This window comes from Crinia signifera, chromosome 19 (genome assembly GCF_055691185.1).
Source record: "Crinia signifera chromosome 19, ASM5569118v1, whole genome shotgun sequence".
Classification (NCBI taxonomy): Eukaryota; Metazoa; Chordata; class Amphibia; order Anura; family Myobatrachidae; genus Crinia; species Crinia signifera.
In genome coordinates, this window is record NC_139226.1 from 49620795 (window position 1) to 49692883 (window position 72089).

The 72089-nt window shown below is 44.2% G+C and overlaps 1 protein-coding gene across 1 annotated transcript; it reads left to right on the forward strand.

Moving 5' to 3' along the window:
- Window positions 1–38424: 38424 nt before the first annotated feature.
- Window positions 38425–54593, forward strand: LOC146041836 (potassium-transporting ATPase alpha chain 2-like). Its single transcript, XM_083161720.1, has 22 exons — window positions 38425–39240; window positions 40135–40194; window positions 41663–41866; window positions 41980–42093; window positions 42193–42327; window positions 42407–42524; window positions 42669–42937; window positions 43048–43246; window positions 44117–44226; window positions 44353–44487; window positions 44829–45021; window positions 45193–45368; window positions 45519–45655; window positions 45750–45900; window positions 46097–46265; window positions 46564–46718; window positions 47808–47931; window positions 49286–49431; window positions 50149–50282; window positions 51035–51136; window positions 51542–51633; window positions 54014–54593. Exons 1-22 carry the CDS (start codon window positions 39013–39015, stop codon window positions 54040–54042), a joined length of 3180 nt encoding a protein of 1059 aa, XP_083017846.1. The 5' UTR covers window positions 38425–39012; the 3' UTR covers window positions 54043–54593.
- The last annotated feature ends 17496 nt before the right edge of the window (window positions 54594–72089 follow it).

Here is a 72089-nt window from a genome sequence, read left to right on the forward strand (position 1 = left end):
TTCAACAGGTTAATAATGGATAAGAAAGGTGTTCCACAACAGATGATGGCAATCATTAATCAAGAGGAAAGTCCACGAATAGAGCATTCTGTTTCTCCTGGAGAGGGGCATGTTGGGAGGTATGCTTTATCCCCTTCTCCAGACTTAATACATCTGCCCCATACACTGTTTATACTGCTGTGTTATGATTGTGGACTTTAGACTCTGAGGGTAACGTTTCTCTAAAAAGCTAGCAAATAGCTTTGGTTTTATATTTAAAATTTACCATTTATTTTACATTAATGCTAAAGAAATATAACATGCTAATGTGGATGTTAAAGCATACCTACCAACATGACCCTTTCCTCTAGGGGCAGAATGCTCTATTCCTGGCAGTGGCGTAACTAGAAACTTTGCTCCCCCCTGCCCAAAAAAACTGGCGCCCCCCCCCCCCCCCCACACACACACATTTTTGTTAAAACAACACACAGGTACCTGTGCTGCTGGGAGGGTGGGGAGGGTAATGCATGTTGGTCAGGCTGTGGGCTGGGGAGGTTTAGGGTTAGGCTGCTAGAAGTGAGGGTAAGTTAACTTACAGAGCCCCTGTCAGGAAAAGGTTACGGTCCCATGCTGTACATGCAGGCACCCTTGATTCACGTGGCAATTCATTCTTGACCGGGCGCTGCAAGAGGGTAGGCGGGTAAGCTCTGTCCCCTTATGCGACACACACACCACACTTCCACTTAATCACTTCTGTGGCGCAGGGGAGATGACTTCCGTGTGCGTGCACTGCGCTGGATGCCGGCAGCTGGGGGAGGCATAGTGACAGTACATCTATGCGGCGCCGGGATGAATGGGTTTCTGCAGCCGCGGTGCTGTGTGTGTATGTGTCCATGGCTTGGGAGGAAAACGTTCGCTGAGAGGGGACCCGGCGTCCCAATCAGCTCCTGCGCGCCGCTCTCTTTACAGCACGCACAGTAGGAGAAGCTGCGGCCATGGTGACGGGGCGGCTTGTTTAGGTCACACAAGGATGCTTTAGCTCACTCCAGCTCCGTGACCCTGCGCCCCAGAAGCACCAGCTCCCCCCCGCCATCGCTTGGGCTGCGGAGCCCAAGTTACGCCACTGATTCCTGGGCTTTCCTCTTAATTTATGATTATTATCATCTGTGGTGAAGCACCTGTCTTAGGGCCTTATTCTAGTTCACTCTTTCTGACAAATTCCTTCTTAGATGGACAAAACCATGTGCACTGCACATTTTACATCTGCCCCCCTGCAGTGCACATGGTATTGTCCATCTAAGAAGGATTTTGTCAGAGAGAGTGAACTAGTTCTAACCTGTTCAAAACAGGTAATGGCAATCATAAATTAAGAGGAAAGTCCAGGAGTAGAGTAGTTTGTCCCTCCAGGCATGGGTCATGTTGGGAGGAAATATTAGAATTATTTTAATTTATTTTATTCATTTCTTTTAAATGCTACAGTATGAGTAAATACTGCTGTGAAAAAGCACATTTTACTAAGTGTTTGCAAGCCAAATGTTATTGCACTGTTGTTCCTATAGCAGTTCTTAATAAAAGTGCGCAATACACTACTTTTTGAATACGTTCTTGAATTTTTGCATATAAATGCGATTAATCGCAATTAATCGCAAAAATGTACTGAGATTAATCGCGATTAAAAATTTTAATCGTTGCCCACCACTAATATATAAATATATATATATATATATATATATATATATATGGAAATTTACTGAGGTGGAAGTTCTATTGCAGATGGGATGTTGCTATGGACAACCAATCAGATACTATCTATTATCTTCTAGAAGTTGCTAAAGAAATAAGAATTAGATTCTGATTGGTTGCCCACAGCAACATCCCATATGAAATAGCACTCCCGTCTTAGTACATTTCCCCCGTGGAATGAACCAGCGATGTTTGGAATAATATTTTTTACTGTTTATTTAAAATTCACCAAGCAAACACAATATTGGCCAATATTAATTAAGAAACATGCATTACATTAAAACATCCCATTGTAATACATCCTATTCAGTGTAAATAGGCTTGTCCATGTAAATACATATTCATTTTATTGTTGTCCTCCATTTAATTGCATAAAGTATCCCTTTAGGTTAAATGCCAGTTGTTAGTATCTCTATTCATGCAATTGGTAATTTGTTTGTTTTTAGACGACTGCAACTTTGTTAATCAGTAGAAATAGTTGTTAGTATACATGTCCATGCCAAGATAAAAGTCTATGCATGTATCACATCAGTATAGTACCAAGGAATAACTTAGTTGTTCTTTGCAATTAGATTGGTTCTCCATTGAGCAGAGAGCCCCAAGGCTTCCTTGAGTGTTCCCGGCTACTGGTGCACTCCGATATCGCAACCTTATCAAAGATCCCCTCGGGGTCCTGTGCATCAGCGTGACCAATATAGTTTGCTCTCTGTCTCCTCAATGCGTTTCCCCGACTGTGGAACTAAAAATACAGATCATGCCCCTGATTCATAATATAAATATGATTGTGCCATTGTATGGCAGAATATGAATTGGATGTACTATTACATCCCTTCCTTGTGAGACCACTGTCTGTTTATATAATACTGGGGGGGGGGTACGACACAGATTTAGTTTACAGGGGGTGCCGAAAAGCCTGGTACTGTCAAGGCCTCCAACTAATGGGGGTGGGGGGCAGCATCAGGGCAATTTAATCCCACCACCTCTCTTTAAGCTGTTAATGCCCCTTACACATTATGCAATTCATCACATTATGCCACACACTGTAATGCCCATTGAACTTTATGCCGTACTAACTGTAATGCAAGGGATTTCATTGCAAGAGATGCAGCTTTCTGCATCTTTTCTTGGTGGCACGGCATCCCGGCACTTCTAGGTAATGCTATATACGCAGTGGTGTAATTATAAAATTTGCCCCAACAAGGCATTTTAGTGGCACTTACACATAATGCCACACATAGTGCTGCTTACACAGAATGCCCCCTACTAGAGCCACGTACACACATGATGCCTCCACTAGTTTTGGTTACACATTTAATGCCCGCTATATTGCCGCTTACACACATAATGCTCCTCTGGGTGTCTGGGGATCCCAACAGACGAGGGATCAACAGATGAATCTTATCCCTACCCCTAACCTATCCCTGTTGCAGCCTAATCTTAACCTGCCCCTCCCGCAACCAAACCCTAACTGACACCCCCCCCCCCCACACACACACACACACACAGCCTAACCCAGAGCTGGATTAAAGTTTTAGTTTGTTTTGTTTTTTTTATGAGGGGTAGTTAAGGTCTAAAGCTATTTTTCATCAAAATATTTGCTTAGAGTGGAATCTGAATAAAATATATATATATATATATATATATATATATATATATATATATATATATATATATATATATATATATATATATATATATAATCCCAGCAGGTGGCACTCGGTTTCCCCAAAAAACAGACTCAGAGGCGTGGGTCACATCAACGTTTCCTTTCTATCAAGAAATTTTGTCTGGAATTTGTGACGAAATTTCGTGACAACATTTCTTGATAGAAATGAAACGTTGATGTGACCCACGCCTCTGAGTCTGTTTTTTGGGGGAACCGAGTGCCACCTGCTGGGATTATATTTTGCCATCACTGCCAGTGCTGGCTGGAAGGACACCGGTGCCAAGGTCATATTATTAGAAGAGCGCCGACTCCCTCGTTGTATGCTTATATATATATATATATTCTAGAGAGATAAACAAGAGCGCAGTATTAAAAATATTTATTTAAAAAAAACTTTTCCAGGTAAAAACAGGTATATAGTAACGTACCACAGTGGGCGGTTCAACAACCACAGGACAACAGCGTGAACAATGGTGTCTCGCAGGGCCGGCGCTACCCACTCAGCAGCTCCTGCAAAGCAGGGAGGCGCCATGCTGAAAAGGCGCTGTCTCCCTCCCTGCTCTGCTAAAGCTGCCTCAGCCCTCACTGTCACTGCCTCCTGCACGCCGTCCGCAGCACCTGTCTGACAGTGGGCGGCAGTATAGAGAGGCTGAGCAGCTCCCTGCACCGCGCACAGACTGTCCTCCTCCTGCGACCTGCCCCCTCTTTCTCATGGACACTTGCGCTGAGGCATGTAGCGCTGTCTGTGAATGCCTGGATGATATGCCATGTCCCGATCCGCCCCCTACCCATTGCTCCCTGCGCCTGTCAGCTATCAATCAAATGGCAAACAGGCAGCAGCGCCGGCTTCCCTTCCTTCCCTCTTCTCAGTGTGCTGTGCCAGTGCCGCTGCCAGTGATCAACACTCCGCCCCCTCTATCTCCTCCCCTCTTCTTCCACCTCCTCCTTCTCTCCCCTCCTTTCCTCCTCAGTCACGAGTGCTGCACATACATTTGTACTGCTTTCGGATCGCACACACATTGCATGCATGCCGTGCGATGTGATCTAGCCCATAACGTATGCGATTCTCACAGCGTGTATGGGCACCTTTAGTGCCTGCAACATTTTGCGGACACAGCACTGAGATGGTGTATGCATACATGTACATGCACCCGAGATCCTCCATAGGATCGCATGTTGCATACACTCCCACAATCGGGCTGCAGCTTGTTGCAATGGCAATGTGCAAGGGCGCAAAATGTATGGTTTGCAGGAGGGCGCCGGACACCCTAGCACCGGCCCTGGTGTTTTGGAGATACTTTAGGTTGGAGTGGTTACACTCGTGGGTGCTGGTGCTTCAGACGCATCAGATGGACAGACTTCAATGCCAGGCCCCGCCCCAATGTGTTTCGTAGTCATGTACTTCGCACAGTATATATGCAATTCAATTTTTTTATTTATTTTGTAAAAAGTATTAGAAAAAATAAAATCTAATCTCACAAATAATAAAATACAAAAAAAAAATCTTTATGCCAGTTATAATAAATGTCCTCTCTAGAATGTATCCAATGTGATAGACCCATACACACACACACACACACAAACATACACACACACGCACAATATACAGTATTGTTCTTGGAAGGACTACAATTTTTTTGTACAAATGTGAGCAGGTGAAAAAGTTGATTAAGGAGAAACATTTATTTACAAACCTGATTCTATTCACTCCAGTTGTCACCTTAAATGTTACGTTTGCCCTAAAGCAGTTAGATTCTTTACACCACAAATTGTATTTCTGCAAAACACCGGTTTATTCCACCACTTGTAAGTTTTACACTTTCTTTGACTTCAGTAAACAATCATACATACTGACAACTACTACTGTATAGCATAGTCCAATTTGAAGATTGAATACAGCACTATTATACCCCTTTTACACCAAAAACCCTGGTCCGACCCTGGTCTTTGAACGCTGGAGTTTCCAGGGTCTGACCCTGCTTTATACTGCATTTACACAGCACTTCGACCTGGGTCGGACCTGGGTCTGCACCATTTACACTGAACCTGGGTCAGCCCTGCCTTTCCTTGTTGATATATATATATATATATATATATATATATATATATATCTAGATATATATCTAGATATATATATATATATATATATATATATATATATATATAGATATATATATATATATATCTATATAGATATATAGATATATCTATATATATCTATATATATAGATCTATATATCTATATATATAGATCTATATAGATCTATATAGATCTATCTATATAGCTTGGAGGGGGTAGAGGGGGGAAGCTGTCCCCGGGTGCTGTGAGGGTAGAGGGGGGAAGCTGTCCCCGGGTGCTGTGGGGGTAGAGGGGGGAAGCTGTCCCCGGGTGCTGTGAGGGTAGAGGGGGGAAGCTGTCCCCGGGTGCTGTGGGGGTAGAGGGGGGAAGCTGTCCCCGGGTGCTGTGAGGGTAGAGGGGGGAAGCTGTCCCCGGGTGCTGTGGGGGTAGAGGGGGGAAGCTGTCCCCGGGTGCTGTGAGGAGGAGGGGGGTCCCTGCGGCTGCTGAGGGGAGAGGGGGTACCTGTCAGCCTGACACTATGATTGCCGGCGCTGCCGCTGCTGTATCTCCCCTCGCCGGCCGGTCCTTGCGGCGGATGGACAGTCAGTGTCGGCGGTCCCTCTGGCGCAGGGGAAATAGTACTATTTCCCCTGCGCCAGAGGGACCGCCGACACTGACTGTCCATCCGCCGCAAGGACCGGCCGCCGGGGGGAGATACAGCAGTGGCAGCGCCGTGTCAGGCTGGCCGCTGACAGGTACCCCATCTCGCCTCAGTAGCCGCAGGGACCCCCCTCCTCCCACAGCACCTGGGGACAGCTTCCCCAGCGCTGCACGCTGTGGACCCGCTGCGGGTGCCTGGACCCGCAGCGGGACCATTTACACCGCCATTTACACGGGTCCCATCCGGGTTCTACCCAGGTCAGGACCTGGGTAGAGGACCCGTGTAAATGGACACGGATACCCCCCATTTACACCGCCGAGGATCAGGGTCTGACCCGCCGCTGACCCGGATTTTTCGGCGGTGTAAAAGGGGTATAACTTGCAATGGGGCAGATTTATTAAGCTTGGAAAAGAGATAAACTGGAGATAAAGCGGAGAAAAGGTAAAAGGAGATAAAGCACCAGCCAATTAACTCCCAACTGTCTTTTTCAAACACAGCTGATTGGCTGGTGCTTTATCTCCTTTTACCTTTTCTCCGCTTTATCTCCAGTTTATCTCTTCTCCAAGCTTAATAAATCTGCCCCAATATTACTAAATTGGCAAAAATACAGTATATATTTACAATATGAATATCATTTATGTAACAAATAAAGCATAATTATTAACAACTATAATTCTGGGTCATAATTACAGATACCTACAGCGATCTGTAGTCCTGTATGACTAGTCCCCAATATTCTGCCCTCTGGGCATGGGAGCAGATATCATCACTAGTAATGGGACTAACAGCTACCCTATAATTGTGCAAAAGATACATGTGAAAATGGCGGTACACTACATACACAAAAGTCAGAAGAGGTCAAAACTCTTACTACACATCAATGGCATACTTACGTATTCTCCTGGAAGTTGAGGGAGACTCCTCTAGAAGAATGGGTTGATCCAGGTCCGTTTTAACAGCAATGAATGCCCTCTGCAAATCAATGCACTGCATTTCATAGGAACCAATTAAAAAATCATTATAACCTACTCCTCCTGTGGTCCTGTGCCATTTCTCCACATGCTTCCATAATTGTAATGGCTGTCACAGCTTATGATTTGTGGATAGCTGCAGCCATCAACCAATCAGCATGCTGGCAGTCATTAACGGTCTGGCTGCAGGCAGGGAAAAAGGTGGAGAATCCATTCTGGCTGTTATGATAGTGTGACCCCCACTCACCCCTACTCAAATGCCCCAAGAATTCTGGGGCCCTGGACAGCTGCCTAGTGTGTCTATATGTTAAGATGGCCCTGAGTGGATCTACTGCATCTTGCCCACTTCCTAGTAAAGTGGGCAGAATGGTGAGAAAGTATTGTGACTCGTGGGTCTGTATGGTGGATGGGGCTACATGATGCAAAATGCCTAATGCCGACGGACACCTAAAGTCGGACTCTTCTCTTAAGGGCCATATGTCCCAGTAGTTCCCATTCAGCCATCAGTGAGAAGACACTGACATGAATACTGCCCAAAATTGTTTGTAGCTACTATGGGGTCTTTTCAAATACAGTTGGAAACTGGTGTTTTTTAGTCGAATCCATGATTCAACCTATTCAACTTTTTTTATTTTGTTTCCAACAGGTACAGGTATCTGCATGCTTTTGTCAGAAATGGGACGAAATTTGAGGTTTTGGCCTGTTTCTGACAATCTCAATCTTTTATATGGGGAGGGCGACTTGTTTTTGGCGAGGATCCCCGAAAACAAGCCATCTTTGTCATCAAACCCCCTCGCCAGCCAATCACCCTATTCTATGTTCCGGGGAAATTCCTCCGGACTGCGAGGCTTGCCGCTAATGCAACGAGCCCGCTGCATACAGCTGCGAGCCTCGCCGTTTTGATTGCCGCACTTGCCGTTTCCACCTCGCTTTTTAGAAACAGTAAAGTGGAAACGACGAGTGCAGGGGGGTGGGTTGAATACTGAGGGTGGGCTAAGACGGCAAGCAATAGGCACTGCTCACCATCATAGCTCACCAAAACGGCATTAAATATACCCCTATATATGAACATTTTACAATTTCTCGTTTTACAATCTCTCTTTTAATGACAATGAGTGAGATGTGCTACATGTGAAAATGCAGACAAAACTCAGAAAATTCCCATATGTATCCTGCACAGAATGTTGGAGAATATGGGGTTCTCTTTGCATTTTTCCCTGACAGAGGTCCATTTGGTTCCTTTAAAGCACACTTAGCGCTGCCCGCATTATTTTGCACATGTGCAGAAGGACTCCTGGGCCCTAAACTCCAGTGATCGCAAAAGACATATTGGTGTTTTTAACACCAGTATGTACATGGTCACGTAAAAGCATTGGGTACTTATGTAATATCTGGGCTCCCGTTTTTCTTATGAGACCGCGTCCCCTCGCGGGGCTCGCTGCGCTCGCCACGCTTCGGGCACAGTGGCTCGCTGCGCTCGCCACACTAAATAAAATCAACTCCATGCGTAGTTGGATAGTAGGGGTATGAAAAAATAAGGTGCATTTAACATGGGAGCCCAGATAATACATAAGTACCAAGCATTGTGAACAAAGACAACATGGACACCGGCAAAGTGTACCATGTTCCCTCGCATGGCTTGTCGCGCTCACCATGCTTCAGGCACGGTACCTCCCTGCGCTTGGCACACTATTTTACTCTCCCACCATGCAGTAGGGCATGAAATAATTCCTGTCGGCACATGTGGGCTCAAAAAAAACCAACAACGTGAAAAACTCATGTCGACCATGTGTAAATATCATTTACACAACATGTTATTCTGTTGTTCCATAAATCCTTTTAAATTAAAACAAAAAAATATTATAAACATTGATGCATTGAAGGAAATAGTCCAAAATAATAGCCATCATTTGTAAAGGCAGAACTCACTGAGTATCTATTATACAAGCCAGTAGAGGAACTGTTGCCTGCCTCTGTAATAATTAATACAATGACAATGCAAGTTGTCCTACAAAAGGATCACATGCTAGCTTTACCTGTGCATTGCTAAATTGTGCAGTTGTGAATAGACGGACATGCAGATGAAAAAGATGCTTAAGGTTGACTAGAACACATAATCTCAGATACCTGTAAAGAAATTCTTAGCATATCTGCATGCTCATGCACACACATACCTACAGAAGGCTATTGGATGTTCACTAACTCACAAGCCAGACCAGAGATCACAGAAATCTGAAGGAGTATAGTGGCAATCTTATCTCAGGGAGATGTTTTACCAAGTGTGGACGTTTTACAGATGACTGATGGTATGATTTTGGCTACTAAAGTTCTGTAATATCTCCTTTTATAGTAAGTAAGTAGAACAGCCTTGAGGTTTAAGAGGAGAGACATTTCTAAAAAAGACCAGTTCTTTCTGCTACAAGCTGCCTTTTACCCAAATGATTTTTAAAAGTTCAACAACTTATAAAAAATATATATATAATAAATTACATATTAGCACAAATAGCCTGTTTAATATTTTGCTGTACCACACAAAAAGTCCCTTAAAACAAAAAAACTTATTAGATAGGTAGATAGATAGATAGATAGATAGATAGATAGATAGATAGATAGATAGATAGATAGATAGATAGATAAACATCAAATCCAAGGAAACAATTTCCAATGTAATAAGAGAAAATATTCGGAAATAGCAGTTAGTTACAATAAAAGATTGTTTAATACAATCCAACAAATTAAATCAACTGCAAAAGACTATTAGAAACTGTGCTCATAAAAAAAGACCACATTAATTGGTATGGCAAATATATAATGTCAAGACATGCTTGTTATACGTTAAACAATTTAAATAGTGTATATCATACATGCAATAGTTATAGATGTCCGTTGACCTGTGTTTTGATCTTGGCTCTACAGTAGATAAATTATGGTGTTTTGGGTTGCAGGATGGATTCTCCTTGGTCCCTACACCTTTTTGTTGTTTATTTGAAAAATGCACAGTTTAACAAACCAGGCACTTCAGCTACAGGGACTGCCACTTTTATTGCTGAAGTTTTGGTTTGTTTGGGCCCACATACACCAATTGTCTGACTGATCATTAATGAAGAAGACAATGATTAGGGTGTTTACAGTGGAGATTGAATGGTCTGATCCAAACTGCTGGTTGTTGATTCTGGACTTTGTTATTATTATTATTTTGATATTTTTGTACAAATTACCATACAGTATTTTTGTAAAATACATTTTATGAACTCGCTGCAAATGGTAACACATCGGAGGTGCCTATATGGTTAAAGTCCCTATCGCTACTAACTTTGATCTCACAAATGGAACAGATGCCCTACAAACATTGATAAGATTTGAAAAAAATAATCCCACATCCAATAGTGTGCTTTTATTGTTTTATGCCCAGACATCAAAATGGCTTTCTTTTTATCACAGACCAGAACTTTTTGGTTTTATGAAAAGACTTCACAATTATTATTTTTTATCACAGACCAGGATGTCTGACTTATAAAACAACATTATCAACATCCTCATCATGAATATCCTTAAAAGGTTAGACAGTACTGAAATATCCACTTCATCCTTTTGCACTTCCACACTAGCGTCCTTTATTTTCATTATTTCATCATTATCATATTTACTTGTACTGCTCATCCGCACATTTGAAGAGGGTATAGAAATGGTGGAAGGAGGCTTCTCTATGAGTGCAGTGTGAGAAATGTCAGGTTCACACATAGCTAATGTGGACAACCCTAGACTCTCCTAAGGGATTTATGAAAACACAGTTTGTTCTTCAGACATAGTGTTCTTTTATTTGGACACTAATTTGTCAGCTTCACAGATGAAGCTACCTCTTTTTCAACGTTATGAAATATTTCAATTTCATCTGCCCCGGTACCACTTTTAGTAGATGTTGTAGTATTATCGTGACTTTTTGTAGCCACAACACTAGTACTTGGTTACTGCTCCTGCTCTTCCACAAACTGATGGTGATTCATATTGACACAGTTGGCAAAAAACAACACACTGCGACTCACAATGCTCTTATATTATTAACATGGTTGCATGGAACCTACTGAGAATTATTGTAACACGGTGCCACTGCCTGGCCTGAACACATGTAATATTTTGAAAAATAAATTTACTAAATGACAACAACTTCACACTGTAACCTACACAGCGCTTATATTATTAGTGCAGTGGCACTGCCCCTACTGAGAATTATTGTAACAGAGTGCCACTGCCTGTCCGTAAAAAACACACAATATTATTTACTGTTATTTTTTTACACACTGTGATTGCTGTGGCACAATGTCACCTAACTTTCCTGCCCCCCAGTGGGTTGGCACGGCCTTGGTCCCCCATTTTTTGTAATTTTAAAGCATTCCCAGCACTCCCTGAGCAGCTTGTCAGTCCTCGGTTATACTACTTGTACTGTTAGATGCACTGCGCATGTACATGACATCTATTCAGTGTTCACCACCTGCTTTGCAGAGCAAAGTGGTGGGGATTGCAGGCTCCCCAATCTACCATGCGTGGGACACTGCGGCCCACAGGCAGGGCCGAAAAGAGAAATCCTGGGCCCCGGTACAACAACTTCCTGGGGCCCCCACGGACGGAGATCCCCACACACTCTGTGGACCCGGTGTTACGCCATTGCTTCCAAGGTGGATACACGTACAAAAATTTACACTGTATTGTCTATTACACATGTCACACACCCATTACATATTATACCACATGCCATAATGCTCATTACACGTTATGCCACACACCGTAATGCTTATTGCATATTAAGAAGTTAACATGCTCTACCAGGGGTTAACATGCTCTGCCAGGGGTTAACATTCTGTGCCAGGGATTAACCTGTCTGCCCTGATTTACATGCTCTGCCAGGGGTTATATGTTCTTTGCAAAGGATTTACACATACCCTCCAACATGGCCAATTTCATTAGGTACAAAATGCTCTGTTCCTGGACTTCCCTGCCAGTGGCAAATACAGATGTGAGCCTGCAGCCCAGTCCAAAATTCAAAAGGGGGGGTCACATATACTGCCACCCCAAGCATCACTGTCCTGGACTCACTGGCAGTTGATGTGACTGCCCCTCTTTGAATTTTGGACTGTGCCAGAGTCCAACCTCTGTAATTATCACTGGCAGGGAAGTCCAGGAACAGAGCATTTTGTACCTAATGGAATGGGTCATGTTGGGGGTACTTGCCACCAAATAAAAAAAAATCTGTGTGTCCAGACCAGGGCCCCCCTGACAGGCCCGGGCCTGGGTAAATTGTACCTGCTCCCCCCCTCTCTCGGCACCCCTGCCCACAGGTAAGACAGTGTCCAACTGGCGTGACTGTCCCGCTGGACAGTTGGGAGTATATAAAAGTTTAGCATGCTGCAATGTAGCAGCCGATACATTGCACAGTAGAGTGCATGGTAGTGGTTCTGGTTGATAGATCTGCAATATCTAGATAGACAGTCAATTGGTCTACACAAAAAGGTTGACATGCAACAGATCGATGAGGTGAAATAGTTGACAGTCTCAAAAGGTCGACATGAAAAGGTTGATATGCAATAGGTCAATAGGGTCAAAAGGTCAGCATGAAAAAAGTGTTATGACATGGCAAGGTTGACCTATTGATTGTCTATCTAGACATTGTCTATCCATAATCCACACCCACAAAGGAGAAAACATATTTGCTTACCTACTGCACACTATTTAAGGACTGGGGATACATATGATAGATACATAGATACATATGATATCCCAGTGGTCAGGATGCCAGCTATGAAAAACTGACAACGGCATCCCAGGGAGGAGAATACCCTAACCCTCTCCCCCTACCCCCCTAACCTTAACCTTCCCCTGTAGAAGTCAAACCCTACCCCCTCCCCCCACTGCAGCCTGACCCTTCACATCACTGACTAACCTTAACCCCTGAACCCTGCCACCTAAACCTAACCCCCTTCCTGCGCTGCCCCCCCCCCCCCCCCCCCCTGTAGGTGCCTAAACCTAACGCCCTGCCCCTGCAGCTTAACCATAACCATAGGCAAACACAGGGGAGGTTTCTGGTTGCCCATCCTCTTTACAAGTTCCTTAAATTAGGAAACAATGGCACTGGTATATAGTATTCATTTATTATGATATATTTAAACATTTCCTGATCACTTCAATTGTTTGAAACAGCCTATACTATAGACCAGTGGTAGCCAACTCCAGTCCTCGAGAGCTACCAACAGGTCACATTTTCCAGACAACCTAGCTGCTGCACAGGTGCACTCATTAATCACTGACACATTTTAAAAGATCCACAGGTGGAGCTAATTACTTCCCTTGTGTACTCACCGATCGGGATGTCAGCTAGTTCAGATCCTGATCCTGTTTGAGTTTCCGGTGCTGGACTTCTGACGGCAGTTGGGATGCTGGTGTCTGTATTTTGAATGCCGGCATCTTGACTGCCGGTATGCTGACTGCATCCTAAGTTATGTGATATTACACCTGATTTATGCCTGTTCGCAGACTAACAATCAGGTAGATGCCGTCTGGTGCCCGACCGAATGCCCGCCCCCGAATCCCCAAATTTGCATGTGAAGGGATGTGGTACGCTTACACATCCCGTCGCATACCTCCGCACGGACAAAAAATCATTTGATTGAATTAATATAGTTTAGAAATAGAGGTTGGATCACTAAGTACTTTTACTTTTTGCTACATTAAACAGGGTACTGCTTATGTATGGTGGGTCTTGTGGCTGCAGGTGGTTGGATCTCCAATTTGCTTCAGAGAAATGGTTTACTGTACGTGGAGCCTTGACGCATGACTGGCAGTATACTCATACACAACAGGATAAGCCTCGAGACTGATAAAATTCCATAACAGTGATATTTCCGAATAAAAAAAATACATAGTTGTGAAATTAACTGGTACCTAAGGCAACAGTCAATTCACAGTACCTGGCGCTCTTAATAGTCAATTTCAAAATTATTAAACAATTGGATCATCCAAATTCAACAGCTGCTGCACATGTTAAGTAAGCTAGCCTTCGCTCAGATGGAGTAGAAAGGGAAACACAGACCGGATTTTCTAACACTAAGCGCTGCTAGATATTTCTGAAAAATACCGGTTCAATCTGCTGCAAATATGTTTTGTAGCCACCCAAATTTCTCTTTGTGTGTTAAGTTTGATTGTGTAAGAGTCACTCCCACATCTATAATGGGTGTTAGGTCCTTGGGTCCAGGGGGGCACATATACCACACATCATGTACCCATATAATTATACTTGACCCTCTGTATGCCCAGTGGCAGTGCTGGCTGCAGAGCTGCAGAAATAAGTGTGAAACTGGTTGCAGCAGCCATTTTCCAAGTGATTTGCCAAGCGCAGTAGAGAAGTTCTCGGGAACAAGGCACAGACACCATGTTCCCAGAGACCTGCGTATGCCTAGTAGCTGGTTCAATACAATAATGTGCAGCACTGCTGGAGCCCAATCAGAGCCTGTGCACAGGCCTCCTCCTTTCTTAAACCGCCTCTGGTAAGAGTCTTCAAAAAAATGATAACCTTCAGTGAGTTTAGAGTCAAATGAACTTTATTTTCCTGAAATCCTGCTTGATGTATCCTCTTTGGCTCACTGAAGTTTCCTGTCTAGAGATGTCTTAAAGTTTAAAGTCTAATCTAGAGAGTAGCAGCACTCCCAGCCAATCACGTGATGGACAGTCAATACCAGGCGAGGTATTTTCTGCCTTGAGACTGCCAGTCTGGACTATTAGGGCAGAGAGTGTTTCCCATGGCTATCCACTCCCTGCTATCACGCCATCCCTTTCCGGCTCTTAGGGGCTGTATCCACTGTGATACCTAGAGCAGGGGTTCTCAAACTCAGTCCCCAGGACCCAGGGCAGTTCACATTTTCCAGGTCATCTGGCAGGTGCACAGGTGCACTCATTACTGACTGACACATTTTAAAAGATCCACAGATGGAGCTAATTATTTCACTTGATTCTGTGAGCAGACCTGCAAAACAGTGGCGTAACTACTGTAAGGCAGCACCAGCAGCCGCTTGGGGGAGCAAGCCACAGTGGGGTCTGTGTAGGCGCCAGCACCTGCTCGACGCACTGACATGCTGCTGCCTGCCGCTGCCCACTGACTGAGCACTGGAGCCGAGTCAGCCGCAGCGCAGGTGGGTCCATGGCAGAGATGACAAATTCCCCCACTGATTCAATTGACTGTATACAGAGCCGGCTAATGGCTACTGTGTACAGGAAGGGTGGGCGGATGGGCGAGCTAGAGCAGCCTGGGATGCGTCGGAGCCAAGGGAAGCAGCAGTGTCTGCTGGTCTCTCTTCCTCTCTCCTGCTTCAGCTTCTCCGTTATGCGTGTGATGTCATCACGTCACACGCTGGGGAAACATGCTGGAGAGGAGCCTGGGGGGGGGGAAGGGTCGCAACAAACTTTTTGGCAGGGGTGAGCAAAATTTATAGTTACGCCACTGCTGCAAAACATGCACTGTGTGGGGTCCTGTGGAACGACTTTGAGAACCTGTGACCTAGAGGACGCCAAGCTTGTTAATGAGTGTGCAAGCACAGGACCACGATCACGTACATGCGCACAGTTACAGCCCACCAGCCGACTCCACACAGTGGCTTCATTACAAACTTATCTTAGGGAGATGTTTTATCATGGTTTACAGGTGACTGAGTATAAACTTTAGAATCTCTTCATACCAATAATTAGGTCACCTTAGAGACTCTTAGAAAGACTGGTTCATTCCGCTTTCACATTCACCCAAATGTTCTTGCAAAGTTCAACTACTCTGAATTTTTATTTATAACCCCAAGCAGATTGTGTAATAGTCAACTGTGTAAAATGGACTCTCATTGTATTGTTTTATGCTATCCACATGCAGAAAGTAATGGTTCCTGCTGAAGTGAAGATTTCCGTGAATGAGTCTTCCATGACTAAACTAGTTCTACCTTTGGGCAAAGAGAATTGTGATCACCTGCTTGATGTTGAGGGGAGGTTCACTGTAAGGGGTTCCAATGTTTTTGATGTACATTCCCAGCCAGGAACACACTCAGTATACTGTATATGCCAGGTCTGTACCTAAAGTAAAGTGGTCACAATCAGGGCCATCTCTTCCATAAGGCTTAATGTACACTTGCCCAGGGGCTCCAAAATTGTAAGGGTCCATGGTCAACAACCCTTTTCTTTGTTTTAGAGCAACGCTCATAATATCACTCCCTGGGTTAAGTAACTATGCTGATAGCAAGGAGCACTACTGCCGCATGAGTTTGCAGCCACAGTATAACCCCACACATACAGGGCAGTCTCTAATTCCACTGCTCCATAAATCTCCAACCTTATCTCCATTCATACTCCCTCCCGACCTCTTCGGTTGACCGGCGATTGTTGCCTTTGCGCCACCATGATCACTGCTTCCCACGCTAAAGTTCAGGACTTTGCCCGAGCTGCACCCCTTCAGTGGAATGCACTCCCTCGTTCCATTATACTCTCCCCAACTTTGCAAGGCTTCAAACGGGCACTGAAAACTCACCTATTCATCAAAGCGTACCCTTCCGATGCATAAATTAGTCCTGAGGATTGTCCTCCAACCCCCACCACATGCCTTGACCATCTCTGCCTGCTTACATCCTGCCATTAAGCCACCTCACTTGCACCTCATGTCATCTGTCGGTTGCCCCTTCCCACTAGATTGTAAGAGCAGGGCCCTCTTCCCTCCTGTCATCTAAGCCATCTTCTCTTCACATTTCACTCACAGCTCTCCCATACTTAAACAATCAGTGTCATCTTTGACCATCAGCCCCTAGTAGTCAGAGGCGTAGCGAGGGCGGTGCCGGTGGAGCACCAGCTCCGGACGCAGGAAGGTATCATGGCACCAGAGCTGCTCTGGCACCGTCAACTCGCCCGTTCCCCTGCGCTCTCTCTGCCGCGCTGCCGCCATCTCCCTCGCTGGCTCCCGACCGTGACCGTGACGCGGTGCTATTTAAAATTCACCTCTCCCGCTGGACCTCTAGCCAATAGGCGCTTGCGGTCCAGCAGCCAATCAACTGGTGGCTGCTGGACCGCGAGCGCCTATTGGCTAGCGCGGTCCAGCGGGAGATGTGAATTTTAAATAGCAGTGCACGTCTCCCAGCCAGGCATCCCAGGCATAGGCGTGCGCACAGGGGGGGGACTAGCCGCAGCCCGGAGCCGCGCGGTGTCATCGAGCCCGGAGCCGCGCGGTGTGTGGGGTGGGGACTAGCCGCAGCCCGGAGCCACATCATGAGGACACTTCTGCCCATAGCCTCACCATGAAGGGGGGAGAAGACCCACTGCTGATGCCTTTGCTTTGCACAGGGAGGAGGAGCCGCTGCCATTGTCTTATGAAGGAGAGAAAGTAATGGTGAGCATCCCAGCATCTGTTTGTCTTTGCCCCCCCAACTCTTCCCTCTGTCTATGCTGCCCCTCCATCCATCTGTCAGTCTGTCCCCCAACATGGTACTTTGTCCCCATCTGTCTATGCTCCCCTTGATCCATCCATCTGTGCTCCCCCTCCCCTCGTCCATCTTTCTATCTATGTTGTTCTATCTGTCCATCTCCCCCCCCCCCCCTGTCTGTCCTGTGCCGTATAATATATAATGGGCATTACAGTGTGTCAAATAATGTGTAATAGGAATCATGTGTGTCAAATAATGTGTAATGGGCATCACGGTGTGAGGCGCAACATCTAATGGGCATCACGGTGTGAGGCATAATGTGTGATGGGCATCATGGTGTAAGGCGCAATGTGTAATTGGCATCACAGTGTGGGGCGCAGCGTGTAATAGGCATTATGGTGTGTGGCATAATGTATAATGGGCATTATACTATGTAATGTTTGTGTGACGTTTAATAGGCATTACGGTTTGTTATATAGTATGTAATGGGCATCATGTGTAATTGGCATCACAGCATGTGGCTTTATGTGCAATGGGCATTACGGTGTGTGGTATAATGTTAGGCCGCGTCCCCTTTTTGCCACGCAAGAGCCCTGCCTACTACAAATCGGGACGGGGGGGGGGGTGCGAAACATGCGCTTGCTCCAGGCACCGTGGCACCTAGCTACACCGCTGCTAGTGGTACGTTGATCAAGTCCTCACTACTTACATTTAAGCTGTAATGTGTATTGAACTGTGGCATAAAATGTGACATTTTACCTGTAATCAATTTCTATTTATTGACTGTAATGTTAAGTTTTGGCTTCCTGTATTGTTCCTTTGTACGGCGCTGTGAAACACTAGTGGTGCCTTATAAATATAATAATAATAATAACATAAATATAAAAGTAACCAGCCACCGATAGCACCTTCACCACCACCACTGGAGGATGGGTAGGGGCCCAAATGCATTGCTTTTCCCAGGGGCCCACACTGCCTTTAAGACAGCCTTGGTCACAAAAATTTCACATATAACTGGTCTCCTGGAATGAGGCTAAAAAAGCAGTGAGCATGCTGGTGGGGGGGGGGGGGTCTGATAGAGGCTAGAAAAGCAATATTTCTTGATTTCTTCAGCCACAAAACAGGAGAAAAGATTTACATGGGCTCAGTCATCCAGACATCGATACCCAAAGCACTGAAAAGCCCTCAAAAGCTACAAAAAGGGGCTTTGTGGGAAGTTGGTGTGGCCTTGCGGCCAAACCCTGTTTTTAGCTCTCTGGGGAAATTCCCAGTATTTTCCAAGATCCTGGGCTGCTCCTGAGATTCATCTAGCAGCACTGACGGGTCCTACACTGTGACAGGAGCCTACATATAATTTGGTGGTATCCCTTGGACGGTCACACTGGTGTGTCGTCTGCAACCCCTGCTTCTCCCTAGTGATGCTACTACATAACACAGACCCCAAAAGATTAAAATTGTTGTCCAAAATATGTATATAAGAAGATGTTCCTCAGAGATGTAGATGTTAAGCATCAAACCTAATAGCCGGAGTTGATAATTTCTTGTGAACTTTGCACAGGAGCAGTGACAGGAATGGTGTGATGCAATTCTGTAGAAGCAGATATAGCCGGTGTACCCTAGACTCAGATACAGAGAGTACTTTACCATTAATGTTCGCTTCTAAGTAGCCACCCATCGTACATAGTATACTTAGAATAGCCCAGCAGGGAGTGACAAGCCAGAAATTCCAGCTCTTCACTATACAATTACTACTGTAATTCTTTCTGAGATCTCTATAATGTTTCATACTTGTGTAGAAACAGGAGATTGCACCTAGTTGGCGTACTTGAATATGAGAAAGGGGCAAACTGTGTTATTTATAATTATTATAATTACATACATTTATCATTAGATCAAAAGGAGCAACATAATGATTTATTATGGTAACTGTCTGAACCTATCGACCTTAACGGTCATATTTAGGAATGAACACTTGCAGAATATCCCCTGAAAAGGCAAGTGTTTTGGGGGAATCAGAGAGGGAAGGGGGGGGGGGGGTTGCCAGCAAATATTGAGTACAGCTGATATTTTAAGATCGCAAAAGCAAGTCTCATAAGTATTTATAGGGGTTGCTACATACCTCTCAACATTGAGCCTGTGGGAGGAGGGACGCTTCGGGATCGTGACCTCATGATAATGGGGTGTGGCCTATTGCCACGAGGCCACACCCTGTTTCCGCTGCTGAAGGGGCATGGCTAGCGCTCTCGGAGCTGCTGGCTATGACCCCAGCCCATCAGGCTGCAATAATAGAGCGTCTATTCACAGGGGACAGGGAGGACTCCCAACTGCCTTCCTCACCGTGGGACACTGCCGGCCCTGGGAGGGATGTGGGAACGTCCCAAAAAAAACGGGACGGTCCTGCAAAAAACGGGACAGTTGGGAGGTATGCTGCTCATTGCAGAATTAGCAAAGCATTCTGTATTCTGGAGCTTGGACCTGGTAGCTCACACCATCTATTGTGGCTTATAGGCTACAGTCTGCAAAACTTACCATGAGAGCGATCTATAGAATCCCACTCTGCAGGGGTTAAAGTGAGGGGGAACGAGGTGGAACTGAGTTCCACCACCTCTAATGGTAGGGGAACTGAGTTTCACCTCTACCATAGCCCTGAACAGTAATTCCAACAGAAATGCCTGTCCTAGCGGCTTCTTCTTCTGGCACGGTGTATGTGATGTCATACCATCTCCGCCGCTGAAGTAAAGAAGAGCCACTATGAGGAGCAAGCTCTATGCTTGCTGAAGACAGGGTGAGAGGCCATAATGTTGGGTGAGTGTCCTACCCATGAGCAGAAGTGTCCCACAGCAGGCGGTGCAGTTGGGAGACCTCTCGTCACTAGCTGCACAGCTTCTATTGACAGAGACAGAGGGGCCCGGGCCATGGCTAGAAGCTCACAACCCCCTTTACAGAGGTCACGTTCATTTTTGGTTGTGCGCACAGGAGTCCTGATCCTGGACTTTTAAATGGTGGAGGAACCCAGAAGCTCAGGTGAAAGTGTGTAGGTGATGCCCTTGCATTAAGTTTTGCAACGATGCCTCTTTCAGAGTCACCAGGGTGACCCCAGGTTCTGCTTAAAGCTCCCTAATAGTAGAGCTGGCACATCTTGCAGGGTAGAAGGAGGCAGATGAGTCAAAGTCCAAGCCAATGATAAGCTGAAACAGTTAGTATGAAAAGGGGACAAGTTTCAGTTATGTAAGTGAAAGAAGAAAACAAAAGGAAAAAAAGTAAGGGCCAGATGTATCAAGCTTCAAAAAGAGGTCAAATGGTGAGAGATAAACAACCAGCCAATCAGCTCCTGCCTGCCTTGTTACAGGCTGGGTTTGAAAAATGACAGGTAGGAGCTGATTGGCTGGTTGTTTATTGCTCTCCATTTTATCACTTATGAAGCTTGATACATCTGTAAGTCTCAGGCCCCCAGGCAACCCTGATCTTGGCTACATTGTACCTGTAAATAGAGCGGCATCCCTTTACTGTAATTGGAGCAAGTGTTGGCTGAATAGACAGCAGGATGTTGTAGTATCTGGAGGGCATCCATTAGAGAGATAGGTTACCCCAAGGATATGTCTTTGGAGCAGTGTTTGTCAATGTCTCTATTGGTGATGTTACTAATGGCATTGAGAGGAAAGTTTCTGCACAACACACAGATATGTGGCAGGGCAGATGCGCTGCTGGGATGGGAGTACACAGGTGACTGATGGTGTAGGCAAACTAGGGGGAAAGTCAAGAGTCTGAAAATTAACGTTTAGTTGGAAATATACAGTCATGCAAAGATACCCAAAATCTGAATAAAGTAGCCAACCAAGATAACAAAGCAGACACTGTGATTATAATATGCACATCTTTACTGAGACCCCAGGTAAAGGTCTCAGTGTAAAATATAGTGATTATGGGGGGTAATTTAGATATAATCACACAACTGCTAATTTGCAGATCCCTGCAATCAGGTGATCACTGCCCAGCCAGAGAGAAATCCCACCCCGTGCAAGCCTGCGAATTTATGTGCACGGCTTGCGAAAAGCTTGCAAAAATATTGCAGGCCTACATTTAGCAGCAAATCCATTCGCAACTCACTCACCGTCAATTGATTTTTCCAGTGTGCGCAGTCTGTGCGTAGCCAGGGACTTACCCGGCCACAGGTTATTGCCAGGTCGACCCGGGTCGGGGTGCAGTGTGAAAGGGCCATGCAGGGCTGTCTTTTCATATGGGCTTATTGGGCACTTGCCCAGGGGCCCCAGGTATATATCCTGATAGCTAAGGATCCCATTTTTCCAGGGATACCAGAATTTTGAAAATCGGCCCTGTGGAACTGAAGATATCCAACTTCAAAGCAGCAGTCCACATCCGACCTGTTAATTGCACTTCCCAGTCATAGTTCTCAGGTTCTCTCTGACGTAGAAACAAGCTGCAGTCAAACATGCTGCCCTTCCACCGGAAAATGACGAATATTAAGCTTACTCCATTATCCAACCCTCCCCTGCGTATAAAACACCCCCTACCTCTCTGGAAGTCATTTACAAGGGACCCTTCCTTCAGCTCAGTGCCCCCTTCCACACGTTAGTGTTCTCCTTCCCACCACCTGTGCAGTAAAGGAGTAATTAGCAGAAGTTACTGCTCCAGGTCCTACATGTTGAATGGAAGATAGAGCACCCCCTGCCACACATGGGACATCAAAGCTGCTGCTGATAGCACCCCCCACCCCTAGGAGGTGAGAATGGGTAAGGGCCCCAGTGCATTGCTTTGCCCAGGGGCCCACACTGCTGTTAAGACGGCCCTGGGGCCATGTCGAATACAAATCCGACCCAGGATAAAAACAGTGTTATTCCTGGGTTGGTCCTGGGTTGCTGGGCAGTGGGAATGGGTAACCCGGGTCAAGCGACCAGGGTCCCATTCACTTCTATGGAGGAGGCAGCAGTTTCACTTCAGTGCTGCCTCCTCTACCGCACCCGCCTGAAGACTCCACTGCTCTGCCCCACGCCCAGATGGCATTAGCGCACTAGCAATAAGCAGGGTCGATGTGAGCACCAAAAAGCGCAAATGCCATGTCACTCCTGAGACGGACCCTTGTCCAAAGGGTGAAAGGGGTATAAGTAAAGCTGTATTCTTCACACCTCTTTATTGGGTAAAAGTACTTTGATCTGTAGAGTGATTTTGCTGTGTGTGAGAGGACAGGGCAGAAGATAGAAAGATAAACAGCACAGCCCCCCTCCATACATATGGTGAGATTTACTAAGCCTTGAAAAGTGATAACGTATAGAGTGATAAACCAACAACCAATCAGCTCGTACCTGTCATTTTTCAAACACAGCCTTTGACATGGCAGGTAGGAGCTGATTGGCTGGCTGTTTATCACTCTCCATTGTATCACTTTTCAAGCTTAGTACTGTACATCTGGCCATTAGACATAACAGCCCCCACCCAATACATAGAAGCAGAGCCTCCCTCCATAGAAAGACAGCCCATCCCCCCTCCATAGATAAACAGCACAGCCCCCTACATAGATAGACAGCACAGCTTCCCTACATAGAATGACAGCACATCCCTCTCCATAAATAAACAGCACAGCCCCCCTGCATAGATAGGCAGCACAGCTTCCCTACATAGAATGACATCACATCCCCCCTCCATAGATAAACAGCACAGCCCCCCTACATAGATAGACATAACAGCGCCCACCCAATAGATAGACAGCAGAGCCTCTCTCCATAGAAACACAGCACATAGATAAACCGCACAGTCCCGTCCATAGATAAACAGCACAGCCCCCCTACATAGATAGACAGCACAGCCCTCCTACATAAATAGACAGCACAGCCCCCCCTACATAGAACGACAGCACAGCCCCCCTACATAGAATGACATCACATCCCCCCTCCATAGATAAACAGCACAGCCCCCCTACATAGATAGACAGCACAGCTTCCCTGCATAGAATGACATCACATCCCCCTCCATAGATAAACAGCACAGCCCCCCTACATAGATAGACATAACAGCGTCCACCCAATAGATAGACAGCAGAGCCTCTCTCCATAGAAACTCAGCACATAGATAAACAGCACAGTCCCGTCCATAGATAAACAGCACAGCCCCCCTACATAGATAGACAGCACAGCCCTCCTACATAGATAAACAGCACAGCCCCCCCCCCCCCCCCCATAGATGGACAGCACAGCCCTTCCTTCAAAGATAGACAGCAAAGCCACCATGGCCATCCACACCCCAGCACACTCTTCTATAGATAAACAGCACAGCCCCCCTCCACACATAAACAGTGCAGTACCCCTCCATAGATAGCAATCACAGTCCCTCTCCATAGAAAGAAAGCACAGCCACCCCTTCATAGTTAGACAGCACAGCCCCTCTACATAGAAAGACAGCACATCCACCATGATCATTCATACCCCAGCACACACATAGCACATGCATCATCATATTATGCCCCACAGTTATGCCCCTGATGCCATATTATGCCCCACAGTTATGCCCCTGATGCCATATTATGTCCCACAAATTGTGCCACTCTACAGGGTAAATTCACTAAGATGGGAATTCTATTGAAGATGGAATGTTGCTATGGACAACTAATTAGATTATTTATATTTTGTTCTACTAGGTGCTAAATAAATAAGATATAGAATCTGATTGGTTGCTATAGGTAACATCCCATCTTCAATAGAACTCCCATCTTAGTAAATGTATCCCTACATGTGCGTTATTAGTAGGTGCACCAAAAACGTTTGGGTTTCTGTGTTTTGGATATGGATCTCCCTTAATGTTTTGGATCTGGATTGGTTTTGCCAAAACCACCCATTTTGGTTTTGGATCTGGTTTATTGGGGGGGGGGGGGGGGGGGGGGGGATCATAAATACAGTTAAAATCTAGAATTTGCATTTTTTCCCCCCACTCATTTAGCCTATTCTAATCACCTCACAATATAGTTTTTAGGCCAAAAGGTTGCATCACGCTAGCTGGATGACTAAGCTAGGAGACACAGGAGGGCGGCACAAATGCGTGGCACATCTAGGAGTGGCACTGCAGTGGCATACAGGATGGCAGTTTTAAAAACTGGGCCCTAAAAAGCACAAAATGCAAAGAAAAGAGATGGAACTGTCCTTGGGTCCTCCCACCCACCCTTATGTTGTATTAAAAGGACATGCACAATTTAACAAACCATTCCAGCAACAGGGTCTGCCACAACTGAGGCTGAAATAGTTGGATTGTTTGGGCCCACAAAAAAAGAGGTGCTCTGTCTGCTGTATAAGACCAGGGGTGCAGCCAGCTAAGTGTGACGTATAAGTCTATGGGTGCACTGTTTGCTGTATAAGTGCAAAGGTGCTGTTAAGGGATTGCTACTAAATCCTGGCGGTCAGAATCCCAACGCCGGAATCCCAAATGCCGAAATCCCAAATGCCGAAATCCGACAAGGGAAGGACGTGGATCGCCCCCCCCCCCACACACTTGCGGGCTCGCAGTAATTTATTCTCCCTCTATGGGTGTTGTGGACACCCATAGAGGGAGAAAGTGTCGGGATTTCGGCGGTCGGGATTCCAGCGTTGGGATTTTGACCGCCGGGATTGTAACTGCATCCCACTGTTAAGTATAATGTATAAATCCAGGGGTGCTGCTAAGTCTGGTGTATAAGGGGGAGATTCTCTATACTAGAAATGCGGTAAAAACCCCGTTATCGGGGTTTTTACCGCATTTTGGGATGCACTAAGCATCCCCCGCCGGGTTACCGCGGCGGGGGGCATCGCCAGAAAAATCTGGCGATGCCCCATAGAAGCCTATGGGCTTCTACCGCATCCCACCACTGCCCTGCAACGACCCGCCGCCGCCCTGCACGGACCCCCGCCGCCCCGCATCGCCCCCTCCCCCCTCACCTGTGTTCGGGCAGCACTGCGCTGTGCTGCCCGGACCTGTGACCTCCTCCCTGCACTGATCCTCTTCCGGGTGCAGGGAGGAGGAGAGCCCGGCGCAGCAGCAGCAGCGCCGGGTGTGTAAGGGAGGGGGAGCCGCCGGGACCTGCTGGGACCCGGCGACTCTCACCACAAAGGACAGCTCTTAACGCAAGAGCTGTCCTTTGCCTTAATTATCGCATATGTTACTGCATATGCGATAATTAAATATGCGATGGGCGGCGAAGGGGGGCGGAGATTCTTAGAGAATCTCCCCCTTCGTCTGGGGGAGCTTTGTATTGATAGAAATGCAGGACAAACAATAAAAGATCAAGAACCACTTCCTACTACTAGTGCTGAAGCTGCTGTCTCCGGTCATGACATTGACGATGCAGGTCGACCAACGTCGTCTGCTCAGGCCAATGCCCAATGTCATAGAAAGCATGTAAAATACAAGAAGCTAAAATAAATAATAAGCCCCAAAAAATTACAACTATCTGATGAGCAACGTAAAGCTGGCAGTATGCATTGCGAACACAGCAAGCGATGCGAGGGGCTGCCGTACACTTAGACAGTGTCGACATTCTGCATTGTCGACCTTCCACCGGTCAACCTAAGGACCCTGTCGACCTTCAGTCCCTGTCAACCTTCTTCAGTCCGGTGTCGACCTAAGGAGTGTCAACCTTTCTGTGGGGATCCATACCCATTGTCAAATTCAGAAACTTTGGCTTAAAGCATAATCAGTCCAGCGATACCTAGCTCCCTTTTCTCTGTTGTATTCAAGTGCCTGCAATCCACACCACCAACACCCTCATCATCAATTGCTTCCTCAATCAGTATTGGAAGTAGTCCTGTAGGCAATGTCATAGGCATGACTGACTCATAAGGCCTTATTCTGGTTCACTCCTTCTGGCAAATTCCTTCTTATATGGACAAAACCATGTGCACTGCAGGTGGGGTAGATGTTACTTGTGCAGAGAGAGTTCGATTTGGGTGGGGTTTTACTTCAAAGTGAGATCTATATTGCGGTGTAAAAATAAAGCAGTCAGTATTTTCCCTGCACAGAAATAAAATAACTCACCCAAATCCAATTCTCAATGCACATGTTACATCTGCCCCCCTGCAGTGCACACGGGCCCTTATTCTAGTTGATTCGGATGGATGCATATTTTCGGACGGTCACCGAGTGTTCTTAGCCCCGCTTACCGTATGGATTGCTCACACCGTCTGAATGCTTTAAAACGCAGAGCGAACAGACCGCGAGCCTATCCTCCCCATCTGTGGAAACCTCCCCCATCCTCCGATGGTCGCCGACCATCGAATGATGGACCGAGTGGTCAGGCAGCACCGAGTGCTCCAGACCACATAGACATTTTTCCGAATGAAAGCAGGGATATGGGTGGACAGCTGACACGTGCGTCACGTCTGCATTACCATACGTACGCCTAGCGTTGTCATGGGAACGCCCATGAAACGCTGGGCATACGCATATGATAATGAGCCTAAACAGCCCTTCACGCCCCTCTCCACCCCCTGATCGGATGGTTCCGTATGATCATTTTCTATACGGAACTCACACCGTGTTCGTACGTGTGAGGCGTTCACACATGCGCAGATACGCCTCCGCACATGCACAAACACCAACCATCGGCCATCCGTCCGCATTCGGAGCCATTCGACTCAACCAGAATAAGGCCCATGGTGTTGTCCATCTAAGAAGGTATTTGCCAAAAGGAGTGAACCAGAATAAGGCCCATTGGGTGACATTCTATGGATTGAGATAGTGTGACTTTGGCGATTTTTTTCGCAAAAACGGCCGAAATCGCATTTTTTTCCATTTTCGCATATTTAATGAGCTGCGAAAATGTGAAAAAAGTGCGATTTTGGCCAACAAGTTGGACACACTGGAAATGCGATGGCTGCTTTTCGCAGCACATCGCATCCAGAAGTTTTCACATGAAAAAGTATACAAATCGCATATTTAATGGTATGCGATTTGTATAAACTGTGTCTATAATTCGCCCAAAAAGCAGACCAGGTTCTGATGGGCGAATTAGCCAGAACCCAGCACAGATCGCAATGATCTGTGCAGGGTTCTGGTGTAAAAAAATTTTTAACAGTTAAAATAAAAAAAAAAACAGCGCGGGGTCCCCCGCCAGAGCATAACCAGCCCCGGGCTCATTGAGCCAGTGCTGGTGACATAAAATCAGGGTCCCCGACAAATAGGGGTCCCCTTGATTTAATGAAACCAGCACCAGGCTCAAGGTCCGGTGCTGGTTCCCAAAATACGGGGGACAAAATGACTAGGGGTCCCCCGTATTTTAAGAACCAGCACCAGACCCAACCAGCCAGCAGGGTAATGCCACAGCCGGGGGACACTTCTTATATAAGGTCCCGAGGCCAAAGCATTATCCCCCTGGCTGGTCAGCATGGGCAGGGGTCCTGGGGAAGTGGGGACCCCCCCAATGAAGGGGTCCCCCCCCTCCAGGACTTACCAGCCCATGCTGAAAGTCCGGGGCTGTCCCCGATGCCCCTGGGCGGTGGGCATCGGGCTGATGCAAAGTGTAAAAAATAGAATAAAAACTATTGTTTTCTACTGTAGAACTATGAGTCCCAGCAAGCCTACCCCGCATGCTGGGACTTGGAGAACCACAAGTCCCAGCATGCGGGGCATTAAAGGGCCCGCTGGCACTTGTAGTTCTACAGTACAAAAAATAGTAAAATAAAACACACTGACACCCTGAAAAAAAAAGTTTAATACACACATAACACACACACTGATACTTACCTACCTTGAGCCCGTAGGTCGGTCCCTGGATCCTGGGTCCGGGGTCCGGGGCTCCTGGACAGAAGAGTCCGGTTCCGGGGCCTAGCGGCTCCTGATTGGCCGCTAGGCGGCCAATAGAATCATTCGGAGGAAAGGCGCGGAAGATGAACATCTCTGCGCCTCTCCAGTCCGTGAGCGGGTACCAGCCGGGAGCAGCGCGTCTGCCGGAGAGGATGCCGAGGTCGTCGCCAGGGACCAGGTGAGTAGGATTTCCTTCCTTAGGAACCCCTTTTAGACTACTTCGGATCCTGGACCCCGGAGACATCAGCCCTGGAGCCCAGGACCCCGGACCAGCCCCGGAACCAGGACCAAGGCCCCGGAACCGGACTCTTCTGTCCAGGAGCCCCGGACCCCGGACCCAGGATCCAGGGACCGACCTACGGGCTCAAGGTAGGTAAGTATCAGTGTGTGTGTTATGTGTGTATTAAACTTTTATTTTTCAGGGTGTCAGTGTGTTTTATTTTACTATTTATTGTACTGTAGAACTACAAGTGTCAGCGGGCCCTTTAATGCCCTGCATGCTGGGACTTGTGGTTCTCCAAGTCCCAGCATGCGGGGTAGGCTTGCTGGGACTCATAGTTCTACAGTAGAAAACAATAGTTTTTATTCTATTTTTTACACTTTGCATCAGCCCGATGCCCACCGCCCAGGGGCATCGGGGACAGCCCCGGACTTTCAGCATGGGCTGGTAAGTCCTAGAGGGGGGGGGACCCCTTCATTGGGGGGGTCCCCACTTCCCCAGGACCCCTACCCATGCTGACCAGCCAGGGGGTTAATGCTTTGGCCGCGGGACCTTATATAATAAGTGTCCACCGGCTGTGGCATTACCCTGCTGGCTGGTTGGGTCTGGTGCTGGTTCTTAAAATACGGGGGACCCCTAGTCATTTTGTCCCCCGTATTTCGGGAACCAGCGCCGGACCTTGAGCCTGGTGCTGGTTTCATTAAATCAAGGGGACCCCTATTTGTCGGGGACCCTGATTTTATGTCACCAGCACCGGCTCAATGAGCCCGGGGCTGGTTATGCTCTGGCGGGGGACCCCGCGCTGGTTTTTTTTTATTTTAAAATGCGATTTCCTGCAAACGTGCGATTTTCAGACATGAAAATCGCACATTTTCAGGACTAAAGAAATCGCACCAACTCGCACCTATTCGCACTATTTGGCCCGTTTTTCGCATTTCATTAAATATGCGAAAAACGGGCCAATCTTGCGATTTTCAAAAGTGCGATGTGGTGCGATATAAAAACATGCGCATTTATCTCAATCCATAGAATGTCACCCATAGTGACATAGTTTGTCAGATTGAAAAAGACGTCAGTCCATCGAGTTCAACCTATCTTTAAAATTATATTATTAGCAAGGAACAAGGAACAAGGAAGAGGAAGTATGACAACAGTCACCCACTTGCAAAGTAGATGACTGAGGCCATAGCAACTACTGTATGCTGGTGTTGGACGTGCATTCAATATCTGCTATTGATGCAATGGGATTTACACATCAGTCACTGCCCCAGTGGAGCTTATTGCATATTCCCTTACCACATGTATTGCATGGATACACATGCATGTAGGGATAATTTATGTTGGGAGCCAAGCAACTGCCCAGTATATTTTTGAATATACAAACTCCACACAGTTAGAGCCATGATCAGTCATTTCCACTAATTACCCCTTTACTGCACAAAAGGTGGGAGATGAGGTGGGAGAAGGGGGCATTGGGCTGAATGAAAGGGCCCTGATACATAACTTCCAGGGTGGTAGAGGATGTTTAATACGCAGAGGAAGGGTGTATAGTGGAGTGGGCTTATTATTCATAATTTTCTGGTGGGAGGACAGCTTGCTTGACTGCAGATATCTCCAGTTCCTGGAAATAGATTTCTTAGATTTTAATGGAATTAAAAACTAGAGAATCCCACCTACCAAATGTTATTGGGGACTAGGGATCAGAGTTCAGGAGGCAGAGCAATCTGCCAACGAGTATATAAAATGACATACCAGGTGTGTGGAGCTGGAGCAGTAACCAGCTGCTGGAAGGCTGATATCTCTGGTTCTGGGCACAATAGAGACAAGCTACTAGTGTCCACCAAAGGGGGAGAGTCCCAGCTTTTGCAATATATCCTCAGAAAAACTTTAAGTTAGACAGAACCTGAAATATCTGACAGGGAAGAGCAATTAACAGGCTTGGATGGGGACCACTGCTTTGAAGCCAGATATCTCCGGTTCCCAGGGGCTGATTTTTTAAAATTCTTGTACCCATGGAAATAGACTCCTGGTGGGGTTTCTGGGTACTAAGAACCCCCCCCCCCCCCCCTGCTTGCGCCACTGCATCTGGGTAAATTCCAACAAGTCCCATATTTTGCTGACAAAAAATTACAGGGGCGTGCAAGAGATGACCTGAAAAGGGGGGTCAACTTTTTAAAATAAATTCACTATTATTTTGGCTACTGTTCTTAATCCCAGGTATAAATCTGTATCTTTGTTTCCAATGGACAAAAATATGCAAGCTGTTGTTGAGAAAATTGTCAACTCAAGCAGAACGTGACATGGCAACATTTCCTTCTTTATTTTCTCTGGCAACTACCGGAGAAAACTAGATTTTCCAAACAAAACTGCTAAAATGACGGACATGTCTACTAAACCACATATGATGCTGTCACCATTAAAAGAATGGTGGAGGATTATTGAATTCAGTGACAACATTCAAATTGGCATGTCAGACAGTCCATTTATTATTATTTATTTAAAGTTTATTGTATAGCGCAGCATATTCGATTGTGCTTTACAATTGGAACAACAGTAGTAAAACAAACTGGGTAGTAAAAGACCGGGTACTTGTGTAGTTTCATGGTGCCGTGCTTCTGTGTCCAGCTGTGGGGCTGTAAACTCCATGCCAACGTGGATAGTTCGTACCCCCACTATCCACGTTGGCATGGAGTTGATTTAAGATAGCGTGGCGAGCGTAGCAAGCCACCAAGCCCGTAGCGTGGGTGAGCACAGCGAGCCCCGCAAGGGGACACAGACGTACGGCGCCATGCTGGCGCCGTGAAAGTACACAAGTATCACAGACCGATATAGAGGTAGAAGGGCCTTGCTTGCAAGCTTAAAATCATTTAATATATTGTCAGGAAAACTAGGCAATTTTTGAGATGGTCCTTGCACAAACTGGCTTTGTTTTACTACAGTACATGGGGACCTGGCTCACTCCGCTGTCAGAGGACCTCCATGCATAGCCGGTGTAAAGCTTCTCAGCACCCTAGGCATACCTTCAACCTACTTACCCCTGCCCCCAGCGGCGTAGCTAAGTTTTGGGCGTCCCCCCACCGTTAGGGGGGGGGGCGCCCCCCGCCGTCCATTCAAACCCCCCCAATCCCCCGCAGTCTTATGCTATATGGGGGCGGCCATTTTGTGGTGGTCCTCAGCAGAAGAACGGAGCCGCCGGGACCAGCGAAATAGGTAAGCCTGCGGGGGATTGGGGGGAGGTGTAACTATAGCACCGCAGCCCCCGGCGCCCCCATATGCACAGCGCCCCCCCCCCCCCCCGCGGTGGTGGGGGCTGCGGTGCTATAGTTACGCGACTGCCTCCCCCATACTGCCAACAATACCCACTTTCCAACCCCTTATGGCATGCTGGCCTAATATTCTGGAATGGTAGGGAGGCTCCCAAAAATCAGGTGGTCCTCCTAGCCCCCTTGAAGGTGGGCAATACCCCTGCTTTCCCTCAAGGGCTCACTTTGCCAACCACAGCAGAGTACAAGCAGGAGGGAGCAGCAAAGTAGGCAAGTATGCCTCAAGGGAAAGTATGGAGGTGATGTATTAGACGTTCCACAGCAGCCACCTGCATTAAGTACAACAATGATCCTCATAGACATCCTTGATTTTTTGATAGGCAAACTTGGTGGCGCCCACCACAGATCCCGGTGCCCTAGGCAGCAGCCTAATGGTAGAACCGGCCCTGCCTCTGTGGGAGTGAGCAAGGGTAATGTATATTGGCGTAAAATGTATGTAATAAAGTTGTACTGTTCTTGGTGTGTGTGTGTGTGTGTGTTTATTTTTAACATTCTTTTAACAGGTGAATTACAAGTCCAAGGGGCCAATTAATGCTCCTCATGCTGAGACTTATTGTTCGCCAAGTCCCAGCATGCGGGGAGGACCTCTTTATTGGAGGGATCTCCACTCTCCCAGGTACCCTATCCAGGGCTGACCAGCCATGTTCATCATGTTTCAGATGGGAGAGCTTGTGCTAAATGTGTCCCCCCAGCTGTGGTATGACGCTGGCTGTTGGAACCTGGTGCTGGTTCTAGATTTTTTGTCCCCATATTTTTGGAACAAGGACTGTTCCAAGAGACTGGTGCTGGTTTCTTACATACGGAGGAACCCCAAAATTTGTCTTCCTTATTTGGAGGACCAGAAACGGATCAGTTATGCTCATGAGGGGGGACACTGCCGTTTTTTCTTGACATTTTTACAAAAAATCACACATTATAGTTGCTACAAACTGCACATGTCTAAAAGAAAATCGCAGATTTTCGTGACTAAAAATCGCCAGAAATCGCACCCTATGACATTTGCGAATATCGGAAAAGAAATTGCACATTTTACATGTTCGATATGGTGCGATTTCTTATCAGTGTTTTTTAGCACTATTACAATTCACCCAGTGTGTCTTCATTGTAATTTCATTTTTATTCAGCACCCCTGTACAGTAGCACCCCTTTACAGCACAGCATCCCTTTACAGGGCACAGGACAGCACCCCAGTACAGCACCACTGTCCCACAGTACCCAGATCATACTCCAGTCTTCATTGTATTTACATTTTTGGTATAGCACCCCTGTACAACAGCACCCATTTTTGGTACAGCACCCCTGTACAGCAGAACCCCTTTACAGCACACAGAACAGCACCCCAATATGGCACCCCTGTCTCACAGCACTTGGATTATACTGCAATATGCCTTCATTATAATTTAATATTTGATACAGCACCCCTGTACAGCACAGGACAGCACCCCTGTATAGCAGCACCTCTTTCCAGCACAGTACCCTTTTACAGTGTACAGGACAGCAGCCCAGTACAGCATAGGAGGACAGCAGCACCCAATTATTTGGCAGACTGGCAGCATCCAATTATAGAACAGACAGGAAGCATCTCATTACATAGCAGACAAGCAGTGTCATTATAGATCACAGGCATCACCCAATTATTGGGCAGACAGGGCACCCCGACTGATAAAACAGATCAAACAGGGCACACTGGAGTAAGACAGCAGACACAGCAAGATCCCACCTGACGCCATCACCCACAGACAGACAGAGGTGCGTCCTACACACTCTCCTATGAGTAAGATAGCGCAGATCAGCAGGAATTTATATCAAATCCAAAACCTGCGAGAATCCGACAGCAGGATGATGTCATTTTACCTCATTCTGGGATCCAAGTCTGGTGGAAAAAGCCAAGCTGCGCTCGGATCCTGCCTCAGATTGTGAAGTTCAGGGGGGCTCGGAGATCTAAGCCCCCTGATACCTAGTTATCAGGGGTTTATAGAGACCATTTCATGCATAAAGGGATGGATTACCTGGCATTAATATCAGAAAGAATCACTTAGACTGCATGGGTCCTCAAACTGCGGCCCTCCAGATGTTGTGAAACTACAAATCCCAGCATGCCTTGCCACCGTTTTGCTATAAGGGAGTGTTAAAACTGTGGCAAGTCATGCTGGGATTTGTAGTTTCACAACATCTGGAGAGCCGTAGTTTGAGGACCCATGACTTAGAGAGTCAGATTGTATCACAGTCAAATTCATGGATTGTTCTGTGGAGTAAATAGAGACGGCACGCTGCTCAATTTCTGAATCCTTATAACTCCTCAACCAGGGGTGGGCAAAACAAAGACTGCGGTCCGTACAGTATGTGACCTGTCAAAAAATTGAGAATGTCTCTTCTGTGTAGGCAGCCAATGAGTGAGGTCACAGGTGTTCTGCACTGTCCGATGCATCTCGATTCCCTTCTCCCTTGTGTGCGCAGTGGTACCATTGTTCGTGTCTGCTCCCTTAAACTGGGCCTCTAATAAATGTCCCTCCCAAAATGGCCCTCACCTCCTCTTGCATCTTTCACGTATGGGGGAATACGTGGACGGTAACCGGGACTGAACAGGTGTCCCCCTTTCTACATCTTCTGGAACTTTGCCACGGAACTCTGGTCACATTCGGATACCATAATATTATGGTGATATGCGATTTTTTATCCTTGATATTGTGAGTGCATTTTATGAATACATTTTGTGTGTGGTTTTAAGACAGTATTGCACTATTGGTCTGTATTTGGAGTTCCTTACAGTGACACCGTGAAGGATTCCAAGGATTTTTAGATATCTGATTGCCACCGTTGTGGAATTATATGCTTATTGAAATGAAGGCACATGTGAGTGTGAATTCTACCTAATAAAAATTCCCTCAAATACAGACAATATTGCACCATCTTTGGTTCTTTTGAAGTTCTTTCAGGTTAAAGATAAAGGAACTAAAGAGAATAGAAGATCTCTGAGAGGAAAGTGTTTTTTGTTTTTTTTTTAAAAACATATTTGCACATATTTGATTGATACTCTGGGTGGCGCTTTATTTTAGAACCCATTTTAACTGTTGGTGTATCAAGAAAGAACTATTAAGTGATAGTATTTCATCTTTTGTCTATGATAGCTTGTGTAATTGATGTCTTTGTCATTCTAATTCTAGAGTTTAATTGTTTAGTTTTGCTCCCACCTCGGCTCAGCAGATCCCCTTTCACTGGCCCAGTTTCCCCCGGAATTCCTTTTGCTAACATATAGTATCTCTCTAGTATCTTCTTTGAACTGAACCTCTCTGTCGTCTTCTCATCATCACTGTCTGTCTTCTGAGCAGTGGCTTCCTGGAATTCTGGCCTGATAATAGAACCGGAGTTCACCAGCTGTAGGTTCTGCAGTCAGTTGCACTAGTACAACCTGTATCTTCCTCTCTCCTGCCTCTAGGGTAGGGCAGACCATCACTGTGCAGATAATGAGCATATAGTTCACTACAACTGGATAATACAAGATACAAAATAGCAGTTTCTCAACAAAAAATAAAAATAAATGTTCACATGATGATCATTCCTTATACATAATTAGGTTCTTAGTATGTTAAATGTGACAAAGGGGGTGATTCAGGTGTGATCGCTCAGGACAGAATTCACTCTCCCGGCTGATGTTTGGGGTTCGCGCATGCACGAATATGCGCTTGTGCAAACCCCCGGGAGCTTACGCATTTGTCAAGTGTCACGCTCGCAGGGGTGTTCGCAACAGGATGGGCGTGAAGGTGGATGGGGCTGACTCTGGGGACCGGCCAGAGTTTTATGGGCATGACCACCAAAATGGTGGGCAAGCCAATGGAAAGCGCAGCAAATTCCATTGCGCTTTACAATTGGATACAGTGATACAACAAACTTGGTATTTACAGACAGTCTAAAGGTCAGAGGGCCCTGCTCGCAAGCTTATAAATCTATTTAATGAAAAGGGGGCCCGTGTGTGGCCTCCACACAGGGTATGGGTCAAAGGGCCGACACTAATAAGGTCGACAGTCAATACGCTGACCACTATTGATCGATGAGCTATAAGTTAACACATGAAAAAGGTCAACATAATCTACGTCGATGTGATCAAAAGGTCGACACGAGCAATAGGTTGACATTAAAAAGGTTGACGTGAGTTTTTCACACACTTTTAACCATGTTGACCTATGATATGACAACTTTTTTCACGTGTCGACAGTGACAGTGAGTGTGACGTAGTCTTCTAGCGATTGCCACTGCCTGATTGGGATGGATGGATGCCATAATAATGAGTGTCTACTGCTGCCTGATGCCACTGAGGGTTATTAATATTAAATTACATAATTCCCATCAGGATGTTAAAAGAAAGGGAGAGGGCACTGGGGGGAAGGGGGTGTTTGATTCATCTGTGTGGAGCTTACTATGGTGAAATTACTGTGTATGGCATAAAATGGTGCAAGCGACATTACTGTGTGTGGCATAATAAAGGGCAGCTGGCACTATTGTGTCGGTTTAAGGTAGTCTTTTTCTGCACGGCCACGCCCATTCCAATGAGGCCCCCCCTTCTACTATGAGATCATACCCCTTTTTGGGTGGCGCACACAAATGTTTTACTTGTACAATGTCTACGGAAGGGGGGGGGGGCTACATTTTTAGATATAGATGAGTGTTCTCCCTGGGAGTCTAATTGTCTATTAACAGCCCTGGCTAAATCTCATGGCAAATCTCTGCTATACCTAAGTACGCAATAATGCTTCACCCAATAGAATTTTCAGGCTATAAAAGTATGTTTATTTCTATTTTTTCACCAACTTTCTTCGTATCATTGAAGTATCGAGGCGCAAGGTCATGCTGTAAAACTTGATCATTGTCAAGCCTTCAGTATACAGCTGCATTAGATGCATTTTCTTAAAACTCAGTACTCCTTTATCTTATAATTATTATTATTATTATTATTATTATTATTATTATTATTATTATTATTTATGATTATTATGATCATTATCATATTTATTTTGTTAGCATTATTGTTGGTTGCTTTGTTGAAAGCAATAGATTGTAAGTTTGCAGCAGGGCCCTCCAACCTCTATGTCTGTCTGTTTTACCCAGTTTGTTCTTTCAGTGTTGTCGTCAGTTGTAAAGTGCAACGGAATCTGCTGCGCTATATAAGAAACTGTAACAGAATCTGCTGCGCTATATAAGAAACTGTAACAGAATCTGCTGCGCTATATAAGAAACTGTATCGGAATCTGCTGCGCTATATAAGAAACTGTATCGGAATCTGCTGCGCTATATAAGAAACTGTAACGGAATCTGCTGCGCTATATAAGAAACTGTAATGGAATCTGCTGCGCTATATAAGACACTGTAACAGAATCTGCTGCGCTATATAAGACACTGTAACGGAATCTGCTGCGCTATATAAGACACTGTAACGGAATCTGCTGCGCTATATAAGACACTGTAACGGAATCTGCTGCGCTATATAAGACACTGTAACGGAATCTGCTGCGCTATATAAGAAACTGTAACGGAATCTGCTGCGCTATATAAGAAACTGTAACAGAATCTGCTGCGCTATATAAGAAACTGTAAAGGAATCTGCTGCGCTATATAAGAAACTGTAACGGAATCTGCTGCGCTATATAAGAAACTGTAAATAAATAAATAAATTATCCTATTGAATCGATAGACAGACAGACAGATAAGCTAACCATATCGGACACAGACATGGGTGGCGAATATTGTGCGTACACATTGAAGACATCAATCATCAAGTTAACGGCACGTGGGAGCATCGTTAATGATATTGAGTTTTGCGAACAATATCGCTCAGATGCCGCTCTCTGAGCGATATTGGTAACAATATCGCCTAGTGTGTATGGGGTGATAGATAGATAGATAGATAGATAGATAGATAGATAGATAGATAGATAGATAGATACCACATTGCCACAATGCAATCTGTAAACTATAAAAACTTACCATTAAACCATCTAACTAATTATTATTTAATTTAAGCGCTACTTTATTGTGAGAATGCATTGCTATCATCCATCTCTCATCTAAGGACAAGAGGGCCAAAATTAATTATATGAACCACTTCTGTACACCACACCTGGCTATAAAGGAATAACCTGTAGTTAATATTGCTTATACTTTATAAACCTGCAGTTTAAATATTTGACCCTATATATTTGTTCCCTGTGTACTAAAGGTTATCAGTCTCTTACTCATAGTACACAGAATTAGAAAGTACACATCTGCCATCTGTACATTGCTCAGTATAATACTTGTCTATCTGGAGGAAACCTGGTGTGGCCGGATTGTAAATGTATTGTACTTGTTACCTGGAGGAGGTGCCAAAGGGAGGAGCCACACCATATATAATCTCAGCATTTGGTCCTTCTCAGACAATGGCATAATTAGCCAATTACCAGCTAGGTCTGCAGTAGCTAACAGTACTGTTCTCTGCTGTCACATTTGGAGAAGCATCGCAACTGCTACACTTATCTTATTTGGGACTACCTGCAGCTTCTCAGCATACAAGAATGTCTTCACAGGTAAGAGCTCTCCCACTCATTTCTGGATTAAATGTCTACATGTTAATAGATATAGTATGGTTTAGAATTAGATTTGAGGGTTTGTGTATGTTAAAAATCTATTTAAATAAGGTTCCTATAAAGAAAAAATGGTTTACATCTAATTGTTAAAGAGCTCACAGATGTAATTGCATTATCAGTATTACATTTTTTGTAACAGCTCAGCATGCAGAACAGGTTATTTTGCTTTTTCTGGTTTTAATTTTGAAACATGATGATTGCAATGATATAAGTAGAGTTGGAAGTGAGTAGCATTCCATCGCTCTAGAACCACAGCTTGCTTACCTTTGCGGCAGGGTACAATTTATAGAAACTGGTTTCAATTCACATTTTACGAAGTCATATTTGTCTTTTCTTGCTGACATCGGTATAATTCTGCCATTAATTAATTGTATGTGTTATTTTCATCATGCATCATTGCTGGCACATGCCTGAGAATTATATTAGCCCGATATTGCTCATTTTTCTATGAGTTGAGCCGGAATCGTGTGATGTTGGTGGCCATGAGATGCTTGCATTCCCAACATTTATCTGGCACCGTGCTGACATCCCTGTAAATGGAATTGCCACCATTGTGTTTTAATGTTATCTCGCATCCCTATAATCCATAATCTCTGCATAGTTGGGAAATTTAAATTAAAACGATATATCTTATCTGCCCCATCTCACCTGCAGAAGCCACCTGAAGTGTCCGTCATCACTGTTAAGGAAGAACCACAAACGGAGAAAACCAACGGCAGTAAGTTACCTTGGAAGAAAGGAAAGAAATCAGATGCCAAAGTGCAAAAACTGAAGCAGGAGTTGGAGATTGTAAGTAAAAGCTGAGGTCATCTAAGTGGTGGAAGAATGATAGAGTTCTTGAGATTGTCAATGTTCTAACTGTCTGGAATTGTATTTGTTGTGGGAATAGCGCACTCAGGGTAGGAAATGTTGGGGAAGGAATTTGGAGGGATGACTATATAGCTTTGGTTCCTGGTAGTGGGAGCTTAAAATACTTATTAGGGGCCAGATGCATCTCAAACTTCAACAAGTGATAAAGTGGAGAGTGATAAACAACCAGCCAATTGGCTCATAACTGTCATTTTTCAAACACAGCATGTAACATGACAGTTAGGAGACAATTGGTTCATTGTTTATCACTCACCATTTTATCACTTTTTGTAGCTTGATACTGTACATCTGGCCCACGCACTTTATGGTGAATAAAGAAAGAAAAGAGGTCATACTAGAGTACCTGTTATGTATTGAAAATATGAAAATAGAATATCTGGTTTGATAGTAGCATATGAGAACTGTATTTGATTATGTCAAAATAAATGTTAGGTGGGATGTGCAGGCAGAAGACACAGGTCCGATAGAATTCTGGGAGTAGGAGTGGTGATACAAACAGGAGCTGATTCAGAGATGGCTGCGGTAGCGCAGCTGCTGCCTTTTTATACTACTGTCTTAAGACGCAAATCACTTAAACAGTCACAACATGTCAGGCTTGCTATGGCTTAGGGATACCGTGACCGTCATCTCAAACAGAGATCCGAACATACGCAGTGTTGATCATGCACGTGTGCTGATCAGAAAACATTGAAGGTGTATGCTAAGCATTTATACATCTCTGAGTCGGGCCCTCGGATAAGGAATGGGAAGTATATGGAGGAAAGGATACTGTACATATATAGGTATGATGTTCAATGTGCTTTTTTTTTGCAGACGGACCACAAATTAAGTTTTGATGAATTGGAAAAGAAATACTCAGTGGATATTAAAGTGGTAAGGCTTATACAATACGGTGATAACATTTTGGCTGTTGTCACATCCTGTCTGTAATCCTGCATTACCTTTATTTTATTTTTAACTATGGTATTCAGTTCATGTACAGTTGTCCACAATTGGGGCTAATTCTGTGTTAGGAAACAGCTGCTGAGAGTCCCCTCTCCGGACATCTCCTGGAAAGGAGGCCGTCAAAGTAGGCAAGCATGTTTCACGGTGATTCGTACATGTGCACTTGTAGTATCCCCGGAAACACAGGCGGGAGCTATGTTCCCAAACACATTGCACATGCTAGAGTCTACTGCACCACTGGAGAGGGAGGGGGGGGGGTAATCAGAGACCTCAAACTGTTTTGTTGGTGCCTATACACAATATGTTATGAAAGCACTTAAATGTACTTGTGTACATCATGGACTTATTTTCAAATCGAATAATTACATTTATCATATTAACTTTTTTTGGGCTAGAAGACACCATTGTGAAAAGTTTGTTTCAAAATTAAGTTCCATGATTCAAAAAGTGCACAGTACATTTTTTGTTTAATTCTATGGTCCTTTGTCGAACAAAGCAGATGTTCTGTTATCGGTGTCATAAATACCAAAAACAATTAGGGGCAGATGTACCATACCATGGTGAGTGATAAAGGGAGGAAGATAAAGTACCCACCAATGAGCTCATAGCTGTTATTTTTTAAACACAGCCTGTATCATGGTAATTAGCAGCTGATTGGCTGGTGATATAACTCGCTCCATTTTACCGCTCTACAAGGATAAGTTACTCTTCCTCTTAGACAGAGAAGTATAAAACATGAAGACTCGTAGGGGTTTATTTACTAAAAGTTGATTTCATCTCTTCTAAATCGATGTTTGGTTTCAGGGGCTAAAACAAACATTTAGAGGGTGAAAATTGGCCCCGTTCCGATGGTGGGGGTCTGCGTATATGCATATTTGTGCATGTGCAGTCCCTCTGTGCGAATGCCTTCAGAGAGTATCACACTCGCCGAGGAGTACACACGAGTAGGGGAGGGAGAGGGGCGATCAGGGCGTGGCTGAAGGGGAACGGCCTGCATTTTATGGGAGTTCCCATGAAAATGCTAGGCGTGTCATTCCCTGCTTGGGACAGACAGCTGATGTCATATGATGTCAGCGCCGGCCCTGTCTTCGGCGGACTCCAACGAAATAAAAGTTAGTCGGCGACCATCGAATGATTTCTCTTCCTCTCCGCCGCATGCGAGGGAATGTGTTCGCGTACATCCCCTCGCATGTTACCGAGGGGAATGGGTAGTGGGGGGGGGGGGCATTTGACCGGGCCACGGGCAGCATTAAGCCGCTCGCTATGCAGACAATTACGTGTGTTTTAGCCGTAGAAACCCATCATTAATTTAGATTGATTTTTTTTTATTGATTTGGGATCAATTAAAGTTGTCCTTTGGTAAATATACCCCTTACAATATGCTGTTTTATTTTAGGGCCATAGCACTGCCACTGCTCAGGAACTTCTTGCCCGGGATGGACCTAACAGACTGACTCCTCCAAAAGGAACCCCCGAGATCGTCAAATTTATGCTGTTGATGACTGGTGGATTCTCCATTGTGTTCTGGATTTCAGCGGCCCTATGTTTCCTTGCGTATGGTCTACAAGCTGCACAAGATCCCAATGTTGCAAAAGACAATGTAAGGAATAAAAGATTTTGGATGTACTTGCCTACAATTTAACCTTTGTTTGCCAAATGCTTTGCTCGTCTTTTCTGTGCATTTTATAACTCATAACCCATTTGTGTCTCCAGCTCTGGTTGGCGATCATCTTAATCGCTGTCGTGGTGCTGACAGCCATCTTTGCGTATTACCAAGAAGCCAAAAGTACCAACATTATGGCTGGCTTTAAGAATATGGTACCCCAGGTGAGATGGCACAAGGACTATTGTTTGAGTAATAAGCAATGTTCTTAAATTATATTTTCAGATGAGTTTTGTTTACAACTGGTTTCTTTGTCAATTTAGCAAGCCTTGGTTCTTCGTGATGGGAAACGTGTGGAGCTGGTGGCAGAGAACCTTGTTGTGGGAGATATTGTTTTTGTAAAAGGAGGTGACAAATTTCCGGCTGATTTACGTCTACTCGAGAGCCAGGGTTGCAAGGTGAGAATAACTGGGTGTGACTTTTAGATCATAACAAATAAAATTGAGCCCTTGAAAATGACTTTATTTCCTTGCACAGGTTGACAACTCATCCCTCACCGGTGAATCTGAGGCTCAGGCCCGTGGTGTGGAGTGCACGGATGATAATCCCCTAGAGACCAAAAACCTGGGATTCTATTCTACAACCTGCTTGGAAGGTGAGCACTAAGCCACTATACCTAGTTGATTCCATTTTTGAGCCCTTCAAATAACATTTTCACTTCTGCATTTCTAAAAAATTGCACTCAGTGGCAGTGATAAGTGTTTTTAAACTTAATTACGTCTTTTCTTTTGATCTGCAGGGGCAGCATCTGGTATTGTAATTAACACGGCTGACAAAACAGTGATTGGACGTATTGCCTTACTGGCATCACAAGTCGGTGACCAGAAGACACCAATTGCCTTGGAGATTGAGCATTTTGTGCATCTGATCAGTGCTCTAGCAGTGGCAGTTGGGGTTCTTTTTTTTATTATTTCTGTCTCTATGGGATACAGCCCTCTCAATTCGGTTATATTCTGCATAGGCATTGTGGTAGCCTATGTACCTGAGGGACTACTGGCAACTGTGACTGTAAGTACTACATGTAAACTATGCCATTCATTCTGAATAGAAGACTTGCATCATCATCATCAATACCTTGAAACACTTTATCATTCCATAATACATGTGTGGTCTTCTAGGTTTGTCTTTCACTCACTGCAAAGCGCATGGCAAGGAAGAACTGTTTAATAAAGAATTTGGAAGCTGTGGAGACTCTTGGATCCACCTCTGTCATCTGCTCTGACAAAACTGGTACCCTGACACAGAATCGTATGACGGTGGCACACATGTGGTTTGACAAGTATATCCACAATGCAGATACCAGTGAAAACCAGACAGGTAAGACTCCAAATACCTCCTACATAAACCAACTATGCAGTGTAACAAAATACAGTACAACTATTATATGATACACAGATGTGCAGGGTATAATGGGGAAGATGTATTAAGCCTTAACAAGAGATAAATGCAAGGTTGATAAAGGGCCAGATGCACTAAGCTTTAAAAGTGATAAAATGGAGAGTGATAAACAGCCAGCCAATCAGCTCCTACCTGTAATTTTTCAAACCCAGCCTGTAACATGACCAGTAGGAGCTGATTGGCTGGCTGTTTATCACTCCCCATTTTATCACTTTATGCAGCTTGATACATCTAGCCCAAAGAGAGATAAACGTCCAGCCAATCAGCTCCTTACTAAGTTTTTTCAAACACAGCCTGTAACATGGCAGTTAGGAGATGATTGGCTGGACGTTTATCTCTCTTTATCACCCTTGCATTTATCTCTTGTTAAAGCTTAATACATATGCCCCAATGTCACTAGATAAATCCCTATAGAGCTGTAGTTGAGAGAACAATACAAGTTTGGTCATATCTGGAGGCCGAAAAACTGGAATATTGCCCTTAAAAATGTAATATTTGGGCCTGTAGTGACATCATGACTTGACGTCACTGCATCAAGGACCAATGACAGCTGGTGGGGAAGTGGCTTCTTGAACCTGACGCCGACCATCCCAAGCACACATTGGTCCCACAGACTAACCCTCACCAAGTTGCCAGACATGCTGCCATTGATCCCCTACTGACATGCCGGACCCACCGGCAACCAGTATTCTAATATTCAGAAAAATCTCAAATTTAGAATGCTTTCAGATATGAAAGACTCAGCTTTTACAATACCCAGTAACCTTTGCTACTTGTTTATCTCTACAGGGGAAATATTTGATCAGAGTTCGCCCACATGGCAAGCACTGTCAACAGTTGCCACCTTATGTAACCGGGCAGAGTTCAGTGCCAATCAGGAGGAGGTTCCAATAAACAAGGTAAACATGAATACTCTATATTGTATATTGCGATAAAACAATGCATACACATATCTATCCCTTGTGATTGGCATTTTGGGTACATTAGGATAGCCAATCTCATTTGCTGTCACTTTTCCTGTGCAGAAAACGGTCAATGGAGATGCCTCAGAAGCGGCTTTATTGAAATTTACAGAACACTTATTGGGAGATGTGATGGAAATTAGAAAGAGAAATCAGAAAGTATTGGAAATCCCATTCAACTCAAGCAACAAGTACCAGGTAAAATGTGGAAACTGTCCTTCTTTTCTATCAAAAGATCTCTTCGTTAAGGATTTTATTTGTTAAATAGACCACACAGGTATTTAAAACCCTACTATACCTATGATGGTTTCATATACATATACCCTTTCTAAAATACTATATATTCCGTTACCTTCCTGAAGTTGGCACTATATTTAAGAAAGGTACAGTAGGGTGGCTACTTTCATGAGTCATTGGCCTACAACTAGTCTACTACATCACAAACCCAACTTTGAACTGAGTTGCCTTTATTGACACGTATTTATACTTCCTCTTTCCTCTTCTTTGCAACTCAAAGTTTACCTCTTTCTTCGACCCAGGTCTCTATCCATATCCCAGAGAATCCTGCTCAGAAGGGCTATTTACTGGTGATGAAGGGAGCTCCAGAGCGTATCCTAGAGAGATGCAGCTCCATCATGATAGGAGGAGAAGAATTGCCGTTGGATGAGGAAATGAAATGTGACTTCGAAAAGGCATACTTAACCCTGGGGAGTCTGGGAGAAAGAGTTCTTGGTTAGTGCAAATACTAGCATTGATACTTTGATTATGAGCACTTGTATACATTCTAGTTTAAGTGAGTCTCAATGCCCCACTTGTTTAGCTCTAGCACCTCTCCGGCTTTCAAATGTTTCTTCTCACCTATAGTACTTTATTTTTAAATTCCGTCTTTTTATATTTCCACAGGGTTTTGTCAGTTGTTACTTCCTTCTTCTACCTATGAACCTGGTTATTTGTTTGATGCAGAAAGTGGAAATTTTCCACTAAATGGATTATGCTTTGTTGGTCTCATCTCCATGATTGACCCACCACGCTCCAGTGTTCCAGATGCAGTTGCAAAGTGTCGCAGTTCAGGCATTAAGGTTAGTTATTGCAGGTCACTGACGACTGTGAAGCGTATAGCGCTCAGCAGATATCTGATCATTTAAGGTTCTGCAAGCAGCTACAGTAATAGTCACTAGGCAAGTAAAATATCTCTGATATCTGAATCTATTCTACCATATCTCTGGCAGGTTATCATGGTGACTGGGGATCATCCAATTACAGCTAAAGCAATTGCAAGAAGTGTTGGAATAATCTCAATTAACAATGAGACAGTAGAAGACATTGCAAACAGACTGGCAATCCCCATTGAAAGTGTTAATCCAAGGTTAGTATTTAACCAAGTCGGTGTCCAACCACCCACAACTTTTCCCGAGGTTTCTCTTGTGTCAACGAATTCACACATTTATTGCAACTTACAGGGATGCCAAGGCAGCTGTGGTGAATGGTGGTAAAATCATCGAAATGAGCTCTGATGAGTTGGATGACATATTAAAGCATCACGAGGAAATTGTATTTGCACGGACATCCCCACAGCAAAAGCTCCTCATTGTAGAGGGATGCCAGAGACTGGTAAGTAAGAGATAAAGACATGCCAAAGATGAATGAGATAGATCAATACCAGTGATGCATAGGAACCAATGCAACTGAGATGATGATTTAATAAAATACAGTAGAATATTGAGGCTAAGGTTACCATTTGGGTGTGGGCAAGGAATGGGAGCAAGGTAGCACACTATATAAATTACATTTTATGTTCCATCTACAGGGGGCCATTGTGGCTGTTACTGGTGATGGAGTGAATGACTCCCCGGCGCTGAAGAAAGCAGATATTGGGGTTGCGATGGGAATTGCTGGCTCAGATGCTGCCAAACATGCGGCAGACATGATTCTTCTGGATGATAACTTTGCATCAATAGTGACTGGTGTGGAAGAAGGTGAGCGAGCAACATTAGGAACCAATCTCATAATATGCAAAAATAACCAAAAATGTGTACCCGTGCCCGTCTCCGTGGCAGGAAAGCTATCAGTGGTGCATCTTCTGGGAAATGTATTATCAATGCTCTCTTTTATAAATGGGAAAATATTCTAGATGAAATATAGAGCTCACCTGAATACAAAGTACCATAGTTTATCTGCTATGTTGTTTACAACTCATCCTAGTAGCAGCCTCATCCATTTCTCTCTATCTGTTGGTTCATGCCCCATTAACTCACTAATGCCATTTTCCCATAGGACGCTTGATATTTGACAACCTGAAGAAATCAATATCATACACAGTGACCAAGAACATTCCAGAGATGATTCCATTCATGGTCTATGTCATCATCAGCTGCCCCCTGCCCCTTGGAACCATCACCATCCTCTTCATAGAACTGGGCACTGACATTGTGAGTTAACATATTAGATAAATAAGTTACCAATGTAAGGACAGGATACCACAGATTTATGGATAAGATGTGGAAAACCATTTAAAGAGTACAGATTTAGAGGTTGCTCAAAGCACCCAATCAGCTTCTACCACACACAAGATGCGGGTTTGGACCCTCCTTCCTCCACCAATCCATAAACACTATTAACACTATATTTTAGCTGCTGATTGCAGGTAGCATCGCTAGAATTGCTTGGGGCACAGTCTACCAATAAATGCTCATCTTCGTGACCACCGGCATTGAGTATGAATTAGAATTAGGATGGGATGCTCTAAGAGATTTTGCTCCCCTCCGCCGGCTACCACATTGTTAATGATCACATATGCTCTAACATATGCGATCATTAACGCAAGGGACAGCTCTTGCGATAAGAGTTGTCACTTGCGATGCGGCACCGGCGTTGGACTTCCGGGTCTGAGACCTGGACGTCCATCTGCGCATGCGCAGAACACGTGCTGGGAGTAAGTAGCCAGTAAGCAGCCCATAGGCTTCTGCAGGCAATCACCAGCTTTTGCTGGCGATTCCCTTCGCAGCGGAGGGAGGTTACTGCATACAGAAATGCGGTTAAAAAAAAAACGATAAGAGGGTTTTTAACCGCATTTCTGCTTTAGAGAATCCCACTCTTAGGCTCCAGGTCTTTTGGAAGTATGCTTACTACGTGTGTCCCATTTACAGCAACCTTACTGCCCACATGCAGGGGATGAGACCATTTTTTGTATCCAAACATTTTTTTTTATCCTATCAGCGAAGGGATTTTGGGACTGTGGGCAGGTCCATATGATGTCATGATGTCACGCAGTAGTCGTGCAATGCTCCTCTGGGAACGTTTTGGATAGTAAGAGAGAGTATCTTTATGGGGCCCCTTGGGACCTGTCCTGCGGGGCCCTAGGCAGGCCCCTAGGTTACCTTGTGGAAAATCCACCTATGCTATCTATTTTTATAGAACAAGAAAAGGTAGAAAGCTGATACATTTAATCAATATGTTATTTACTATGTAATCTTTAGTTTTCTTGAGCTTTTTTAACTAATGTCACCAATTTGTCCTAGATCCCATCCATTGCTTTAGCTTATGAGAAAGCAGAAAATGACATTATGCTGAGGAAGCCCCGAAACCCCCTCAAGGATCGACTGGTGAACATGCAGTTACTGTCATATTCCTACTTTCACATAGGTAAGTACTTTCATCCCTCATCGGAATAGAAACCGTCACAACTCTAAGCTTAGTAGTGTAATGAGCACCTCCAGTGCCAGCTGCTTCATTCCACTCTATTGGGAAAGGGGGGTGTAATAAACTTTCTAAAAAGGATAAGTGAGGTTGCCCATAGCAACAGATAAGATTCTATTATTTTACGGAATGTGCTCACTTGTTGATACATCTGATTGTTTAGTCCAGGGAGGGGGAACCTTCGGCCCTCCAGCTGTTGTTGAACTACACATCCCAGCATGCCCTGCTGCAGTGTTGCTATTTGACCATGCTAAAACTGTTGCAGGGCATGCTGAGATGTGTAGTTCAACAACAGCTGGAGGGTTAACGGTTTCCCCATCCCTGGTTTAGTCTTTAGGGCAGGGATGGGAAACATTCGGCCTCCAGCTGTTGTGGAATTACATATCCCAGCATGCCCTGCAACAGTTGTAGCATGGCCACATAGCAAAACTGTTGCAAGGCATGCTGGGATGTGTAGTTCCACAACAGCTGGAGGGCCAAAGGTCCCCCATCCCTAGTTTAGTCTTTAGGGTATGAATAAGAGTTCTTTATGCCATTGAACAGATTCTACACACTGCGTGATTTTATTATCTGTTATGGATAGCTGGAATAAAATTGGTTACTATAGACAACTTCTCCCCAGATGTTCTTTAGAAGGTTTGGTAGATGTCCTCCTGGATGCTCACCTCTGGGCATTACTCTAGAGTTGGGAGGTATGGGTATATTGGAGACTGCATGGTAGCGTTCTCCTACTCATGGACAGCAACTGCATTCCCATTGCTTCAAATCATTTCATACCCTACTTCTAATATTTACTTATATCTCTATATAATATAAATGCTTCATTTGCAAATACGTGCAAAAAAGGCCTTTCAGGTTGATGGCAAAATAAATATTGTGCTTGAATACTATGTTGCCAAAACTGCACATCTGCAAAATTGTCTTAATGAGATACTGATATTACAGTAAGTCATGGGTTCAATTCCCACCATGGCTCTAACTGTGCGGAGTTTGTATATTCTTTCCTCCGGGTACTCCGGTTTCCTCCCACAATCCCAAAATATACTGGCAGGCTAATTGGCTCCCAACAAATTAACCCTATAATGTCTGTGTGTGTGTGTGTATGTGGTAGGGAATATAGATTGTATGCTCCACTGGGGCAGGGACTGATGTGAGTGTTCAACTATACTCTGTACAGCGCTGCGGAATATGTGTGCTCTATATAAGAATCTGTTAATAAATAAATAAATAAAATAATATTGAGTGGTCAAGCCATAACCATACTGTGTAACTCATATCCAGTACTTTTCTTCTCCATCAGCTGCTATGGAAACATATGCTGGGTTTGTGAACTATTTCACCGCCTTGGCTCAACAGGGATTCCTTCCAATTAAAACTATCGGTCTTCGTGTGGAGTGGGAGAATTCCCACAACAATGACTTGGAGGACAGTTATGGGCAGGAATGGGTAAGCATCTAGTACATTCAGGATTTTCGAACCCAGCCTGTAACATGAGAGTTAGGAGCTGATTGGCTGGTTGTTTATCACTCTCCACTCTTTGAAGCTTGATACATTTGGCCCTAAATCCCTCGCTATTAGCATCATTGTAAGTGTTCAGACAGTAGATCATGTGTCACTTGAAACCCCCATTGCAAGCGGGATTGCAGTGGCACCTTGGTGCATGTGCAATGTGATCGCTGAGCATGCACACTCTGCCAATGGCATGGAACATCGGCATTGGGTCCATCTCTAAATCAGGTGTGGAAGTGGGACTTACTGCAATATTTCTTAAACTGCTGTACTTGTCTTTGTTTTATAACCCCCTGGAATTTCTATAACACCATTTGAGGGGATGCAGTCAAAAAGTCTCTGTTTAAAATGATGCTGTAGCTTTCACAATGTGTTTTTTTTTAAAGGGGTCAATAATTTACAAGGCAAAACCATGCCTTGTAATTAATTCCCCCTTTAAAAAACAAAGTCCAAATTTGGCCAGCATCCCGCATGGCCACCAAACTTGGACTTCGTTACATCCAGCCCTGTTAATTCCAATGTATCCACACATCACCTCCTTCATACATGAGGAAAAAGCCATATACCACTTTAATCCCATAAACGTGCTTTATGTTAAAAAAAACCTGTGTTCTGATTGGCTATCACAGTGAATTTGTCTCTTCTTTTTTCCAGACCTACAGACAGCGCCTGATGCAGGAGTGGTATATCTACACAGCCTTCTTTATCTCTATAGTGGTTTGTCAGATGATAAACGCTCTTATCCGTAAGACAAGAAGGAACAGCATAGTGAGCCGCAATTTCTTCAGGTAACTTTGAGCAACAGTCCATGTGGCCGTTTCCTGGTATATGTGCCTGTTGTATGTTTCACCGACTCATGGTGCTACAGTACACATGCTTTTGGCTATGTCACGTATGTCGGTTTTGCAGTTGCAGTGTGTACTATGTTGTAGAAGCTGTCAGTATGGCTGGGTTCTACATGACTCTACACCAGTGTTTTTCAACCACTGTGACGTGGCACACTAGTGTGCCTTAAGCTGTTCTCAAGTGTGCCCCCAGATCTAGAGATACGAAAACTAGTTTACAGCCACCACCAGTTCAACTGTTATATACTGGTCTCTTCTTTTCATGTAAAGGGCCAATGTATTTTATTTTTGATACCTGTGGGGACCAGTGTGAATTTTTTTTATAAGGGGGCCAATAGGTTTTTGTTTTTTTCTGTGGGTTCCAATGTGTTTTGCCCTTATTTAGTGTGCCGCTAGGTAAAAAAGGTTGAAAATCTCTCTATACACAATTGGTTCCCAACGTGTGCACCATCAATTCAGTAGGGGTGCCCGTTTATTGAATTTGAATAATAATAACTCAATCATTCGAGTTATAGTCTTCCTTGATGGTGTCAGGGTAACAGGGGAGAAATGTATCCACTGAAAAGGCCAGTGGGCTAAACAGGTTTGTGAACAGCTGCTGTACACCAACTGGATTATCTGTCTATGTATGTTGGGGTTGATGGATGTGCTCAGTAGATCCTTACCTTACCTTACGCTCATTCTGTCTCATGTAGGAATAAAGTCCTCTTCTTGGGTCTGCTGTCACAAGTAGGCATTGGAGCATTCCTGTGTTACGTCCCTGGGATGGCTGATGCTCTGCATTTCATGAACATCCGGTGAGTACCATGTCACAGAGAGCTTTTAATCATCTCTAGTATTCAGTATGCACTTACAAAATTCAAATGGTTTATTCGTTTACTGGTCAAAAACAAATTAGGGAATGAAGACTGGAGTAAAAATATAACAAAGATGTGCACAAATCTATTAGACTTTGTATTTTCTCTATTACTTTGTGCAGTTTTATAGTGCATTATTTCACTAATTCTATTGAATAAGAGAGTAAAAAGTGCTACAAAAATGTACGCCCCGTACATTTTTGTAGCACTTTTTACTCTCTTATTCAATTTGTGCACATTTTTTGCAATTCACTTTTACTTACATTTTTAGCAGTTTTTGCGCAATAAACTTTTTCCTCACTTCTGTATCAAATCTATAACACAGCTTTCCTTACTTCCACACAGAGCCCAATACTGGTTTATTGGAATCCAATACACAGTCCTTATCTTTGCTTATGATGAATTAAGAAAATATCTCATCAGAAAGTATCCTGGCAGTAAGTATCAGAAATGGGACAAATTGTTATTTAGTATCAGTGATTTTAACAATGGGGGAACGGTAAGGGTTTCTGGCAAATCTATAAGTCTGATTTCAAAGTGAATTCCCAATGTGCAGTCCCTATATAATCCTTCAGATCAGAGGCGGAACTCAGGGAGGCAATGGAGTCATCTGCCCCCGGGCTCCTGCTCCCAAGGGGGCACCTCGTCTTCTCTGCAAGTTTGAATCAGTTAATTGAAAGTCATTGATATCACTTCTGTGGCTGACTCCCCAGGACTACAAATGTCACACTATCCTTATTTGAAACATAATACCCATAACGTATATACATACATACATATATTTATATACGGTGGTGTGTGTCTGTGTGTGTGGTGGGGGGGTGGGGGGACCTGGGACAAACTTACGCCGCTGCGATCAGATCCCAGATGAACACTGTCTCATTGGCAATATGATTCTTTCTACCATCAAAATTCTATAATTCTGTAGGGTAAATTTACTAAAATTTCTAAAAAAAGGAAAGTAGGTGATTTTGCCCATAGCAACCAATCAGATTCTGCCTATGATTTTCTAGGATGCAATAGAGAAATGTAGACATAATGTAATTGGTTGCTATGAGCAATATCACAAGTTGTCATTTTCAAAGCTTTAGTAAATTTACCCCTATTATTCAAAGGTAAGGTTAGTGAGGGGTGTAACTCCCTGAGGCAATGGAGACTCCTGCCTCTGGGCTCCAAGCCCTAAAGGGACACCTTCTGGTTCACAGTGGGATCCAAGTGTGACCATAGCTCTTCCAATGGAGCTTTATGGAGTCCTGCTAATACCTACAATAGGGGTAGGTTCCTGCCTGGTACCGCTCAGCCTATACTGCAGCAAACATTGTGCAGCCAACATTGCTGCTGCCGGACTGTGACAGGGGATCCACTGGTGATCGCTGATTCATGCTGCAGATGACTGAATCTTGTGAGTCTGACCTTGACCCAATGGCCATTGTCACACCTTTTTTTAAGGGGCACCAAATTTCAACTTGCCTCCGGGCAACTGGGATGAACGTATGCCTCTGTGATCAGTAGTAGGTCCATTGGAGAGAGCTTGAGTAATGGCGATTGGCAAATGTTGCAGTGAACTTTCTATTGGAATTATGTTAGAATTTATACTGTATTTCTAATCAAATGATTTGCCTGTTCTCTATGTCTTCTCTGGTGATCTCCAAATCCTCTATTAAGTTAAAAACATTTGCCATGCTACATGACTTTACTTAAGACTTATAGGAACACGTTTCTAATAACCAAATGCCTCACATTCCCCTACTAAAAACACATAGTGGGTCAAATTCAATTAGCCACAAAAAAGCAAATTCAAATCTTACCACAAATTTACATTTATTCATCCTTCATAAACCTTTCCTATCCAATTACATGCCACTGTACAGCACAAACATGCTGACCTTCCTCCTGCCCCCAGGCTACCATAGCCGGGTCATTGTTTCATACAGCCCACCAAGAACCTTTGCAACCTGGTGGCCCATTATGCAATAGATAACACCTATGCTTGCGTATCAATGGCTATTTCCCTATAGAGTGCAAGCTTGCGAGCAGGGCCCTCCTACCACTTTGACTGTCTGAAAATACTCAGTTTATTTTATCTCTAATTCCAATTTTAAAGCGCAATGGAACCTGTAATAAATTCACCACCTCTGAGCAGGTAAAAAGTTGGGATTAATCCCTATTTTAGGTTAAAAATGTTAGGATATGGTTCAGAACCCCCCAGGACACCCCCCTGAATGACGAATTAGGCACATAATTAAAGTTTTAATAATTTAATATTGGACAATAATTATTTTTGGGGTGAAAAAGTAAACAATGGTTGAAATTGGGGTACAAGGTATGGTATAGGTATATTGGGGTGCTTTATGAGTGGGGCAAGTCTTTTTAGACTTGCAGGCATAGGGGGGCTGCAACACAGTTCAAAATTCAAATGGAGGATCCACACCAACTGCCAGTGAGTCAGTTTGGAATGACAGCTGGTGGCAGTTGGTGTGGCTCCCCTATTTGAATTATTCTGCAGCCCCGCCTCTTTGCAGTCAGAGTCAGGCACATAAAAAAAAACTTTTTTAAAGGGGTATAAAATATACCAATTTTTATGTACCCTGAATTTAATCTATTGTAATGAAAATCACTTGCTTTCTTTTGATTTTCACTCTGTGCAAAAAAACAAAAACTGCATATTAAATTATCGCGATTTTGCGGCAAATTAAATACGGCCCATTGCCCCACATGCTGCTAACAGAGCCACATATGACCTCACATGCTTAGGGAGTGCTGTACTTTAACAAATAAATACATAATACTGACATTTCTGTGTATTATTTTTTGCAGGTTGGTTTGAAAAAGAACTTTATTACTAAATGCCCAGCAATGACAGTACCGGTACCCTTCATGGACAACCTCTTCTGACAGCCTCTGGCCCTTTAACTACTCTGTCCATTTGTACATATTGTATAATTGTATATACCGGAGCTATGTAAATACAAGACCAGTTTAAAATCCTAAAAAATATTATTTAATGTCAATTTATGCAAATGCATAATTCATATTTTGGCTTAATATACATTATTTCAAGGTTTGTTTTGTAAACAAATATTTCAATGATTGTCAACCAAAAGAAGAGGCACAGTCGTACGTAGAGCCAAGAAGTACAAAAAGCTAAGGGTTTTTTTTTTTTGTTTTTTTTTTAGTTCATTCTTTTTATTTTCTGCAGATGTCATTCTCCTTTTATAAGAATGACTTGATAGAAAATTGTGGGGTTTTTTGTTTGTTTGTTTTTGCACTGTTTAATATTTAGACACATTTAAAAGGTAAGAAATTGATGCTGGCATCATATTCTAGACTTTACTGCGATGCAGAGAATCAAAAACTTTACAGGCATGTGGATTTATTTTATTTTTATTTATTTTTATTGGGGGGGGGGGGGGGGGGGGGCTTAAAAACATCTCCTAACATCCAGAAACCAAAAAGAAAAAAATATATTTTTAAGTGATATTAAAATTAAAAAGTAAAAAACTGAATCTAATGAGATCACCCTTTGTACGATATGCTGCCATAACTAACATTTCCTAAGGAGGTCAAACTTTTGTTTTTCAATTCTCTTTATTTTGCATAGCAAAAGAATGAGAGAATACAAGTGACACTGACAACTGACATAATGCTTACACGGAAATAATATTTATAAGCATTTACAACATGATAAAAATAATGATGAAAAAATAAAAATATATTTTATACAAAAAACTTGCAGATGTGTTATATTTATTGGGGAGGTTCTAAAAAAAGGGTAAAGGGTAAAAAAGGGTAGATACAAATAGAAGGGTTTTTGAGATACACTGTATGATAAGGAAGAGGTAATGCTTTTCATCTATACAAGAAGAACTATGGATTATTGAATTGATGGGTTAGATTAATTTCATAATATAATTTAGAAATTTGAATGACTAATTCCGAAATTCATTAATATACATAATGACTTTATCCAAGTGTTTGAAAATCATGGATAATGGTTTATTTAGAATAAATATAGTTGGATCAAGCAATCAATATTAAGGGCCAGATGTATCAAGCTTCAAAAAGTGATTAAGTGGAGAGTGATAAACAACTAGCCACTCAGCTCCTACCTGTCATTTTTTAAACAAAGCCTGCAACATGACAGGTAGGAGCTGATTGGCTGGCTGTTTATCACTCTCCACTTTATCACATTTTTGAAGATTGATATATCTGGCCCTAAGTGATGTGGTAAGGAGCCACTCTGGTCCAGAACAAACCAAGTTCAGATCACAAGTGATGGATTCAGACCGAATCACTCATATTCAAATTTGCAAATGACTGTGAGTAGTTAGCCGCTGCCCAGACAGAGTGAAAACCATCCCTGTGTAAATCAGCAGGGAATTGGGAATCCAGTATCCTATCGCACACCCATTCACAATACACTCGCCGTCTGATGATTTTTCCTGTCTGTGCAAATGTAAGTCTGACCTTTCCACATTCCAGAGATGTCATACACCCTCTCTTAAAATGCGTGGGCATGCCTGCATTTTATAATGACACTCTGTGAAAACGGCCGGTGTCCACCCTCAAACACTGACTTCCTGTCAGTCAAATAGCAAGGGGATTGCGATGAGATATATTCACTATTTCTGTCGCTATTTTTACAGGTGCATGCACTCTATGGTCTATGCACTCTATGGTCTATGCAATCTATGGTCTATGCACTCTATGATCTGTATGCATGCGAAGTCATTCGATAATCAAAGGGCTTGCAAATTCGCACATCAGCAATCAACTCTGATATATAAATTGGGTATGACCATAAGGAGGATAGTGTGGTCAGTGTTTCGCACAGGGAGGGGTCTTTGGGGGGGGGGGGGAGCAGCATCCTCATTAATTATCCAATAGCCGCTGTCTACTTCACTCCTTTCCCGCACTTTAATGCACTAAGCTTTAAAGTGCTAAAATGGAGCCTGATAACCAACCAATCAGCTCCTGTCTGACATTTTTCAAACACAGTCTGTGACATGGCAGGTAGGAGCTGATTGGCTGGCAGTTTATCACTCTTCATTTTATCACTTTTGAAGCTTAGTGCAATTAGCCCTGAGAGACATCAAGCACAGTGCTGTGCAAGGCGATGAGGGAGCAGCCTCAGTATACACCCACCCTCACTTCCAGCATTTGAGATGCTTGCTATGGTCAGAAGTGATAAAGCTGTCAGGGGGATCGGGCGGCCGTGGACTTGGGGGCACAGGACTGCCATGTTATGGTTAGGGTTGCCACCACCCATCCCGGATTACTCCGACAGTCTGGTAATTAAGATTGGAGTCCGGAGAGGTGGTGTTCCCAGACTGGAATAGGTAGCTAGTAGCTAACACACCCCTCCGGACTCCAGTCTTAATTTACTAGACCGCCCGGAGTAATCCTGAATGGGTGGTAACCATAGTTATGGTACTGATATTGGGGCGGATACTGAGTAGTTAGAAAACCAAAACAAACAAGTAATGCCCCTTCAGACCGCACTTTATAACCGGTATTTTGCCATTATTTAACCGTTTCAAAATGGTTATATGTGCGGTCTGAAAGGTGCAGAACCGATGTACCGTTTTAAAAAAGCCGTTTTTGCAAACGGTTAAAATCAAGGGTCCTACCCGTTTCAGACCCGGTATTTTGGCACCAAAATCGGGTCCGAAACGGTATTTAGGACCCAGCCAATAGAGGTCCCGCTGCGTGCATATTTAATGACCCGCTCATTTGATATGCACGGGGAGAGAGGCATACTCTCCCCATCCTCCCCTCCTCCCTACCCACACCGCACACAGCACACATCCTCCGAGCGCAGAGCTGCAGCTCAGAGGCAGGGAGTGATCGAGATCTACATACTACAGTCTCCCCCTCCCTTCCAGACAGCACTCACTATACAGTAGTTAACAGTGACAGCCTGGCTGGCAGCAGAGGGTGGCGAGCCGGAGACAGCAGCAGTAGCGCATGCGCAGTGAGGCGCCAGTGGACAGTACACTGTAGGAAGAGCTGGCAGTGCCAGACAATGGGGGAGCAGAAACCATGGACCATCCTCCGCTGGCTGCCCAGGTGCGGGGGCGGGACTGCCAAGACCGCACTGGCTTTGATCCTGTATTTGGAAAAAAACAAAAACGGAGTGTAAAAAAAAAGCACTTAAACGGTAATATACCGTTAGAGAAGCAGTGTGAAAGGGGTTTTACCTGGCAGACCCGTTTTTAGAAACGTTTTCAAATACAGGGTCAAAGCCAGTTATGCGGTCTGAAAGCAGCATTACTGAGCACCTTGTACAAACCATGTTGCACTACAGGTGGGGCAGAGATCTGACTGTGAGAGGGGCATGTCCGAAGTCCATTCAGTATTTGTAGCTATATGCAACAACACGCAGATTTACCTTTCATGTGATAATTAAATAAATAAATACATTTATTTTTACCCCTTTTGTTTGCACCATGGTTTGATCCAAGTGAAAAGTAACTTGCTTGACTTACTTTACAGTTATACATGGATTTGTTGACCGCGCATCATCTACTGTACACGTTATTGAAATTTTATTGCCACACTGATCATTACTAAACTATTGTCCTCACATCCTTCTAGCTGGTTGATAGACCAGTGTATGGTATAGTTTCCCCAGGGATATGGTTCAGCAGCTTGATTGCTGTCGGTGGATGTCAGTGAGCTGTAATAAAGGCATGAACTTGGTGATTCATTGCCAAGAGCTTTATCGTGGGTTATATTTCAATGTGTTTGAAGTCCTCATTGTACAACAAATGTCTGATTTGCAAAAAAAAAAAAACAATATACTGTGTATATATATATATATATATATATATATATATATATATATATATATAAAATAACAGTTGGGTTGTTACCCCTTTATCTTGGCTATAGTCTTGAGATGGTGATCTCTGGTGTGTAGTTTCTATGTCTTCATCCGTCCTTTACCCTTGCTGTATTTTTATGCATATACTTTTGTATTTTTGTATTTTATATTATATATATATATATATATATTTCTTGTAAATTATATGTGTATATGTTCTGTATATTCTGTATTGAAATGTAAATTTATGTATTATTGTATTGCGGTATATCGCACACTATCTGCTGTTATTTAGTTATTTATTCTTTTATGCACGGTCACTTTAAATGCAAATCTGACCTCATGCAAATGATTGAGTAGAAGGTATTTAAGTGCTGCCATGATTATGTTGGGATACGCCTCCTGCCGAAGTCATTCAATGACGAAACGTGTCGTGGCGGTCCTCGATGATGTGTTGACGCTGTGATCGTCTACTGATCTGTCTTGGTACCGGCTTGGAGTTCTCAGCTGCTGCCGCGCTATCCGTATCAGAGTGTGGATGCCTGACTCGCTTCTCCGGGTTAATATACCTTTGCATACCTGCCATTTTAAACCTTACATGTATGTGACTATATTATTACAGTAAAAGTACTCTTTACGTTTATAATCACATGGTGTGCTTTCTGGAATTCTTCTGCATATATATATATATATATATATATATATATATATATATATATAGACTTTCTGCGGGGCTGGGCACTCCTCCTAGAAACGAATTTCTGCGTTGTGTGCCTTCAACAGGTAAAATATAGACTTGTAGAATGAAGCGGCACTCCAATCAATGTAGCGGTGAAAAGAAAAGCTCTTTATTAGCAACGTTTCAATACGTGTGTATTATCTTCAGGCTCAAAAATACAAGTGATGCAAACAACATTTATAGCGTGCAGGTGTCACATGCGTCAGGGGGTAGGTCTAGTGAACCATCCACTCACGCAACAACGTGTAAGTGCGGCCCGCCCGTTGGAGACAGACCAATCATAATCTGTTCCCAGGACAGGCCCCCTTATCCAACATACATCGAAAAGAGACATACAAATGTATACAAGTGCAATTATAAAAAGTTTAGATGAATAAAAAAAGGGGGTACGTAATGTACCGCCAATACATATTGAGGGGGTCATATCAGACCCAATGTGGTCATATATATATAAAAAAATATACATAAAAAATACATACAAAAAAAGAAACAATTAACAAATAGGCTGACACATGACAAGAAACTAAGACATTTCCAGTACCTGATATATAAGCTGACACAAGCCATGTACATACAGACACAAGTGTTATCTGTATGTCGAGGTGCATCTAAGTTGCAATGTTCATAACAGAACCCCAATACCTGAATATTCATTCAAGCCCCGCGGGGAAGTAGTGCCAAGTTTGGCAATCCAGCGGGCCTCACATTTTAAGAGTAACAAGCCCCTATTACCCCCTCTGGGGGATAGGGGAATGTGGTCGATCATCCTATATTTGAGGGATGATAAATTGTGATTACATTCTAGGAAATGCCGTGCGACCGGCTGGTCGCTCTTTTTCTTCAAAAGTGCATTCCTAATGGATGACCTGTGGGCTGCCATACGTATATTTTTATATATATATATATATATATATATATATATATATATATATTTATATATATATGACCACATTGGGTCTGATATGACCCCCTCAATATGTATTGGCGGTACATTACGTACCCCCTTTTTTTATTCATCTAAACTTTTTATAATTGCACTTGTATACATTTGTATGTCTCTTTTCGATGTATGTTGGATAAGGGGGCCTGTCCTGGGAACAGATTATGATTGGTCTGTCTCCAACGGGCGGGCCGCACTTACACGTTGTTGCGTGAGTGGATGGTTCACTAGACCTACCCCCTGACGCATGTGACACCTGCACGCTATAAATGTTGTTTGCATCACTTGTATTTTTGAGCCTGAAGATAATACACACCTATTGAAACGTTGCTAATAAAGAGCTTTTCTTTTCACCGCTACATTGATTGGAGTGCCGCTTCATTCTACAAGTCTATATTTTACCTGTTGAAGGCACACAACGCAGAAATTCGTTTCTAGGAGGAGTGCCCAGCCCCGCAGAAAGTCTATATTGGAGTGAAAGGCCACGGCGTATCATCTCCTGCAAGAGGCACCCCCACCTGTAATGATTCAGGTGTTCAACGTCCTTGTCCTGCACAGCTGAATCTAAGCCGTTACTCACATCACCTGCACCCTTTACACGCACTGTGGTGCTTTGTGTGCAATATGGCTGACCTGACACAGAGCGAGGACACTACCCCGGCTGGGTTTTCCAGAACCGTTTACCCGTGTGGCGAAACATTCAGCTTCACCGATACAGAAGCGGAGAATATACGCCTACGTCACCACCTCAGTGAATTGGACGAAGCGGTCCCGCTAGAGGACACCTTCCGTGAACTGGTGAAACTCAGCAAGCGGGAGACCGATTATCTTTACCACGCTCTATCTTTGAGCGAATACCACCGGGCGAGTAAAATCCCAAGGGGGCTAAGAATAAGAAATGCACCCACCATCGGCAAGTATGATGCCAGTTTCTGCCGTAAATGGGTAGCAATTGCTAATAAATGCTCCCTCGACTGGATGCTTCTCATCATCGAGCACTCATCAAAGGAGGTGCGTGATTGCAAGGAGAAGATTGCGGCTTTTGAGGCCATCCATAAGCCTAACCTGCTTAATGACACCTCTACCAATTGGTATGAGAAACTAAGTTCCCAAATCCAGATCTATAAACAGGACTTGATCAAATTTAAAAAAGAGAAAAAAATTAAAGTTGACAAGGACTATGAATTACAAACAGTCTATCAATGGACAAGTCCATTTAAGGACCGTGACAACAAAAAACCTTTTTTTCGCCGAGGGTATACTAAAACCACTGAGCAACAAAGCTCCACTGATTTCAACTCATCCAGCAGTGAGGCAAGTGGTCGTACCTCCAGAAATCCCAGGAACCGTAAGGCTGTCATCCCTTTAGCGGTGACCACCCGGGCCCGGCTCGGAGGTGCCGACGCTTCACCCGCCGCGGGCAACAGAACCGCCGACAAGAGAGCAAACAAACCACCGAAGCCCAGAAAACCCTAGTGGTGAATTTATCATCACATACCCTCACCGACTCTGAGACACAGATATTGTCCCGTGGACTGTCCTTTATTCCATCTACTTGCCACAACGACCTTGAATGGACCCTTGAGCAGCACCGCCTCTCCCGGCAATTACGCCTCAGAGAATTCTTTAATAAATCCAGTAACCCACTGGACGAGACTGTGAGTACCGATATATCCCCCAAGGACGATATTCCCCACCAATTACGTAAAATCTTGCCCCGCTCCACATTTGACCCTGTGTCCCAAAATGTTACTATACAGACGTTTGCCTCTGTCACCAACTTTGAAGTTGCCAATAAAGTCAATAAGCATGATACTGTTCCATTGAATGTCAGTAGGGAAGAACGTAGGGCTCTCAAAGCTTTGTCGGACGACAGATCGCTAGTGTTCCGTCCTGCTGATAAGGGCGGAGCACTGGTGATCATGGATGTCGACAGATATGAGGCCTCGGTCATGACACATCTTAATGACGCTAATACCTATTTATGTCTTAGGGGTGACCCTACTAATATGTTTACTACTGAATTACATAACATATTACAGCAGGCGGTGGACTCTGGCATTATATCTAAGGCGATAATGAAAGCACTATTACCACTGTACCCTTTGGTTCCACAATTCTACTGTATTCCTAAAATACACAAAGCCTTGGAGGACCCCCCTGGCCGTCCCATTGTGGCGGCCCGGGGTTCTCTGATGCAACCGACATCCATTTATGTCGATAGTTTGTTGCAACCCTGTATCAGGAAACACCCTAGATACCTGCTCGATACCACCGCCTTGCTCAATAATGTAGCCAAACTGGCTAAGTTTACCACAGATGTTTCGATGTTTTCTATTGATGTAAGTGCGTTATACACATCTATCCCGCATTCCCTGGGTCTAGCAGCACTGAGGCGCTTCCTTGATGGTAATGCTGACTACCAGGGCCCTGATGTTAATTTGGTTGTTGAGCTTATGTCTATGATTCTCACCAAAAATGTTTTTATATAAGGGGATCGATACTACCTGCAGCTCATGGGCGTGGCTATGGGGGCGGCGGTGGCCCCCTCATACGCCAACGTTTTTATGTTCGAATTTGAACAAGAGCTATTTTTCAATAACCCGGAGACTGCAGGTAGGATCATACAATACAATCGTTATATCGATGACCTCCTGATTTTTTGGGAGGGTCCATCGATTGATCTTGCTAACGTGATTGACAACCATAACCTTACGTCCAGCACCATAAAATTCACTTATACGCACAGTCAAAACGAAATTCATTTTTTGGATGTGCTATTACAGATTCAGGACGGGGCTATACACACCAGGCTTTTTTCTAAGCCGACCGATAGAAATAATTTATTGGCGTATAACAGCTGCCACCCCAGACCTACAGTGAGAAGTTTGCCATACTCTCAGTTGCTTAGGGTTAAAAGAATAGTATCCGACCCGTTAGTGGCTAATACTCAGATGGACCAGATGGTGGAGCGTTTTGTCCATCGGGGATACCCACTTAACGAATTGAAGGCGGCTAAAGATAAGGTTATGTTGCTGGATAGAAATGCTTTACTTAACCCTGTATCCACGTCCAAAAACATCGAGAATAAACTCCCATGGGTCACCACCTATAACCATCATAGCCCTGGTACCACCCAAATCGTCAAACATCATTGGCCACTGATTCAGTCTGATCCCCACCTAGGCCTGTCCCGTACCTCTATCCTTCCCAGTTATAAACGGTCCAAAAACCTTAGAGACATCCTGGTTAAATCAGATGCTTCCGCCAGTAACACCAATAGACAACGCACCCGGGTGGGGTGCATAAGGTGTGTATGTACCACCTGTGCATTTTTGATCCCTGGTGCCTTCTTTAATCACCCCCAGACTGGCAAGTCCATCCCCATTAGGCATTTGTTGACGTGTAACACCCCCTTCACAGTATACCAAATTATTTGTCCCTGTGGGCTGTCATACATAGGGAAAACAGAGCGTCCCTTCAAGGAACGTATGGCAGCCCACAGGTCATCCATTAGAAATGCACTTTTGAAGAAAAAGAGCGACCAGCCGGTCGCGCGGCATTTCCTAGAATGTAATCACAATTTATCATCCCTCAAATATAGGATGATCGACCACATTCCCCTATCCCTCAGAGGGGGTAATAGGGGCTTGTTACTCTTAAAATGTGAGGCCCGCTGGATTGCCAAACTTGGCACTACTTCCCCGCGGGGCTTGAATGAATATTCAGGTATTGGGGTTCTGTTATGAACATTGCAACTTAGATGCACCTCGACATACAGATAACACTTGTGTCTGTATGTACATGGCTTGTGTCAGCTTATATATCAGGTACTGGAAATGTCTTAGTTTCTTGTCATGTGTCAGCCTATTTGTTAATTGTTTCTTTTTTTGTATGTATTTTTTATGTATATTTTTTATATATATATGACCACATTGGGTCTGATATGACCCCCTCAATATGTATTGGCGGTACATTACGTACCCCCTTTTTTTATTCATCTAAACTTTTTATAATTGCACTTGTATACATTTGTATGTCTCTTTTCGATGTATGTTGGATAAGGGGGCCTGTCCTGGGAACAGATTATGATTGGTCTGTCTCCAACGGGCGGGCCGCACTTACACGTTGTTGCGTGAGTGGATGGTTCACTAGACCTACCCCCTGACGCATGTGACACCTGCACGCTATAAATGTTGTTTGCATCACTTGTATTTTTGAGCCTGAAGATAATACACACGTATTGAAACGTTGCTAATAAAGAGCTTTTCTTTTCACCGCTACATTGATTGGAGTGCCGCTTCATTCTACAAGTCTATATATATATATATATATATATATATATATATATATATATATATATATATATATAGCTGGGCAATTAGAGGCTGGCACACCATTGCGATAAAAAAAAAGTATTTTATAATGAAAAAGGTGAAGATGAATTCATTTTGCAGCGAATGAAAAAGCAATACAACATCATGGGTAAACAGGGTACATCACTGCAAACAAGTCAATCTGGCTCAACAGCTGTTTCGGCACGTGGTTGCCGTCGTCAGGAGCACAATAGACTGAACCTCAGTGCGCATATAAATAGTGTCACTAATTGTGTCTCAATAAACAAGTCAGCTCACCTGTGTTGAAACAGGCTAACATACATCTTACTCACCTGCCCCGGGCGCCGGAAGTGACGCGACGCGGCTTCCCAGTGTAACTAGGTTACAGCGTCCGTCTCCCCGGCAACCAGGAGCAACGTCACCGGAAGTGACACGGTGCGGGGTGCCGGAATTAACCGCCCACCGCGTCCGTCACTATGGCAACAAGACTGATCCCACTCATGGGAAAACAATGACAGCAACCCGGCGGTAAGCCGAATTGTGTCAGCGATCACCCGTAGAGGGGGTCAGAGCTTAGGAGTGTCCATATGTCATGGTGATACCTATTGTTAAAGGCACCATCCACTGACCACGGGCTCCAATTGTAGGTGGTATATAAAAAAAGAGAGGCTTACGATCTAAATGGACATTTTAGGACACCAAATTATTAGCGCAGAGAGGTGTACATGAATGTGAACAATATTAAAGTGACAGTGCATATACAAATGGAAAGTATTAAGACTATGAAGTAAATAATCAAATGTACATAATCAAGAGATGAGAAAAAAGATGAATAATTATGCATTTATAAGAGATAAATATGAATTTATATGAAACAATGAAAAGATAGTTCTTCATTTAATCCGGTGGGAGAAACACTGTTAATCTTGTGAATCCAGTAGCATTCTTTTTGTAATAATAATTTGCCTCAATCTTCTCCTCTCCGCAACGGCGGAATGTGATCAAGAGCTACAAAGTGGAAGTCCTTAAAGGTATGTTTTTTAAGTCCAAAATGTTTGGCCACTGGCGGGGTACTAGAGTCAATAGTAAGTAAAGCTTTTTTAATAGAGGAGCGATGCATAGCAAGTCTCTCTTTGAGTGTCCGTATAGTTTTTCCGATGTAAATCATTGGACAGGAGCAGACAATCGCATATACTACATAGCGGCTGTCACAATCAAGATGATGGTTGATGTTGTAACTTTGATTGGTTAGAGGATCCACAAATTTATGACCAGTAAGAGCAAATTGGCAGTTCACGCACTTAGAGCATTTAAAACATCCGTGCTTTGGAGTTAACCATGATGATTTTTTGACAGATTGTATATCCGATTTGGCAATGATGTCCTTGATGTTTAGACTTTTTTTATAACAAAATAAAGGATTCTCAAGACAAAACTGTCCCATGGTCTCGTCTGAGCGCAAGATGTGCCAGTGCCTCAAAAAAAATTGTTTGATCCTTTCAGATGCAATTGAATAAGTAGAAACAAAAGTTAAACGATCTGCATTGGATTTCTTGCTCTGCCCAAGCAATAAATCGTCTTGTGTGTAATTCATGCATTGTTCAATAGCATTATTAATCTCAACTTTAGGATACCCTCGCTCCAAAAATCTATCGCCCATCTCACAAAGAGAGATATATCACTCCTCAACATCAGAAGTGATACGCACCACCCTCATAAGTTGTGAGAGCGGCAAACCCTTTTTCAGGGGGCGCGGATGAAAGCTCTCATTATTTAATAAAGTATTTTTATGAGTAATTTTTCTAAAGAGTTTGGTGCTTAACACTCCCTTGTTGTTACATACATTGACATCTAGAAAACTCAAAATAGTATCACTAAACGCCATGGTAAACCTTATGGTGGTATTCAAGGAATTCAAATGATCTAAAAATTCAGTCAGAAGCTTGGCACCGCCAGTCCAAATCATAAATAAATCATCAATATAACGAACATAAAAAAATATGTGGGATGAAAATAAACCGTTCGCCATAATATATTGATTCTCATACATATGCATGAAAAGATTTGCATATGCCGGGGCCATATTGGACCCCATAGCAGTGCCCTGAACCTGTAAATAAAAAGAATTTTCAAAAAGAAAATAATCTCCATTAATAATAATAAAAAATTGATGTTGGGGCCTGTATAATGAGGACTGGTGGTAACCAAGCTTCTGACTGCATCAAGTCCATCTTTGTGTCTTATATTGGTATACAAACTGGACACATCCATGGTGACCCAGTGGCGTAACTCCCGGAGGCAATGGAGACTTTTGCCGCCGGGCGTTAGCCATCAGGGGGGGCACAGGGAGCAGGGAGTAGTAATAAGCAGCCGCAGCAAGAATCCCCGGACCCCCCACGCCGCTCTGAAAGGGACTCCTGCGGCTGTCATGGCTGGATTTAGGGGGGGGGGGGGGGCACCCGGGCACGTATCCGCCCACCCCGTCATTTCCGACTTTTATTTTTAGGGACACGCTTCTGGCCGACGCACACAGCCTGCTGTGGATGGAAGGCTGCCGAACGAACGCTGCTTAGACGTCACACACTGACATGAGTTAATGGTGCAGCGGAAAGCTGGAGGAGGCCTCCTCCAGCTTTCCGCAGCAGCACCAGCTCATGTCAGTGTGTGACAGTGGCGTCACTAGGGGGGGGTTCGACCCGCACCCGGGTGTCACCCTCCACTGGGGTGACACCAATAGAGCCGCAATCGCACCCCAGGGGCTCGCTCAGTAAACCCTGTCCCCCCGCTCTGTAAGGGCTACCCGCCGGCGCGGATCAGATCTCTATTACTGATCCGCGACGCTGCACTGCGCTGAGTGCGCTCCTTACTGAGAGCCATAAAGGCTGCCACTGCCAGCACTGCGTAAGGACAGCTGAGCGATAGCTCAGCTGTCCAGTGATATGATCATCTGCAGCCTGCGGCTCCGTGATTGGCTGGAGCACAGGCTACAGGGAGGAAGAGAGGTGGGATGCCCGTCCCAGCATGGCTAATCTGGTGTGTGGAGAGACTGAACAACTGGGTGGAGGTGCTAACAGGAGGAGAGAGAAACATGGAAGCTATCGCTCTCCTCCTATTTAAAACAGCAAAAGTAAGTCTTTTTTTATGTTAATGTTCTGCATTTTATATATATTTTTTATTATTTTTATTTTTGTAGCATGATTTTATTTTCGACCAGACCCTTAATCCAGCTGTGGCCCACAGGCCGATCTCAAGATCATGCTGCCACAGCCAGGTCCTAGGGCTAGGGTGGGATCTTGTGCCTGCCATCGCAAGAGCACTGCCACGCGCCCATGAAGGTCTGGTAGACTTTAAGATTAACACCTCAACCTGCATCCCCCCTCTCACCCTGTATCTTCCCTTACACTCTGCACCCCCTATCTCACCCATTACCCCTGGCAATGACCATGTAACCCTCATGGCAACGAGCATGGTACCCCTGGTAACGAGCATGTAATCTCTAGCAATGAGCATGTAGGTAAGCAGCACTTAGCATAATTTGTAATAGGCATTACGGTGTTTGGCATGATACGTAATGAACATTATGGTGTGTGGCTAAATGTGTAATGGGCATTTTGGTGTAAATTTTTGGTCCGCACCTTCGGCGCGCAATGTCCCTGTTTGTGATGTTTCTTGTGATATTATGTCAATTTTGGCTCAATCTGTGTGGCATGTGAATTTTTAAGCTCATCCGTTTGGCATCATGTTTAAGGAGCAATTGTAATGGGGTCTATTATTTTGTTGCATAATGTGTAGAAGTGGTAAATGGTGTGTGGTATACTACACTCATGGACACGCCCTCTTTTGAGTGACCACACACCCCTTTCCAGAGCGCACACACAACTGCATCCAGGGGGTCCTGTGTACTTTAAATGCCAGGGTCCATTTTTATAATCCCACTCCCGTCCTCTCTCTGCTCTTCTCCTTCCCTCTCCACTCTCTGAGCGGGCACACTGGCACCACTAACACCCCCCTCCAATCCCCCTCCCCTATCATGGTGTCCCCCCTGTCATTTTCTCCTGGATCCGCCCCTGGCGGCTGCCAACCAACACGGATCGGATCTCTATAATGTATCCGATCCGCGCGGCTGCCCTCCCTACCCTAGTGCAGTAGTGCACACTGACAGCTCACGTCAGGTGCCTGCTGCAGAGAGAGCTAGTCTCTGGACAGCTGAGCGACGGCTCAGCCGTCCAATGATATGTGACACTGCAGCCTGCGGCACCCTGATTGGCTGGTGCACAGGCTGCCCGGAGGGAGGAAGGAGGCAGGAAGGATCCCTGAAGCACGGATCCCACTCTGTCACAGCTGCCAAATTTACAGTAAGACTGGCAGACCTATATATATATATATATATATATATATATATATATATATATATATGTGTGTGTGTGTATATATGCCATCTTCATTTTTTTATTATATATATATATACTGGTCTTGGCTACGAGTCGTTTGTTTGAATTAGTCCTGAGTGCCGCTGCTACCCCCTCCTGTATATTTATATATATATATATATAAAAAATAATATTATTTTTTTTAAATCAGATGGCACATATGATAGCCATAAATGCTGTGTGTGGTTGGTTGGGTTGGGTTGGGGGGGGGGGGGGGGGGGGGCACCACTATCTAATCCGCCTCCTGGCGCCTCATATGAATTTACGCCACTGTGGTGACCAGTAGGGCGGAGTCAGGCAAGGTGCCCAAATTCTTCAATTTAACAATGAAATCAGTCGTGTCTTTAAGATAGTAATAAGTTTTTTGTACAATAGGCTGCAACCAAAATTCAGCAAATTGCGAAAGAGGTTGGCATAGGGATCCACATGATGACACTATAGGTCGACCTGGGGGCTTTACTAACGTTTTGTGAATCTTAGGAAAAACATATATAATTGGGATTCTAGGATGATTTTGCCTAAGAAAGAATGTGGTAGATTCATCTATCCAACTATTCCCCAGGCCTAGTCCAATCACTGCATCAATCTCCTTTTTGTAGTTGCAGTGGGGTCATAAGTAAGTTTTTTGTAACAAGTAATATCACTCAGCTGTCTGTTAATTTCATTAATATAATCATCTCGATTGAGCAAGACTACCCCTCCCCCCTTATCGGCGGGGCGTATTATCACTGAACTATTATTTTTCAGGGTGTCTATTGCTAAATTTTGTTGTCTGGACAAGTTAGAGTATGACATTTTTTGGGAATCAATAAATGGTAGCGTGTCCCTTTTAATGAGCTTAGCAAACATCTCTATCGCGGCATTAGTGCAAAGGGGATCAAATGTACTTGCAGGTTTAAAGTTGCCTTTGATAGTGTTAGAACCCGGATGCTTACTAAAGTGATCTTTTAGTTTTAGTAAACGTACAAACTTATAAAACTCCACCTCAAAATCAAAGGATCTCTGTTTGAAAGTTCTTACGAAGGAAAGACCCTTCGCCAGAACTTCCAATTCGTCGGCATTAGGGGTATAATGTGACAGATTAAAAATCACATTTTCCCCTTTCCCCTTCTCCCTGTGTGCCTGTGATCTAGACCTTCCCATTCTACAGGGTTTCTTATTGGGTCGCCCTTGTGTTTTGAGTGTGTTATTATCCCCTTTAAAAAAAATCTGCCTGTAGGAGTGGTCTGAATCAGACGCTGAAGTATGTGTGTCTACTTCAGAGAATTTTTAATTCCTATTGGGGCGTCTCTTTCTGGATCTGATGTTATCACGCCATGAGTATTTAGGCTCATTGCCAAAAATCCACCTATAAACTCTCTGTTCTTTATAATCCTCCTTCACAATTTTGTATTTACTTTTCTTAAATGACAATAAATCTGCATGAAATGCAGCAATGGATTCTTCAAGTTTCAGGGTTAAGTCATTTTTTAATAACTCAGTCCCAGTTTCAGTACATGTATTAATCTCCAAATCTAACAATGATAGGTCTGTGTTGACTTGATCAATTACAAGAAGCATCAATTGAAAAGAACAATCGTTAAGGATCTGGCACCATTGTTTGCAAAAGATAGTATTGGTCCTTCCGATGGTGGGTTGATTACGAATGCGAAAACCCCTGGGTATAATTTTCTCCTTATAATACTGGGAGAGGGTTAACCCATGTAGGGATAACTCTACTTTCCTTTTCCTCAGTTTTAATAAATCAGTATATATTTCAGGGGTTTCTAAAATCGAAGGCCAAAGTATCTGTGTTTGCAAACAATATCCTAGCAGCATCTTTCTGATCAAATCGTTTAGTGCAGTGGTCGCCAACCCGTCGCTCGCGAGCTACCAGTAGCTTGCGGCAGCGATCGGGGTAGCTCGACCACTGTCACCGCCCGCCCCTCCATTATCCGCCGCCGTCCGCCCCTGCTTCAATTTTTTCCCTGAGGGGAGGAGAGAGCATTGCTGTGACTGCGGCGTCCGCCAACCAGAGCTCGTGGGCCGGAAGCCAATCAGCAGCCGGCCCGCAAGCTTTGAATGGCAGAAAGCGCAGTAACAAGGAAGTGAGGGGAAGGAGAGATGCGTGCTGCGCTGTGCTCTCCTCCCCTGAAAGGGAAGCAGCACGCCGACACAGGAGGACACCGCCGGACACAGACAGTGCCAGCAGCACCACAGGGGGCACTGGATGGCCAAATAGTTCTCTCCCCGGCGGCAGCAGCAACAATGGTAAGTGTGCTGCTGGGGAACACCTGACACTGTGGGGGCATACTTGGAACTGTGGGGCATACTTATTGGCACTGTGGGGGCATATTTATTGGCACTGTGGGGGCATACTTGTTGGCAGTGTGGGGCATACTTATTGGCACTGTGGGGGCATATTTATTGGCACTGTGGGGGCATATTTATTGGCACTAGGGGGCATACTTGTTGGCACTGTGGGGCATTGATGGCACTGTGGGGGCATACTTGCTGGCACTGTGGGGGCATAACCGGCACTGTGGGGGCATTGTTGGCACCATGGGGTCATACCTGGCAATGTGAGGGTATTCCTGTTTCTGGCACTGTGGCGGCATACCTGGCACATACCTGTGGGGCATACCTGGGAGCATATGTATATCTGGCACTGCACTATTGGGGGCATATGTAGCCTCGCAGGAGTTCCACGGTAGTAGCTGAACCTTCTAATTTTTGGCGCGTGCCTTCAGCACGCGCAGATTACTCTTCTCCTCTGCCTCCAGTGTTGGGAGGTATGTTTTGGGGCATTGCAGTGTGTGGCATAATGTGTCAGGGGCATTACAGTTTGTGGCATTATGTGGAAAGGGCATTTGGGATGTTATGCAGATTTTTAAATTTTTTTTTACTTTAGTAGCTCTTCGGGCGGTTTATTTTGTCGCGAGTAGCTCCCGACCCAAAAAAGGTTGGAGACCACTGGTTTAGTGCCTGACAAATCATCCATAGTTGTTTCTAAATCCATTTGCAAGCATGTAACAACAATAAATCACATCCAAAAAGGAGCACAAACAAGAAACAATAATATGATACCTGCAAGTACATTTGATCCCCCTTGCACTAATGCCGCGATAGAGATGTTTGCTAAGCTCATTAAAAGGGACACGCTACCATTTATTGATTCCCAAAAAATGTCATACTCTAACTTGTCCAGACAACAAAATTTAGCAATAGACACCCTGAAAAATAATAGTTCAGTGATTATACGCCCCGCCGATAAGGGGGGAGGGGTAGTCTTGCTCAATCGAGATGATTATATTAATGAAATTAACAGACAGCTGAGTGATATTACTTGTTACAAAAAACTTACTTATGACCCCACCTACAACTACAAAAAGGAGATTGATGCAGTGATTGGACTAGGCCTGGGGAATAGTTGGATAGATGAATCTACCGCATTCTTTCTTAGGCAATATCATCCTAGAATCCCAATTATATATGTTTTGCCTAAGATTCACAAAACATTAGTAAAGCCCCCAGGTCAACCTATAGTGTCATCATGTGGATCCCTATGCCAACCTATCTCGCAATTTGCTGACTTTTGGTTGCAGCCTATTGTACAAAAAACTAATTACTATCTTAAAGACA

Coding starts and splice junctions, on each gene's coding strand:
- LOC146041836 (XM_083161720.1), top strand. CDS start 39,013: ATGTTATCTCGCATCCCTATAATCCATAATCTCTGCATAGTTGGGAAA. Junction 45,022..45,192: donor TCTGGGAGAAAGAGTTCTTG/GTTAGTGCAAAT, acceptor ATATTTCCACAG/GGTTTTGTCAGTTGTTACTT. Junction 51,634..54,013: donor CATCAGAAAGTATCCTGGCA/GTAAGTATCAGA, acceptor TATTTTTTGCAG/GTTGGTTTGAAAAAGAACTT.